General features: G+C 34.9%; 1 protein-coding gene across 16 annotated transcripts; it reads right to left on the minus strand.

Annotated features, from left to right (window-relative positions):
• Positions 1–1,538: 1,538 nt before the first annotated feature.
• LOC129579154 (ABC transporter G family member 20) lies at positions 1,539–53,991 on the minus strand. 16 transcript variants are annotated; one of them, XM_055468855.1, is made up of 16 exons: positions 53,790–53,991; positions 53,636–53,716; positions 53,381–53,547; positions 9,156–9,317; positions 6,588–6,706; positions 6,037–6,434; positions 5,674–5,964; positions 4,665–4,736; positions 4,460–4,519; positions 4,230–4,310; positions 3,953–4,141; positions 3,670–3,865; positions 3,323–3,572; positions 3,194–3,254; positions 2,754–3,085; positions 1,539–2,660 (listed from the first exon to the last, which is right to left on the minus strand). In XM_055468855.1, coding segments are annotated over exons 3-16 (2,388 nt in total). In that variant the 5' UTR covers positions 53,383–53,547; positions 53,636–53,716; positions 53,790–53,991; the 3' UTR covers positions 1,539–2,485. The 16 variants fall into 16 exon arrangements, with proteins under 16 accessions (XP_055324830.1, XP_055324822.1, XP_055324821.1 ...); XM_055468847.1 differs by lacking the exons at positions 53,381–53,547; positions 53,636–53,716; positions 53,790–53,991 and adding exons at positions 43,792–43,951; positions 45,940–46,073; positions 46,278–46,781; XM_055468846.1 differs by lacking the exons at positions 53,381–53,547; positions 53,636–53,716; positions 53,790–53,991 and adding exons at positions 43,792–43,951; positions 45,924–46,073; positions 46,278–46,780.
• Between the last annotated feature and the right edge of the window lie 3,505 nt (positions 53,992–57,496).

Genomic DNA, 57,496 nt, shown 5'->3' on the forward strand with positions numbered 1-57,496 from the left:
ATGAGAATATTACAAAATCAGCGAAAAGTTTTTAAATCGGTCGGATCGAGCAGCGATTGAGAACAGAAATTTTAGAAAAAAATTCTCACAAATTCGTACTAAATTTTCAATTTTTCGATCACTGTTTAAATATCTCACGATGATCATTCTATTGTTTTTTAGAGCAAAATCGATAATAATATTTGGAAGTATCACGCATAACATCTATTCCATTTATGAAAATTCTCAATATTTTAGTCTATTGAAGATACACGGAAATGTGTTCTGTTTTTCAACGAAAACAGAAAAATTTCGTCCAATAGTCGCTACAATATTAAAATCACGAAACATTGAAAACAGTCCTCAAAGATAAATCAATAAATTGTACACCGAATTTTTTAAAATCAATACCAATTTTATTGAATTATTATTTACACGTTATATATGTATTTTAGCCTAGATAACAACAGTTCCACCTTGATATTTAAATTGTTCAAAAGCTTAAGTATGTTGATTTCGTGAAAATCAATTCAAAATCCCAGTTCAATTCAAATGTTCATTGAAAACTCATAAAAATATTTTGCAATTCATGAACATCATAAAAGTCGAATAAAAACATTTGAAATCTAACTAAATCAAAAACTTGTTTCTTTTGAAAAAAAATGATTGGTCATTAGTATCAGTTCCAAACATGTGTTTTAAGATTGCTGAGCATCTCAGCATTTCGTAAGGCATGGATATATCCGAGCCTATCGACGACGCATACTGTATAATACAGTGGCGTGTGTTGCTACGTGCAGCCGCAACGACTCGACCGAAGTGTGTTCAGTTGATGTGGCTGCACGCAGCAACAACATACACATTCCGGTCGAGTCGTTGCGGCTGCGCGTAGCAACGCACGCCACTGTATGCGTCGTCGATATGCCCGGATATATCCGTGCCTTACGAAATGCTGAGATGCTCAGCAATCTTAAAACACATGTTTGATCAGTTCATCAATTTATTTTTTCTTCATTGTCACATTTCCTATCGCACCGAATCAATTCCCAAAATTGAAGATGCTATTTCCCTTTTTAATTTATGAAAATATTTCAACGTTTTTCTTCTAAATGATCAAAATTAGTTTGAATATATTCTTGTTCTGAAATTACTTGAAGCCAAGCATCGATTCGCGAACGAATCAAATCATCAGCACCAATATTGTTGAATGAATTTCAGTGCAATCGGGATATTTTTCACTGACAAATTATCATTGAAACTATTTTGTGCTTGAGTTTGTCACGTGCTATATGATTCCAAATAATTAAATACTATAATAATTGGTGGCAAAACGACCGTAATATAATAAAAAGAAACTTCACTCAATTGCACAATCAAACGAAAATTTTTCTCGCTCATCTTTCAAACTATAGCCAAACGCATACACGGCAAAACAAAAAAAAACTATTCAATGCAAAAAGCATTGTTATGCATTATTTAATAGGTACCCAATTACATTTGACTAATCTTAATAATCCAATTTTTCATTAAACCTAAGTTCTTTTCTTCTTCTTGTAAAATTTTTTTTTTCTTTTGTTTATTCAACAGTTTAATTTTTATTTCTATTTATATGCCGATCAACTATATCTCGCGCACATTGAACTTTAAATTTCGATATCAATGGAAATTTTCAAAGAGCAAAAAAAAACAAAAAAAAAACGAAATAATCGATACTGTTAGATTTGTCAATTTGCCAATTAGTGCAATTGAAATCTGCATAAATAGATTTGAATACAAAATGTAAATATTAAATGGATAAAAATTCAACGCTATTTTATGGTAACCACTATTTTTTTTTTATTGAACATACATTTTGTTTTAATATGATAACATGTGAAGCGATGAATGTTTTTTTGTCATTTTGTTTGAACAATAAATTTGTAGCCATTTGATTGTCATTTATTGCACAAGATTCTACGATTGGCTTATATTTGAACCTTGTATGAATTCATTTTTTTTCCTTTATATGAGTATGCATGAGTTAAACCTCGACCCAGGATTGTGGCTGTAGTTCATATTTTTCAATTTTTTTTTCTCTATATTTACACGTGTTATTATTTGGTAGTTCTCACTTATGAATCAAAAAGGAAAGAATTAAACGAATCTTTTTTTGTATTGATTTACATTCCGTTTGTTCGGTGAATGAATTGTTTGTCAAATTTAAATATTTTATCCTCCTAACAGCAATAACTTAAAATGTACCATTTCCATTGTTTCACCTTTTTCAAATAATTAAAGCCTTTGTTTCATTATCCAAAAGTAGAAGAAACATTTTTTTTTTTCAAAAGAAAGATACGATTACACAATAAAACAATGACGAAAGTTGAAAGTTCTCTTTTTTTTGCTCTCTCTTTTCTGCAGAAAAAAAAATCAATGAAGAAACAATTGGCTGTCAAATCAAAGAAAAAGATGAAGTCTAAATAAAAACTTTAATTGTAAATATTAATGATAAATTTGATGCTTGTTTTTAACCACGTTTCAGCCTCAATACGATCATTGTGACTGCCAAAAATATAGCGATCCACGTTAAAGTTGATATAAAACCTAAATAAACTTCTTGCTCCATAATACCCCAACCGCGGGTCAGCATGCATCGTAATGCGGTTGTTGCTTGAGTTAATGGCAAACAATAGGAAATATATCTGAAAATGGAAAGCAATCATCAAATTAGTTTGAGCATTTTCAATGCGTTTTTCGCAAATTTCGTTTAACTCCTTCTCTCGTTCGCTACTCACTTCAGAATAAATGGCATTCCTTCGATGGGCCAAATAACACCGGATAGAAGAAGTGTTGGGTAAAATGAGCCGAGGGCAAGTTGTATGGCATTTCGTTCCAGTTCACAGATGGCAGATATTACAAAGCCGAAGCACATACCGCACATTCCTTGTAACAGCGTCAGTACGATGACACCGAATATATCGCCATTGCATGTGATTTCGAACACTAGGATCATGAAAATGAGAACCAGTGCCGTTTGACCACACATCACCACGAATTGAGTGACAACGTGCGAGAAGAGAATTTCAAATGGAGTCACACCAGCCACCCATGAACGATCAAGAAGACCCTACAAACACAAAAGACAACAATTTTTTTTTCAATAAAGTTTATTCGAAAATTGCCATCTTTATCGACGGATTTCTCAATGTGAGATATCAAACTCAAACTGTTTTACCTCTGTTCGTTCAATGATCAATGCCGACGATGTCAGTGCGACAGCCAAGAAAAAGACGATTCTATTAAGGAGGAGCGATTGAACATTATTAATTTGTGAAAGAGTACATTCTTGCGTAATGGGTCTTACGTTAGAATTACACCAGGCGCTACGAAATCAGTGAATGATGGTGTACTTGTTCCGTAGATTGGCTCCTTGAATTGAATTGGAATGTCACCCAATTTCGGATTATGCTCACAGTCACGTAGTAATCCTTGGGCAAAATCTTTGTACGTCAACTGAAGATCACGGTTAAGCAAAATTCCAATCTGTTGATTCGACATATCCAACCATACACGAATTTCAGACTGATCTAATGTTTCATCATCTGCATCTCGTCCTGTTAATCGAAAGGGAATGATGATTATTCTATTTCCTCTTCGATGGAGCATATTGATTGAAAAAGGAACAGCAAAAACGAAGATAAATCAACTTACCAAGAGCCATTCGAGCAACCAAGGCATCGGTGAAATTCTCTGTGAAATAAACAGCACCCCAGGCGTGACCTATTCGTACCGCTTCAACTGCCGATTCCGGATCCGGATAGTATTCTTTGATTATAGTTGAATTTAAGTGACTCAGGTAACGACATGACAAATTTGCGAAATCGCATCCCTTTTGGACTGGGCAGTGCTGTGCGCAAAAGTACATATGAAAAATCAAAGCGGTTAGTTTTGAAAAATTCAAAAGATAATATCAGTTGAATCATACTTGACTTACCATTGTATCGTTCATTTCCATGTTTGCTACGGCTAATCTTAATCCAGTTGGATCGCGGCCGATGGCCAAACAGAAGAGAATAACTTGCATGACTGGCAACGCAAAAATGAATAGCATAACACCAACATTTCTCCACATTCGCAAAAAATTCTTTTGTAATAAGGCACGAATTTTTCCTCTGGATGTCAACTGTAACGAAATTGCACCACATTGATTCGTTATCGAGATATTTTATGTGCGGATGTAAAAAGAAAAGAACAAAACTCGAACTACTTACGTTGCAACATTCAGAAAGATCAGTAGTCGACAAATCGTCATAATCAATTCCACCATTCCGGTAAACGTTGGTTCCATTCAGCTGAAATGGGATGGATATTATCATAAATCTCATGCTATCACCAATTTAAATGTTGGAACTCAGTATCTCTATGCAGTTCATGATATTTCCGCTAACAGAGTCTCAATTGTATTACAAAAATAAAATAGCATCTATTTGTATCTCTTTACCTGATTATTATTATTATTGTTACTATGTGCTATAATTTGAATGTTGTTGTTATTTCGCTCCTAACATTCGTTGCGCCGAAAATAAATAAGAGATTATATTTATCATTCGATTGCAATTGTATTGAATACCATTTGCAGGGTAAATTTTTGGGGGAAAAAGGGGAAATTGTTTCTGGGTTTTGGTTTTTTTTTTTTCATTTAGTACCTGACTTGGAGGCGCACAATGCGTATTCTTGTGTTCGGATGCTGACACTTGTGCCAAAGCTAGGTCTGAATCCTGTAATCATCATTTTATTCAATCATTTTGTCATTGAGGGGATCATTTCAAACGTGAATGAGATAAGGTTAGAAATGCGCTTTTGTGCGGTATTTTTTCATAATTGTTTTTTTTGTTTCAGTAAAAAAAAAACAAACAGAAAAAAACAACGTTAAACAAGGAAGATGTAAACGGATGCGCTGTCAATAAACACAACTTTGAGAGAGAAAGAGTGTGTGTGTGTGTGTGTGTGTGGGGCACAACATATCACATATATGATTGTAGCACAATATTAGTAAGAGAGTAATTATTATTAAACACATTATGCATGCGGAAATAGTATGAAAGTCTAGAGCGAATGGAGAAACAATAACAATAATTACAACAATAACAATCACAGTCAGTCACAACAACAACACACAATTATAATACAAATAAAAAAAAAACAATAACAGAAAAATATAAAATATCAAATCACATACTATATATCTATCTATTCATGCCAAAATTGAATGGTAGTTTGGTTTTTGGAGGACAATAGATAATAGTGGAACGGAATTAGGAGAGAGCGTAGAGTACAAACAGTGTTAGATAAAACAAAAACAAAATTATGTCGATTAAGTCCGATCGCTGTAGGGTGTTTGAAAGAGAAATTGATGTGTATTTCTTTTCGGTCGTCTGAATAATGCAATACGAATAACAAAAAAGTATGCAAATAAAAATTGTGTACACTTTCGATGGCATTGAAGTTATACAAAATTATTATTTTTGTGGCAACAATGCTTTGACAATGTACACTGTAATATTTATTATTTGTAACGAAATTGGGCCCTGGAAAAGTCACCATCATCGGGAATTGTTAACCAAAGCATTGTCGCATGATTGAAATGAACATATAGAATGAAGTATTTGATGCGAACTTAACACATAATCGAATATTGGCACCAGTTTGACTTACCCCCATTGCAGATCCATTGTGATCGTTGATAAGTACTTCTTTGCTTTGATGGAAATTCAAACCTACTACACCACTATCTTGACTGATATAAACTGGAGCATCTTTTTTGTTACCAAATGCAAGAGCCGATAGCGATAAATTGCTAATATTCAGCTCGTTTACAGCGTTGGTGGTTCCTTGTTTTCGGGACAGTTGCAAAAACACATCTTCCAAATTTTTGCAACGGTAAGTGGCTAGAAGAGCTGCAGGCGATTCTTCGGCAAGCAACCGCCCTGAACGCATCAAACCAATCTACGATGACAAAATAGATCACCGGTTTAGATTCAGAACTATATACAAACAATACACCAATTGCATACATACCGTGTGTGCCTGTCTAGCTTCTTCAATATAATGTGTTGTGATAATGACCGTTTTTTGGCCAGCTTTGGTTATGTGTACAAGATGATTCCAAATACTTTGTCGTAATAGTGGATCGACACCGACTGTTGGCTCGTCCAGAATTAACAATTCTGGGTCGTGCATAAGAGCAACGGCAAATGAAACACGCCTCTGTTGGCCACCACTTAAATTTTTTACTAGTCGATTTTGCGATGGCAGATCCAAGAATTCAAGCAAAAAACGCAAACGTTCACAGATTTCTTCGGTTTTCATGCCGAAAATCCAGCCAAAATACATCATCGTTTCTTTGATCGTAAATTCACCATACAGTGCAATTTCCTGTGGCATGTATCCAACTCTTTTGCCTGGAACGCCAGAACCTATGCGGCAACAAACACAAAATCGTTTAATGAATAATCTACATTTATGACTGAGATTTAATCAATCCTTATCAATCGCGTAAAACTTCAAAACATCTTGATGAATCGCTTCTGTTTCTGTCAAAGTTCATTTATATTTTTGTTGTGACTAACCTTTGGTGCCTGGCTTTCCGCCCAATACATAAATTTCGCCGGAGTTAAGCTTGCGTCGTCCCACAATACATGATAATAATGTTGTTTTCCCACAACCTGAGGCACCCAGAAGACCATATCTGGATATTGGATAAAAAATAAATATACATTTTATTAATAATCTTGATCTGTCGATCAACACATCATTTAACACATTCGCCTTCGATCACTAATGAATGTACGCATATCGTGAGCATGCATGTGCGCAGCAATTGTTGCGCACTAATGCGTGATAACTTAATTAATTTGAAAACAGCAACAACAACAACAACAACAATAAACAAAAAGAAACGAATGAAGAATCGATCGGAACGCGTTGCCGCATACGTAGTGCGGCTGTAAAATGGCCAATTTATCGTTTCAAATGTTCACCACTTGATATGCATTGAAAAAAATACTTTCAAAAAATGTTTCATATATCTTCGACCGAGCAAAAAACAAATACAATTGACAGTTACCGTAATGTGGTAACGAGAAAGAAAGAAAAAGAAATATATACGTGTATATTGTGTATACATACAAACATATTATATGATTGAAAAACTAAACAGCAACACAGAGTGATGATTTAGTTTTTCTTTGCTTGTTCTGTTCGATGACAAAGAAGCATTGACCCACATATAAGCGAGTTTTATTATATATTTCGTACGCCTTTACCTTGAATGTTTCATGAAATAAGTTATCACAGAGAGCGAGAGCGAGAAAGAAAAAAAATACACACAATTTAATGGAGTCTAGCTGAACTGAGGAGAGGGAGACAGCGCGAAATTTAAGAGGAAACGCAACTAGCACTAACGCACAAAATATTTTTTTTTCTTTTGCGTTATATTACCGCTGTGACATAATAGACACGAGTTAAAAATGACTTAAACTGATGATAAAATTGATCGTTTAATTGTATAGCGTTGTTTGTTTCAAGCGTGAATATCAACAAGAATAAGCCAGTTCAAATCAATAAAGAGTCGATGATTCTTCGAAACAAACGAAGAAGAAGAAGAAGGAGAAAGAACAATTGTTAAATAAAAGTGTCATGCCATTTGAATGATATTAAATACATTCTCCTCACTCATTAATTCTAATAAGATAGATGAGCTTCGAATCATCGAACACGGAGAAAACCAACAAAGGGAGCGTAAGTGCCAATTGTGACGTAAGAGTTGAATGTTACTCTTGGGCCAAACCACTATAATTGCTCACTCATCAACTCGTCAGTTAATTTGAATTTGATGGAGGAGAGGTCAACGAAATTGAACCTCCGCATATTTCAATCGGACGTTTGTTTCCTTTTCTCATTCTTTAAATCATGGCTCCCATTAAGAACGACGTCTTAGTATTGATTGTGTCCGATGACAGAGATATTTGCATCTGCAAACTAAACAATAATTATTTTTGTAGAAAATTTACGTCATTAAATCACTCAGTTGTGAATATGCGTCTTTTACGAAACATGAAATGGGATTTACCCTCCCACCACGCCAAAAAATTCTGTGTCGTCCGTCTTTCGACGGAGAATTCGCTATCTGTAATTTGATGATATTTTTGTTTATTTTCAACAGAGAAAATCAAATGCCAGAATCATTTCCATTAAAGATATATGTATGTTTGTTGGCCACTCGTTGATTTTCGGCTGGTAAACTGAAATTCATGCTATTTTTATATGTACATGTTCCACGTTGAATGATTATGACATTCACATTTCCGCCTAATTTAGGTAGAAAAACGTCAGAAATTGACCAACTATTTTGTGTTGCTATGGAAAATGCCAAACGTAAACTCATACAAACCAAAATCTACTTTAGTGTGTACGCCTTCCGATTGCTGAAGATAACCAAAATGTTTGACCATTATTTTGTACCATTTCGATTTGCTTTTTTCTCTCTTATGGAAACTTTATGTGCGTCATGCGGAAGTTTTACTGCTTCATACACAAAACCTTAACAAAAATCAGTGGCTTCAACATACCGCAGAAAAAAAACATTCACTTTATGCATTTACTAGCTGGAAAATATATTTGATAACTTTTTTTGTGGTTTTGTTCGTGGAATTATTTACCATGATTCAAAATTACCGGAAATTTTCAAATATTACAATCGAAAATTCCACAAATGCATTGATTTAATCATGAATTCTATTCCAAAACTGGACTAATGCATTTTGAATTTGGATTTTGGTTTCTTATTAAAAATCAGCAGTGATTCATCCAACTGAATTTGATACGGCATTCTTGGTCAGTGTCAATTAATTTTTTCGTATTTAATTTGTGGCAATTATGAGTGACGTAAAATTATATTTTGTCTTATAAAATAACTAAGGTCATATGTTTCACTCATCGGGAATTGATTTTAGATGGACCATTAAAGAATGTTACTCAAAAATGGACTGAAAACATGAATTTGAGATTTGATCAGCGAATTATGTGATTTATTTCTTTTTGTTCGAAGTTTAATTCATGGATTTGTTCTGCTCCGGCTAGATTGATATGTAGAATTTTCAAACAGAAATGTGTGTAGTTTCAATATTGTCACTTACATAGTTCCTTTTGCTACAGTCATATTTAAATTAATCAGGACTTGATTTGGTTTTGATTTGCTTCCATATTGTTTGAAGGCGTGTCGCACAGATACAGCATTCTGTTGTCGGCTCCATACTGTCCCACCGTCGTCGATGATTGATATATTTGTATCACTGCCCCTGTAACGAAACAAGAAAATTGTTGGTCAATTATGGAAACGAAAGAATTGTTTTCATTTGTAAAATATGAAGATATTTTAAGAATAATCTATTGCGAAGAAATACACTAACTGAAAGGAAAATAGCAGACGGCATGACGAATGGAAACAAACATAAACACAAACACACACACACACAATAGATACTCGAAAGTACTACTCAAACCTCGGCCAGCGAACATAGTTTATGCGTCACCAACGAAGCTATTTTTGTTACCATTCATGACTCAATGACGTCTTAATGCCAGTTACTGCTCAATTAACGCGATTCCAAAGAGGATAAAATTAAATACATTCACGCGTTTTTTCCCTTCCTTCTTTCGGCCAGCGATTATTACTGATAAAAGGCCCATAGTTTCCGGTAGATTTGGCAAGTAAATGTGCTCGCACGTATGAAATGAAAATATATAGGAAAGAAACAGAAAAATAAAGCACGTCATGAGCACAATAAATAGTCGTCGAGTAGCTTAGCCAATTGTCGTAATGAAAGGTAATTTGTAGTGATGGTCAACTGGCTTTGTTGACGTCAGAACAACCACATAATTATGTAGAAAACATGGGGAGGATCTAACAAAGTGCTGCACTACACAAAAGGTAAGGCATAAACACACAAAATCTAAATTCTTTCTCTTCTGTCATTTCCGACAAGCCAAAATGCTGCTATTCTTACAGTAAATTCTGTTCTAAGATTCATTTTGGTCATTGCGAAAATGTGTACGGCATAAAATAACTGAGATTCGGTTGGGATTTTGATTTGTTTGTGCCTGTCAATGGGTTGAACGAAGTTCAAAATCGTTTCAATCATTATCTCTGGCATATGGTCGTGGAAAGAGGCAACAAGTTCAAGTAGAATATTGGGATTGTATTTTCGATTCAAAAGATTTCAATGAACAAACAAACACATTATTCTAATATGAGCGCTGCCTAGTCTCACTCAATCGAATGTAATTTACGAACAAATGCCAATTTTATGCGCTTATTCGAACCAAGAACAAATATGATTGTGTGTCGGACGATTCGAGTAAAAGGCTTTAAGCTCATACAAAATTAATGAATCAACAAGCGTTTTGCAAAAATTCAATATTTATTTACAGTCAATTATACGAATAACAATGCAACGCTGTTTTAATTTTGTTTCTTCTTTTCTCGTTTTTGTGTCTTCTTCAACAACAACAACCTGAAATTCTTTGCACATGACTGTAAGCGATTTTTTTTTTTGTCGTTCGCGATACAATCGACTTTTTTTTTCATTTTGTGATACAGCCAAGAAGACAAAACGAAAAATTAAAATAACAATCATAAAGAAAATAATAAGCCATTTGTAGGTAGACGACATCAAAATCCTTTTTTTCTCTTCAATTTAAAAGCAAGCACAAAGACTAATAAAAACCAAATCTCATGCATTGATATATGACCATTGCACCTCCTGCTTAAATTGTTATTTTCGAAAACATTCAGAAAGAGTGGCACCAAACTGTGAACTAATTGCATATTTTATACACATACTGATCTTGGCACATTGACTAACCTCCACCTTATGATTAGAGTATGAAATAGCAATTTATTATGACTCAAGAACAGTTTACATTTTAAACACATCAAGAACTGAATGACGAAATACGCACAACCAATCCTGTGTTACAAACAGAAAGTCGACCATTAATTGCTTTTGAGTTGTTCCATTTCTGACAGATCACCAGTTTGAAAACAAAAATAAGAAACAATTTCGAATGCATACAGTTTGGCTACGATTTGAAACTGATAATTCGAGTATTGAACTATATTTTTGGTGTTTATTTTTCTTGTTGCAGGAAGTGATAAGTCATAGATAACGAACAGATTTCATTGTATAGGATACTATTTTCAAAGAATGACAATAAATCAAGCAAAAGAGAACAGACATTTTAATGTGAAAATTTGTAGGGAATTTCAGCCGATAAAATAGTCAAAGCAATTGTCTCATGGAAATAAAAGTTGAAATGTTGCAACAACATCAACAACAAAAAATTAAATGGTGTAGAATGACGTTATTCGTTATGTTTTGTTTTTTTTTCCAGTCCAAACTGGTTGGAAATTCCTGAATAAGCATATTTAATGAATAAATTTTTCATTGTAAGTTCCGCGAAGGCGATGAAAAAAGTGAACAAATTTAATGACGTTTCATGATTCATTTAAAGAAAAATAGGATTTCAAAAGGTACAGAGTCCAAAATATCTAGCAATTTTTATCAATTATCGAAGAAAACAACACGACAAATGCAAAACCGCTCTCCAATCAAATCTGCATCAACTTCAATTAACATCACCTTTCGACGACCTTTCCACATTCTGATATGTGTTTCCTCATTCTGAATACTCTGCAGTACAATCCAAGATAGTTGAATACAAGAAAAATTCCCTAATGATCATCGTGGCGCGTAGACAGTTCGATTCGGCATTATCATTCATGAATTTTGGAGAGAGAAAAAAAATGTTGATGATGATGAAGTATAAGTCACACACATTCTCTTTCTTTCTCTCTCTCTCTCTCTCTCTCTCTCTCTCTCTCTCTCTCTGTGTGTGTGTGTGTGTGTTTATGTCTTTTCCCAATCACTCTTTAGACTTTTTCGTTCAAGTCGTTGTTGCAACAGGCGTTAGTAAACATTGTCTACCTACTAATTTCGGCTTAACATTCGAATGTTGTGTGTACATGAAAGGCGGTGTCGAGGTTTTCGATTTGTTTTTTGTTTTCTGTTCAATCTTGACTATAGACAAAGTAACAATAAACACTATTGCATTGTGTGTACTGCATGCACTTTTCGTGTGTATTTGAGAAATTTCAGTAGCATGCAACGCTCGCTAATTGATTTTATAATTATATTCGAGCTGCCTTTTTTCCACACAGCCCATGCAACCAGTATTCATTTCCTTTTTACAAGTAGTCAGTCGCCACTCGGAGAATGCTTCGTAATATCTAATTTTTTGTTTGTTGTGCTTTTCATTCTGTATTTTATATATACCTCTCTCTCTCTCTCGCTCTTTTCATATATATATTTTTTTAAATCGAGTTCGACATCTAGAGAATTGACTTACACCGCTACAACTAAACGATAATTCATTCATTCAAGTCGTTGATAGTACCAATTAATGCTTGAGGTGAATAATAATAGATTTTTGAAGAGCCTGACTAATAAATGTGTAAATGTGTTGGTAGGCGAGAATAGCACATCAACACATTGCAATCAATTAGCAGGTATGGAATAAACTGTAATTACCTCGTCAATTTGTGAATACTACTATACTTATTTGTTCATTTTCTCTTTGGTCAAAAACAAAAACGTTTTCGGCACTTCGATTGTACTTCTGTGTCGACTCTTTCTCTTCTCTCCCTCCCTCTCTCTCTCCCTCTCTCTCTCTCTCTCCCTCTCTCTCTCTTTCTTCACGAACATAGAACATCAAATTACGTTTGCGCATTTTCGTGCACATACTATTCGAATGAGGAAATTCAATTCGCATTTTCTCTCTATCTCTCTCTTTTAAATCCAGGAAATGTGCCGAATGTTTGGGTCAATAATTCAATAATGAAAACGAATTGTTACACATTCCGTTAATTCAATGCTATTCCACAAATGTGCAAATTTCGGATGGCATTCTTTAATCAAACAAACCAATGATCGGAAACTTTGTTCCATTCCCTTTTAGTGGTTTTTCTTTTTTGTTGCTTGCTTTATACTTGCTCGAGAGCTACTAATGAATTTGCATCAAACTTAGTAATCAGAATCAGTTTAAATGTTATTGACTTGATGTCTGACATCTAAATTTTGTACGCTCATTCATCTATAATGAAAAAAAAAAAAAATAACCCAAGCGACGATTAATTATACTTGTGATGTTAATCGGTTTTGCTGGCAAGCTGAAACTCCGGTTGTTGGATCAATGATCGATACATGTTTGCCTTAGCGGCTTATTCTCAAGATCAAGCACCGGCGATTTTTTTTGTTGTTGTTACAATCTGGAACATCGTTCACAAAATCGATCCAATAACAAGCAATTACACTTTCGTTTTTGATGCTCGACGAAGGGCAATACAAAATGAATCAACAATCAATGAAAATAAAAGTGCGTTTTATTTATAGTCATCTCATATCGACATACATTTATATATTCATTTCCACATGGAATGATTTTTGATCGCAGAGGGATTGAGTTCTTCGTTCGGCTGGTTAGCAAGTGCATAAGATGTCAATCTGAATGACACCATAAAAAAAACGAAACCAAAAAAAAAGTTGAGACGAAACGAAAAACAACAACAAAAAAGTGTCTCGAGCGCAAGCTCTTATATCATTTTCTTTCTGATTCCGCGAAAATTGTGCATTTATTTTGTGCGAATTGTGTAATAGCGCATATGTTTCCATTGCGATGTGTTGCTGCTGCTGTTGTTGTTGTTGTTGTTGTCGGTTTTTTTTCTCTCTCTCCTTCCATACGCTGTGAAAAAATTATACGTGCAAAGTGGAATAAACAAAGCGAAAACGAATACATAAACAAACAAGAAGACAAACTGCACTTGCAATATTTGTGCATCATCGCTTTATGCACAACGCACTGCCTTCCATTTGGACAGTGTTTCTGTGTATGTTTTTGCTGCTCCTGCTGCTGCTGCTGTTGTGCTGGTTGTTGTGTGCATTTTTCCTTTGACTCATTCGTTCAGTTTTGTTTGTATTTTTGCAGCTCTTAATTATGAAGCTTCCAATACACTAGCTCCATGCACTGAAAATTACATAAAAAAAGGCATACACACGGACTACTGTGTATTGCAATTGTGTTCGCATTTCGCTATTCACACAGCCCAAAGTAGTAGCTATTTCAATGTTCAGTTTCAGTTTCTTTCATACCATTCATTTCAGCTTTTGAAAGAAAAAAAAAAACGCAGCGAAATAAAAACTACATTCACCAATTTTTTTTTTGTGGGACGAAAGGCGTCCGTTAGATCTTTTTCGGTCTCGTTTCGTTTTCACCAAACAAATTGCATCACAATCACAATGCACTAGACACTATACAAACAAAACCTCTTTTTTTCGTTTCGTTTGTTTCTTTCTTCATTGCAATTTTGGTGGAAGTTCAAGCACACATTGCTGCAATCTGCATTGTTGAAACACATTCGAAAAGAGACCAGTAAATATTATGCTTTGAATGAATGCAAGAAAAAAAAAAGAAATCCAAAGCATACTGAACTCATGTGTGCCGTATAAATTTCCGGTTGGATTGGTTGTTTCGTTATGATAACTTTTGCTTTTCCATATTTCGTTGATAAATCACAGTGCAATGCACACAAATTGTGTTATCGTTCCAAACAAAAATTGGCTATTAGATACGAAAAATCAATGCTGTTCGAGAAAATCGAGGTGACAGAGCAAAAGAAACCCATGTGTGGTTTTAAAAAGGTTTTAAAAAGGTTTTTTCTACACACGGATGTGAAGAATACGAAATTTTGATGAAATTTAATGTCATTTGACCAAATAACATGAATTATCAATGCTTTCGAAATGGTGTTTTATCTGAATGTGATATTGGTTTATTTTGGTTTTTTTTTTACGCAAGGGGCGAATAACCAATCACGGACATATGGCTTGTCATTTTAGTCATTCGCGACTCTTAAACACATCGCCGTTTTATTGCGCTACCATTGTCGTTGCTTCGTCTTCTTTGTCATACAAAGAAACTGTGAAGGCCGCTCTTGAATATACCAGGCAAAAATTATCAATTGTTTACTGTTGATATATTCAACATATATGTATATATGTTTATATATAAATACATGAGCCACAATGGCGCTGAATTGGCTTTGCATACCATATAAACATCGCTGTGGCAGGGTTATTGTTTGTGTACACGCGTGCTTACGAAAAGAAGCAGAAAAAAAAACATAATGTTATGAGAAAAAAATTTGTATATGCGTTTATGTAGCACAACCTCAGCAAGGTTAAAGTAGCGTATCATAAAATTGTCAGCCGAAAAACGGTTTCTCCCTTTTGAATTATTTGTGTGCTGTTTTTCTTCTTGTTTCCAATGTATTTCTACTGTTCGCCTCCGCAATACTGCACAAGGAAGTTTGTGCTTTGGATCACGTGGTACGCGTGGTTCAAGTGCGACAAATAACAAAATAAAAGTGACGATTTTCGGCCGTCGTATTTGTTCTGTTTGAATGAACGCCCAGATGACGCACAAACCAAACGTGCACCATTCACTAGTTGGATTCTCAACTTGGCTTTGTATGTTGTTGATGAGGGCCCCACCAAACATAAACAAGCTCAAAGAAATGCCTATTGTGTAAGAAAATTGCGTACAACTTCTTTCTGAAAGAGAAACTACGTGTGCTGTGCGCAGTCCGAACTTGTGCTTTAAAAAAAGAGTTGATGTTCAACAGATTGCATTAATCATTTAAGGTTATCGTTCTGTTTCGTTTGAGTGTCCTTCACTTTTCCATCAAGCATTTTTGTTCATATATATTTCGACGAACAACATCGTATACCATCTATACTCAGCAACCATTCAAATTATCTAAAGATTCCATACATAGACCTTTTCTCGTACTCTCTCTCTCTTTCTCTCTCGCAACGCAGCTCACAAGCGCGCTCGCTTTGTGTGTGTTTTTTTAGTTTCTACTTCTCTATCAAAATACAACTGAATATAGTTCCTTGACTTAATCTTGTGACTTTGTTGAAATCGCAGTTCATTTACCGATGCTCGATTCATCACTTTGCTGTGGTGAAAAACGTTTGCATCGTACAATCTCAATATTAAAATAATCGTACGACCTTTGAGAATCATCAGATGTTGTTTCTCTCTATCTCTCTCTCTCTCTCTCTCACTCTTTTATGTGTGTGTTTCATCGTTTGTGGAATTTTCGCTGGGCGATTTGAATTCGAAAATATTGCTTCGCAATACAGTCGATCGTTATTGGCTCATATCATTAGTCAGATGAAGAAGACTTTGAATGAGCCGTAAATTTATTCAGAGTCATCGGCGTTTAAAGACCATAGTCATCATTTTTTGTGATTGAGCAACATTCAAGCAACTGACGAACACTAAAAAAACCGAAATTTCATCATTCTTAAGGTTGTTTTTTTTTGTCGTTGTTGTTAGTGTTGGTGGTATTTCAGAACACCGTTGTAAATCAACGGAAAAACAATGCAAACAACGCTGCAAGAAGACAATTTAATTTATAACGGTTATAATATATAATATCGGAATTGATGTGTATTTATGTGTTACTTCTGTTGGATAAAAACATTTCTAGGTAAAAATTCATTTGTTACTGATTCTCTTGGCCAACAGTGCAACAATCTATTTTCGGATTGCTTCTTTTTTTTAAATAAACTCGACGAGGGAAAGTGATTCAGGTGATTCATTTGGGATTACAACATTTCAATTCCAATGGGTTTTGGTGTGGAATAATTTCAGAATCAGTTTATCAACAAACGAAAATGTTACCATTCAAAAGCACGCTGAAATACAAGACCGTTTTGCACGAGTACATTGAAAGTGAGAATATACTTCCAGAGCCGAATGAGGTTATGAATGCATTATTTGGTCGAGTAACATGCCTCAAGATACCACGATGTGAAAATAAGAGTGTGCCAGCCAACACACAAACACATCGTGGACACGCACTGCCGCTCAATGAAATCCGTTTTATGATATAAATGTGGTTGTGAGCCAGAAAATTTATATAAGAAATGCATTGAGATTTACTTTATTACGGTAAATATACAGCATGCATGTTTTTGCGGTCGTACAAATCAACAAGTCGGTGCGGCCAACTGCAGTGCTGTTGAAAAGTAAAATCGCGAATCGCGTTCTTCATGTTATTTGTGTGCGTGTGCGCGCTTTTTTTATTTCCATCCGAAACTGTTGTACCAAACATTCAATAGTGCACAGCGAATACGAGAGTCTTTTTTCTCTCTCTCACTCTCTCTCTCTCTCTCTCTCTCTCTCTCTCTCTAGCTCCGGATTGGTGAACACTTCAACGGACAACCACATATGCATTGAGCTCTTTCATTGCAATATTGGATTCATTCACGTAATACTCATGAAGACATACCCAATTCAACTGTTTTTGCGTCCTTCAGAGTTCGTTACTATTTGGTACAAGAGCTTGTAGTTTTCATTTGTTGTTGTAATTTGCTACAATTTTTTATGTTTGTTTATATATCTATTTTCTTCAATGTGGTTTTTTTTCGAGCTTCCATTTTGGTTGTGTTTCGTATGGCTTTAATGTTCGGTGTTACTTCGATGTTTCTCTTTTATCAAGCAATCTGCGACCGATTCCGTTCCATTCATTGAATCGTAGGCATTCCCCCCAAACACAAAATAAAAATAAAAGCAGACAAGAGAATGCCTTCTAAATTAGTTAGATTAAATGCCAAGCGCTAAATCATCGAACCGAAATGAATCTTAGAGCAGCGAGAAAAAAGTGAACTTTTCCTTAAACACCGTTGGCGCGGTGTAAAAAAGTGGTTTCTCATTCAATCGCAAGAATATTCTTGAAACCGAAACGCAGCATCGACCATAAGCTGAAAATGTAATTTGGCACATGCGACATAAACAACAAGTCTGCCGGACGATTTGGTTTCGAATTATATATTTGGTAAAAGAGAACGACAAAAGGGGGAAAAAAATCAGCGACTGTTCAACATTTTGTACCTTGCCTTGCTCAATCCGAAATCCAACCAAACCACTTGCGCTGACAAAACATCAACAAATTTGCTGTTGAATTGTTCAAATAAAAAACGGCGCTTTGCAAATAATTTATTAAGTTGTACAAAGGTAAAAATTGTAATGACTGTTTGCAGCCAGGGTTTGCAACAACTTGATTTCGACGAACCAACTGGAACCATTTAACGCGCATACTGACATCTTTGCAATAGTGTTTAGATCGCTACAATAAGCCCCATAATATTTATATATACAAATAGTATATCTCACAACAGATCTCTTTTTTCTGTTCAGTTCAAAGCATACTTTTGAGCAATGCTAAAGCGTAACAGCCGCACGATTTTAATGGAATGAACACAACAACAAAGTAAAGTGCATTCAAAATGTATTTATTATACCTTAAAGTCGTTTTGTTTGTCATATTTTGAGCATCTTCAAATTGTAGACGTTGTAATAAAAGCATGATCATTTCGAATGGCGGGGAAAATATAGCTAGGCTTTCTATTGAGATGTCGGTGATAACAGTAATTTCCGTTTTGCAAACTGTTCAATACATGCGCTTTTAAAATTCAACAAAACATCGAAGTTAATGTCGTCAATGTGTAGCTGAATATGCTTATTACCAAATCTCACACAATCGAACTCAATGTCTCGGTTCGTTCACAATCAAAACCACAAATTTAGTACACATTAAAATTGTTATTATTCAGATTTGTGTTGCTTGAGATTTCATCAGATGTGGTGTCAATCGTCTCTTTTTTTATGATCTCGATACAGTTTTATATGATTCTGGTACGACAGAGTCCAATCAAGTAATCATATCACGAACGTTACTTTTCGTTCGAAACAAACGATCCAAAATGCGCTCAAAAAATCAACGTTATGATTATTTCGGTGCGAAACCGAGAGACAGACACACACAATGCGAAATAACAAATGATGAATCAAGTACATCGTGTGCGCGAAGCGTTCGTCCACTAAAATTTAAGGCACTGGTATGTTTTTTTTTCGGTATGAATGTGTGCATACAAATTAAATGTTATTGTTGTTTTGCCTTTCATCATCTCACTCGTCGATTTCGTAGACGTACACTACTACTACATGACCGCACAAAATTGCAATGACTCGAATTTAATATGCTGAAAGTATCATTTGTTTTCTTTGGACATTATAATGCGCGAGCAATTCACTCGATTCACTGTCAATTGATTAAGAACACTGTACGCAGACAGACAGACAGAGAAAAGAGATTCGGCGCACAAAATGAAAGCTGATAAACCGAACTATATCTCTATCTCCGACTGTGTGTAATATACATACATCCAAATTTGTGTTCGCAAAAGCGTGCGCGCGTGCGCGCGTGCGCTCGTTTTCTTCCATTTAATGGACACAGACGCGCATAACATGAGAGGAATGCACAAACATTTCGGATTCGGCGGTCGAACAGTAAATAAAAGATGTGAACGCATCGATTTTAAACGATAATAATTTCATGACCAGTTAAATGGCAATCAATCATGACTTTTGGGCTGGTTGACAACAGTCTATCGCGTCCATTTTTTTAAGTTTGTTTGTTTCGTCGTGTGATTATGCATTCGGAAAGTCTTGAGATGGCGTCATGTATTTCGAAATTCATGAGGAAGAGTGTACAAATGGTGGAAATAGAACAAGCAATTAGAATTAGAGAACAGCCAATTCAAATCAAGCCACGTTCTAAAAATTCAATTTTAGCATAAAATCACTTCGTTAAGGATAGGTAGAACTCATTTCTTCCGGTATGAAAATTCGATGATTTTGTGATTTAAAATGCGCGATCTGAAATTCGACACGTCTAACCGCTTCTTGATGCGCTTGTTCCATCTTGATGCCATCCACACTGACTCATCGCTGTAGTATCTTTCCATTGGAAATTCAGGTACGCACGTTTCATTTTTGTTGTTCTCTCATGTCTGCGGTTCCATCGTCTCATGTAATTTAAACCGAAACGTACACAATCAAGACCGTAGTCGTCGTAGCCTTCGTTGTCATCATCATTAACAACAAAAAAGTGTAAAACAAAAGCGTATGAAAATTTAACAAAAAAAAAAAGAACGACCGTAAGAAAGACATTAGTCAGTAAGAGAATCCTTGAATTAGTATGGGTCATAAGACGCATACCAAAATGCCCAAAATTTACACAACAAATTGTTTACCGTAAACGACTGTTTAAGCAAATGTTTTGATTTTGTTTGAAATTTTAATTTAACCAAAAAAAAAAGACTATCTCCATCAGACACACACGCGCCAGAACCAAAAATAAGTAAATACAAGAAAGAAAAAACAATGATCAATGGAATCTGTCACGGTCGGACCCGTTGAGCGCATGGTCAGCCATCAAAAAATGCACTGATTAGACACTAAACGCAAGTAGACATTGTACCAAATGACCGAATGATGAGAAACTTATAAACAAGCTTAGTTCAAAACAACAGAAAGAAAAAAAATAAAAAAATTATTGAAATAATTTCCACTCGACTTACTTTATTAACATTTTGTGTTGCTATTTTGTTTTATTGTGTGCCAAAAAGAGAGTCTATAGATTTTTTAAGTAATCCGGTATTTTCTGCAGAAAAAATTGAAATCACCATAGTTTAGTTTGGTTTGAGAGACAATTTGATGAATATTCAGTATAACATTTTTCACTTGAATTAACTTTGATTTAACGTTTTTATCTTTTATAACGATTTTCCTTCCAACTTTTTTTTATTATTATAAATTTATTAAAACGTAAATTGGTGTTATTTAATTTTCGCGATTTTTTTTTAATCTTTCTTCTTTTTCAAATGTTTCGTTCGACTTTCAGCTGAAGCATGCACAGGCTTTCTTCTCAATGCACAGAAAGATGTAGATACTCGCGAGCAGCGCTTAAGTTTTTTTTTTACTGGAAATAATTTGAATAGCGGCGTAAGGCTAGCGTAACAGGTGGCCAATGCATTGAGCATTCAAAAGATACGTTTTTGTTGACCTTCAGGCTCATATATTTCTTTTTTCATCGTAATGATTTTGGCTTTTTTTTCTGTTGTTATTATGATTTCCTTGTTTTCGTTCAATGTAGTTTTGTGGCAAACGCTTTTTTTCTCATTCAAGTAAATCGTAAATGATTTTGTATATAGATAGACACACATTTTTTGCCTTTGTCATAAAATCTTTCTAGAAGTTACTAATTTTTCGTTCAACGAAATATGATAGAAAAATACAAGATATATACTACAACGAAGCAGTAGATCTAGATGCATTAAAATGTTGTTATCATTGAAATTGTTTCCAATGAAAAATTCCATCGCATCAGACGAGATTCGTGATCACTGTCTGTACGTATTTGTGTGAGTGTGTGTGTGTGTGTGTGCGTGAGTGGGTTTATCTGTGTTGTTTTAGCGATTTGCTGATTTTTTTCTCTTCTTTTTATTTTGCGTTGTAACATGCACTCTCGTTTCGTAAATGTATTTTTCGTTGGTAATGCAATAAGCAGCAGTGATATTAATAGTTTGGCGGTAATCAAGAGTAATTAATGTCAATATCGTATTCACCCTCCTCTTTCCTCGAAAGTGACAAAATCCAATAAACACGTAATCGAATTGCACGTATGAGAAACGACACACACACACACACGCAAGCACACACAAATATCATATCGAAAAATTATGATCGAATTGGCCGCTATTATAACAAACAGCATCGAAAGTAAATTCGATACTTTTTTCAAATCCAATATATATTAGTATTTTATTGATTTCTTTTTGTTCCGCTTAAAATGAAAATTGTTCAATTATATACACACATACACACAAATACAGAAACTATGTGATTTTGAAAGAAAATGGAAAAACTACGAACACGCAAACAATGGATCATAAGATGCAGCCATTGGGTTTTTCGTTCATTCGTTCGTTGCGTTTCTTTTTTTTTGTGTTTGTTCATATTTATTGTTGGTGTTGTTGTTGTTTTACATTCCCGTGTGTTGTACCCATGGGCAAAAAGTGTATAAGATTGAATTGGTTGGAATGAAAATTTCGCGACTGATATAATACATCGAAGTGAATATGTGCAATGTGCATGTTTTCATGAAACAAGTACGTTGACTGGGGCAATCGCCAGTAGCCAAATGAAAATGAGAGTGAATCAAAAGTTGTAAGCACAATTTTTTTTTCGTTGATCGTACGTATATTCATTGGTTCGTTCATTGGTTCGTTCCTTAGCGTTCATTCGTTCAATACATTAAACACACCATATGAATGAATTCACATTCGTCCATTTTTCACTTCCATGTGAGACACGTATATCGATGGGTTTTGTGAATTGGCGATTTATGCGTAGATGCAATTCAACGTTTAAGGCTGCTTTTTTTTCTTTCTTTTCGTACAGAATTCAATGTGTTTCATAATTCTTTGAATCCAGCTGTAAATGTAATGCGAAATTGATCAACTGGACAAATTATACGTGAACAACAGCAATCGCATGGCTGACTATTTTCTTTTCTCATTTACTTGAAAGACGGGTTTATGGCGTGTAAAAAATCGCAGCAGAAGCAAAATATTCAAGCACATACTGAAAGACAAATCTAGGCTAGTACATAGTCTAAAGCGTGATTGTGTGTGTGTCTGTGTCAGTGTGCGAAATTTAGTTTAGTATATTTTTTCAAATTGCGCTTTTGTGGAAATCACGCCGTTTGATTGTCATCGATTTTGTTTCGCGCCGAATGTCAATCGTCTTGATAGCAATTTTGAAGAACATCATGCGTAAGGTGGCCACTTGTTGTAAAGCCATTTGCAATGGTTGAACAAATATTCAATTCCCACTTTATCGGTCCACACAATATTTGCGGCGACAAATACAGCAATAGGCACAATTATACGCTAATATGCTTAAACCAACATTTACGTTTTTAAAGGTATCGGGAAAAAAACCAACTTTTCGATTCTTCACCTGTCATTATTAATTTCTCACTATTGATGTCGATTCTCTCGAAACGTTGAAACGCGACAAACAACAAGTCGCACAGATGGTGCGATATTTGGATGTTCCTCCAGCACAGCGACGGTGGCGACGACGAAGATGACGACGACGACGACGACGATCGCTTCATTCAATATTTATCCGTAAATTGTATGCTTTATTTTCACCTTTGTCGGAAATTCTCAGTGCGGTGCCATGCTGCTTCATTTTTCACTTCCAAAATGGCGACTATTTCGCAAACTAAATCGTCCATATACATATTACGCATAATTCGAAATACATCCATGTAACGAATTGCGTTAGCATTCATTTAAGTGATGCGATGTGTGATGATACATCACACGTATAGGATTCCGCATTGGGAAAGAGAGAAAGACAAACAGCGGTCTCATCGAATTGACCCAAATTTGATTCAATTAATTGAGTTATGTCATTTTAGCTTCCTGAGACAATTGAATTGATTTCAGCCGCCTGGGAATACCTTAGAAAAACCCAAAAACAATAATACACATGCACCATTGTTCGTTGAATGAAAAGAGAAGATCTCCACTCAGCTTTAAGCCATACAACACTGAACTGCACTTCGTTGCGCGGCTCATATCAATTGGCTTGATATGCGGAAAACATGAACACATGAGCACGCTAACGACCAATTACTATCAACAACAGCAAAAAAAAAACCTATCGTCTTCACGCACCGAAAATTGTTCAGATTTTGAACCGCATAAACGGAGCGCACAAGTTATGCGAGAACTTAGACTGTCAAAATGTACGGATTGAATAGTTGTTCACGATTTAATGTGCACTTTTAGCCGATGAAACGGTATGTATGTCTCTTTTGCGTGAACTTAAATCACGTGTATGAGCTACTGCTCTAGGCACACAATCTACTCCAAGAATGGATCGACTTTTCCAATGGTGAAGCGTACAAGAAAGTATGTTTTATCAACCTTTACTCTGACATAGTTCACGTGTAACTGACAATAGATAACAAAAGAATTAGGTTCAGCAAAGCTATGGTATAGGATATGTTCTACATAACTATGTTGAAGAATTTTTCCTATTATCTCTCCTCAGCTACGAGTATTCTTTGCATGCAGATTAGGCTGAGAAAAAAAACATAAGTTTTCCTACGTCTCACCATTGGTGAGTCACCAATAGATTTGTCGTTGAGCCGCATTTATCCATCATATGATATCCATATGGGTGTTTCATATCAAATTTTCAACTGTAAACACAAATGATAGTTTTGAACTATCGAATAATTGGATTCCTTATAAAATGGTCATAATATGAATTTTAAATGACTTCATACGCTATTCTATACGCTTAAAAAATCGATTTTCCATATCATAATGCTATAAATTGGGGCATAAAGGCTTCTCACGATATGTGTATGATTGATTTGAAAAAAGTGACATCGAACTATTTGTTATTAAATTATTTGGATGTTGATTTTCTATGTTTGGTTCCACAACGTATGGCCTAGTCTTAAAGACATTCGATATGATTAGAGTCAACATTATTTTTCATATGCATGTAATTGTGCAGAGAGGTGGTTCATTAGGTTGGAATGCTTGAGAAGAGCAAAAGCAATTACATCGTGCACCAGGGCATATTTGTACATTATCAGAAAGTGTTCGAGCAAATTAAAAAGAAAAAGATTGAATCCAGTGTTGTAATCGGTTTTGTGAGCAATTAAGCAAACAGTCCGAGTGTTGAGTGGACGATAGTTGTCTTTTGTTGCTTGCAAGCCTTGCAAAAAGTGTAATGTGCTAAGGTATGCATCAGCTGTGACACATGCAGTTGACTTTTTTTTTTTACATTTGACTTGATTGAATCATGTTTTGTTGCATATACAAAATGTTAGTTTAACATATTCTCCACTTGTTTGCCAATAGGTATGGGCTGTGTTTGGTTTTTTCTGTGCTGTTTTTTTCTTCTGGAATTCTCTTGAAAATACACAAAATGCAAAATAACACGGCAATGATGGTCAACATAGATGATATTGCCATTGGTGAAGGAAAAACTTGCTCAACCAAAATGCTTAACACGAAATCTTTTGTCGAATTTTAAAAATAAACATATTGCACATAAAGTGAATCTGAACACATCACTTACAACACATCTTTTTCTCTGTCACATTCTCTCTTTATGACCAAAATACACGTTTTATTTGCCCGTCTCTATCTCTCTCTCTCTGTCTTTTTCTCTTTGCTTAATCTTTCTCCTTCACTCTCATTTTGAATGTATGGGTATTTTAAGGTATATACAGTAAATAAAAATTCCGAAGGTCATACGAAAATTCGTCGGTGAAGAGAGCAAAAGAAAAAGAAGAAGAAGAAAAAGAAGGAGATGACAAAAAAAATCACATTTAAATTATGTGATTGTATTTAAATATGTAAAATGAAAACATACGACAAAATACGTATATCGAAATGGCTTTGAAAGAGATGATGAATTTTTGTTGTTGTTGCTCTTCTCGTCTTTTCGTTCAGATTCGAAAGAGATTCGCTCGCTTGAGTATGTGTGTTGAATAGATACACATGCTACTGGAATGGAATGATGTATTGTCGATGCCTATTCAAAAAGCGCATGAATATACGAACAAGTTGACGACAAAACGTAATTATTAAAAATGAAGTGATTGGTCGTGTTTCTATCTCTCTCTCTCTCTCTCTCTCTCTCTCTCTCTCTCTCTCTCTCTCTCTCTCTCTCTCTTTCGATTTATTTCTTTGGCACATTTGATGCTTATTACTTTCTCATCGATTTCAAAATAGTGCGCGCGTGGTACATTTTTGTACTATCTCACATTAATGAATTAGTTTTGCGGCATTTTATGTTATAAATCGTAAGCGTTTTTTCTCTTCTTTCTTCTTCCCATTGATAAAATTGGTGCCTTCGTAGTTCAACTAGTCAGGTACTTAAACATAGATTCCATCGGAATCGTTGCTGTCTCTTTCTTTCTGCCATATATTTCATATGTTGTGTCTTTTCTTCACGTCGTTCCTATATTTATCACTTCTCATTGCTGCTGTGCATATTTTAGATAGTTTTAAGGCTATGAAATGGTATGGGCAACTAGCCCGATACTCTTTTTTTCGGTGTGATATAATATGTCTGAAAGTCAGTATGCGCGCACATTAATATATATATATATATATATACATACGTGCGCATATACATAACTTGTTTATTAATTACGCATATAACATGTATGTATATACGTAGCAATACACACAATCACACACACAAACGCGCACCAAATTTGGTTTTGTAATCACACAAATCGTAAGATGATATTTCGCTAAAGTATTTCGAAAAGGAAAACAGATTAACAATGTCGATACAATGAATTGTATACAATTCTATTGTTGTTGTTGCTGTTGCTGTTGGTGGTGTGCTTGTGGCGATATGCATGGCTATTGCGTCCATCGTGTGTATTCATTTCTTCTTCTTCTTCTCTTTCTCACCCTTTTAAATTAGGTCAAACGCTTTTAAATGCATTATATTAAAATATCGCCTCTGTTTCTATTTCGTTTTTAATTTGTCTGTTTTGTGGATGTTTGTCTCGATCAACGAAATTGATGTTTATCATTCGCTTTGAACGACTGAAATTGCTGCCGTTGCCGTCAACATTTCGTACAAATTACAAGGAAATTCATAAAACATTTACAGATCGCACTTGAATGTTATGCGTAGCTTTAATACAACCGATTTTTTTTTATTCAAACACATTATTTTCTTCTGTGCTATCAATTTTAAAAACAAAATGAATGGCGTTCATTTTTTTTTTTCTTGGATATCCGTAAACAAAAGCGAATTTGTTTCTCAAAATTTTGCACGTTTTTTAAGGCGTACGATTTTTATTGTTATTTTATTTTTGCTGCTATGTACTTCCGCAACTTAGACGAGATTAATGTGTCAGCACTACACACATCGTGGAACTGATTTCATTTCAGATATCCTTGGTCAAATATCCAATCTTATACCATTCATTTCGTATAACCGCTCTCGAAAAACACATTCGAAATTAGAATAAAAAAAAAAATTGGAAATTCGAAAATCGGTTAAGATTTCATTGATTGTAAATTTTCTGCCCGGGCATTTCAATTTGATTGTTACGTTGATTTTTTTTTCTTCAATTAAGTAATAATAATAAAATATACAAAAAACGTTGGGTATGATTCAATATTCACGTTAAATTAGATTTCGTATATAATTTCATTTAAATGCATTTTTTTTTTTGTTCAAATATTATTTTCATTTTAACTTAATAATTACACATTCATTTTTTTTTATTTGATCGCTTTAAATGAAAATATTCTCAACAAAATGATCGGTACTAACCAAAACACGGAATCGAAAGAAAGTCTGCAAAAAAAAATTACACCGAATTTCACACAATTGAAACCGAATTCTCTCGAGAGGAAAAATGTACACAAAAACTTTTGTATTTTTCTTACTTTTTCTTTTTTGTTTTTCTTTTTCTTTCGAGAAAAAAAAACGAAATAAATCGATTTTTAACACACGATCGTTGCAGTTGCCACCGAACTTAATTTATTTTTTATGGCTAACGTCGATATATATATGACTGACATATATATTTCAATATATATATGTATATATTTGTTGTTGTTTATTCGATTAAGTTGCACGCGCTATGGACATCTTAGATGATCGAGTGTCCAAAGTTGACTAATAACAGCGACGATATCTTCACTAACAAATCATACAATCGCGGAGAAAGACACACACGCTCGCAAAACCTGAGCAAGTGAACAATCAGAAACGGTGATGCCGAAAAACAGCACTACAATGAAATTAATGAAATAATCCAAATGCAACACGTTGAATATGTGCGTGAAAACGTTGAGAAAAAACTAACTGATTTAAAAAAAAAAAACAACGAACAAAATTTTTTTTCTTCAGGTTTGATATTGTGTTTTCTTGCAAATTTCAATTACATCGTTCGGTACGAATGTTCGATGTGAATGTTTCGGAGTGGTCAATACAAATATGTGCAGTAGTTTTTTTTTTTCTTCGTTGGTTGGTCTCTCACTGCGATCGTTTGTCTCCCTAGAAACCGATTGATAATTTATTTTCGGAAATGAAATATCGTTCTTCGGCGTATGTTGCTCCAGTCTAAGCAGCGTCACGCTAGTGCAGTTACTATCCATAAACACAACTGGATAGTTTATGAAAAAATTAACGTAAAATATGTTTCTGATTGATTTTAATCCGCTTGTAAAGCGTTGAACGCATGCGCGTTCGAACGCGCTATCGCCGCACATGGCATCGAGCCGCTAAGAGAGCTTAACATGATGTTGCTGTTTGCTGTTTTGCTGTTATTTTTCGTACCGAATAGCCACAGACATCAGTGTGCCAACACTGGAAATTCACAACCAAGCTACGGCTACGGACCTATGCATTCACCATTCTGCAACACAACACATTTAAAAAGCGATTCGTTATAGACGCATACTTTGAACGTATATCGAAGCAATATGATGCATATAAAATAACCAATGCGATCCGTTTACAAGCGACAAGTATTTCGAAAGAGAAAAACGCTTCACTCTTTTTGCTGTCTGTGCTTAGCGCTTTGGCTCATGCCTTGTAAATAATAATGTGTTAACGTTTGCTGCGTAGTTGTTGTACATGACCAATGGCGAGAGCAAAAGCGTTTCGACGAAGCACACACACATACAGAGGGAGATATATACACACACAAACACGACATAAGAACGAAACATGAAATGACCGGCTGGGGTACAACTTGCTATTGAATGCTCGGTAACCTTAATGGTTCAGCATAGACAATAACAAAAACAAAAACAAAATGAAATAAATTCACCTGATGCGATCAATATTTTCAGTAAGATATGAAACGATGAACCCTTTCATTTGCCAAAGGCACTTCGTTATGAATAGAAAACGTTCAGAATGAATGGTAACGAAAAGTGAATTTGTGAGAGGCCACTTCACTTTGCATCATAAACAAGGATGAAGAACGGTTCCTCTCTTTCTTTTTCGTTTCGTTTCGTATCACTTTTTTGGCTGCAACTGTTGCGGTCGATCTTTTTTTCTGTGCTTTGTATCGCTATTTTCTCATGACTTGTGCTTCATTGTAAATAAGCGGCATGAATACCAATGCACAAATGATTAAAGGTGAATCTTATATAATATCAATAATTTTCAGAGCGAATGTACAATCGAACATCGATGGAATTACATGGACTGCAAAAAATATAATACAAATAAAAAAAGAAGAAGTGGAAGCAACACAGCGCCACCCGGGTACGGTATGTCAACAGACACACCGTCTGAAGACAGAAGAAATGCGAGCAATTGTCATTGGAAAAACTGCCTTCGTCGTACGAAATAACGACGACGACGACGGTGGCGGCCAGAGCGAACGAGCGCACCCGCTCGCAATGTACACTTCGACCATATAACATCGAATATTGAATTGTACAATGCGGCAATACGACCGGGCGAATTATTATTATTGATCACATTACATGTGCACAATCGATCGAAAATGGAGTTGATTATGAAGAGAGCTTTAATTCGTCGATCGAATGAATTATGAAATCGTTGCATATATGTAAATTCGAGTGGTTGTGTGATTTCGTCAATATATAACGTGACAAAAGCCCAAAGAAGAAAAGACAGCAACAGCAACAAGAGCAACACAACAAAAACGACACCAGTTCAACTTTCCATTCAATCAAGTCGATTATTTTAAATAGATTCAAAACTGGATCGCGTTGAATCGCATTTCAATGTACATATAATCACCATTTTGTTGTGTATCTCATCGAGAAAAAAAAGCATTCAACACTCTACATTCTGAATTCTTGGTACGTTTTGCCTTTTAGACGCAATTAATTCAACATGTGCCTTCATTCAACATGCCAACACATTCATTTAATTAAATGTTGTCTATTGCCTGGTAATTATCCTGTTTCTCGGGCGTGTGTGTGTGTATGTATGTTGCAAGGAGAAAGAACGTCACGCAGCATTTGAAGTATTTGTTTCGAAACGGGAATAAAGCACATGAAAAACGAAATCGTTTCCCTTTTCTAACTAGTATCGCGTACCATTATATCGTGCACAACAACAAAAACCGGCAATGATCGTGCAACAAAGTGAATTCAATATTTTAAAATCCAATTGAAATCTAGCCCATATCAAATGGCTGATTCAGAAATGGAAAAAAAAGTCCAAAACATCTCCAGATCATAATTGTTAGAAAGCAAACGAATATGGCTTTGATTGACCATCAGCTCTATGTGTTGCCGAGAATTCTCTCGTCTTTGTTAATCGCTCTTGAAATACAACCGCTTGTATGACGAAATATTGCCATACTAGGAGTGATTCGTTAACATTTCACTTTCATTGGCATATTTAAAATCGCAACGGTCTTTGCTCGCCACTTCTTCTATGGATTTGACATAATTTGAATGGTTCAAAAAAAAAAAAAAAACGTTGTGCTAATTTTAATTCAAATTGGCAATTTTCACTCTCATACCACCAGTTACGCCAGATGATATTTTTATTGTGGCTCGGCGCTGGTGTCAACGCTGATAGGAATTGCGATGCATTCGAGATGAATGATGCAATTGAAGAAAGAAAAATCTGTACACCGTTGCACACGTTCAAATTGCATATCATGTGTGCTACTTTCACGCGTGCAGAACGATACATTTGACAAAGTCGTCGATGGTTCGAAAATTAACAGACGGCCGATAAAAAGCGGGCAATTGCAACCGCAAAATGAATTTGCTGAGAATAATTTGCGATGCAATTGAGTTAGATTCAAAAGCAATGCGAAAATTGTCATGGAATCGCTTATTTAATGTTTGGTATTAATTAAAATGCTAGGCTCTTTTTTCTCATTCACTCTCCTCTATATTAATATCGGCTATGTTTCGGTCGCATATCCCAGAGAAACACTGTCTCAAATTAAAGCGCGTTGTGCACACACCGGTTAGTTTGTTGACGTGTTGGTGTTTTCTGTGTGTTGGGAAAAAAAGAAATTACATAATTACGATTTTGATCACAGCACAGATGATAGCGGTACATGGGATTTGGTGGTTCGGCTTGAATTTTGCTGTGATTTTTGTTACGTTTGAAGATATTAAATCAATACCAACTGTTATCTAATCCTAATGAATGTGTCACGCGCGACTCACAACAACACTGGCGACGCATAAACACACACACACACACACACACACATGCACATACAGAGGCTCCAAATGGATGGGGCCTCAGTCTGTCACTGTCTCTCTGGTGAAGCATGTAAATCGATATAATTAGTGCGATTGGAATGTGCTTTTGGAAGAGCTTTGTCGTATCTCTTTATTCGATTTTCTTTCCTTTTTCTCCATATGGTACGAATGTGCTGTTGCTACTACTACTGCCGCTGCTTTTTTTTCTTTTCTCCAACTCTAATGACAATTATATGGCGTGATTCTGTGAAATCAAACATAGCAACACATTTTCTGTGAGAAAAATCGCCGATAATTCAATGCAATCGACTGATGTCGATTTCCACAATTCAAATATATGACGCTACAAAGAAAAAAACCCATCAACGAAATGAAAAGACAACACTGTTATGGCTAAAGATTATATATGAGCTAATTTATTTTACTCGAAACAATATTCTAATAAGATTGGTCTGAAGCAACAATTCTATTTCGTAATCATACTTCTATTTCACAACCGGCAAATGTGATGTGTTCGACGACGCAACACCAATGGCCGGATACATTTCACAGAAGAAGCGATGAAGAGGACGGAGAAAAGCTAATAAATCTCACGTTCCGATATATGTATTACGGTTTTAGCGATGAAGGTGTGTGTGAGTGTTGTTTTTTTCTTTCATATTTGACATGGTTATTATTAGAATCTACGAGTTTAAAGCATGTCCGGAGGTTGTTGAATCGACACAAAAGAAAAAAGATGATATTACAATTTGGTGCAAAATTCCGCATTTAAAGATGTGACGTGTTGAAACTATGGGTTTTTTCAACAGGTGTGCTTGGTATACGCCTTCTGTTGAACCACTCTATGAGCGGCGGTTAGCGGCTACAAAACCAGTTGAAAACTTTAACCATCGCCTTTTTCCAGCAGAGAAAATTCTTTTACATAAATACCGATAAGCTAACTGAAATCGGTCTAATTTGCATATTTTTTTGTTTAATTCGACGGTTCATGTTAATAGAGATAGAACAACAATGCTATTGCGTTGTTTACATCATAAAACCATTGATGGGCTATCATTATGATTATTGCTGTTATTACAAAAGCAACGTCTTTTTGTACGAAAAAAAAGAGGAAAAAAAGCTTGAGCAATCCGTCGAATGTCTTAAGCTGTTGTGATATCTGGATGGTATGGTGTAGTTGTATGCGTGCGTGAATGTGTTTAGATGCCGAATGTATCTCATGGTAAAATGTTCATGATTGAGATACTGTAACTCAATCATGCACGTGTTATGTGTAAGCATCTTTAAATTTCCTCGAAATTGTGCGATGCGCAACACAAAATTTCGAGATACCCATTTCGTATGGCTGTTTATTTTGTGCGTTAACGCTCCTTTGCGTTTACAAAGTGATTGTTTTTCTTCAATTTTCTTCTCTTTCTTCGGTGATCGAATGCGCTCGAATTCGCTTTACGCTCGGGACTAGCGAATTGAAGACAACAATCCAAATAGATATGTACTTAGAACAAATAAATAAATTAACACCAACCCATTTCTATTTTCACTATTTCCTCGCAATTTTTGCGATCATCGGCCAGTGCATGAATGTTCAATTGAACTTTGAAAATGTGAAGGAAAGAAATGTGTCGTTTATTCTTCAATTTGTTACCAAGCAGTTTTTGCATTCGTTATGAATGAGAATAATGAATGCGGCGGTCGCAAGTTGAGACACATTCACGATCTACCGAATGGTCATTTTGTGAAAGCCTGCATTGAATCCACGATTAATGTGAACATCGAACGCACAGTAGGCAAACGCATTGAAGAGAGTTGTGTGGAAACATTGTGCGGTCGCGCGATCGGTCGCGATGCGCGAATGTTTGGCGTGAGCCAATTAGCTCATTTGGAATTAGCAAATGGTGATGGGGTTTTGTGGGCCAAGTGCACAAACACATAACAATAACGTTTGGCCGTTTACTATAAAAATTCGTCGAGTTCAGATATATATTTTTCGAGTTTGATTATGTATCGGTTATGTCACCGTCGCCAAAACTGAACCAACAGCACCATGTGAACGAATGAATGGAACCGTTCAACTGAGGTGGAGAAACAGTGGAAAAAGAAGAGAAATGAGTTAGAGCCGCTGGTGCGATTGGTGATTTGCATTCGATGGAGGAACAGCACAGCACAGCATAGCACAGCAAAATTCAATACAGTTTCATTTATGACGATTTTTCTCTTTCTATGCTTTGTTTTCATGACGTCTTTCCTTGTTTGAATTTATGAAATAGAGAAATCGTTCCGAATCAATCGACAAAACCATTACAAATAAAAATTCAAGTCCAACATTTCAGCAATACTTCTTTTTATTTCACCTCATATTCGGCGGTTGCGTTGAACGCATTGCGCTCCAAAGTACAAAACATTTACCAAACCATCCCAGTCATCATACACGACATATTTCGACAGGTACAGAGGAGATAGATAAAAGAGGTGGTACGCGCGCGGCAGGTCATTGGGGTTACGCGTGTTGAACAAGCGGGTTTTCCGACTTTTTGACGAAATCCATTCGACGATTGCCAATTTAATTTGTTCTATTGTATGCATATTCATACACGCACACCAATACAGCTGACACACTAAATTTCGAGAACACTCGTCAACTCATCGATATATCCGTAATTTCCAATACTTTTCTTTCCCGAACACATCACATGTGATTGACTCAGTCTCATTTTTATAAAGAAAAACATTACAAATTGCGCTTGACACTTCTGCCGGATTCTCATCGTAATTAATTCGTTTGCGCATGCCATTTGAGACCGGTGGACTTTCAGATAGGCTTAGAATAAATATGAACAGATCACTATTGACTGATTAGTTAATAAGACTCACAACAATGTTTATACAAACTAACAAGAGTCAAGGGATTCAATGTTTCAAGCAAACAAGAACTGTTCAGTTTTTATTAATTAAGCCATGAGCCGAGTTGAACAAATGAAATATGATGAAATTTGCTTTTAACATGGACGTGTGATATGACCTTGACGAAAAGATAATCAGTTGTCGTGTATTTAGTTTAAAATTCGCTTGAAATGGTGTCAATTTCATATGTTATAGGTGAGATACTTCAAATTTTTGCGTTATGCATGTACTTTTCATTTTCTTGGTATTTTTTCGCTCTTTTTCTCTCTCTCTCTCTCTCTCTCTCTACCTCTCTGTGCTTCTCTTTCTCGCTCTCTGCCTCTCTCTCTGTGTGTGTGTCTCTGTCTTTTGTTTTCGTCTAGTTTTCACTGCGCATGATTTTAATACACTTGAACCTATCATTGACCAAATTATTCAAGACGAGAAACTTTAAACAACTAATAACACAAGCAATAAACGCTGTTGAATACATCAAGTCAATGTTTACTTGTGTTACACGCTCAAACAATTTCTGGTTATTAGCAAAGATTAAATAGTACGACGATTCCACGTCAAAGCCCAAGCCTAATATTCATGTGCATCGAATTCAAGTTTTTTTCCCACTTCTCTCCAGCGAATGAATCGTTAAAGAGTTGTTCGTTAATAGTTTGTGAACAATCAATCGCAATAGAATTTTCTATTGCGTTCAATTGTATGTTTATCGTTGTGAATTTATTTTTTCCGGCGTCGAGTTCAACTTTCAAACATTTTTCGACGTGGAATTGTCGAATCGATCAGGCGAAAAGGAATACGAACAGATGGTGAAAAATATACTAAAAAAATGTTTTTGAAAAAAAAACTGTAAGAAGTTACTTAATTGCACTGTTCGAGAAAACTGCGTACTAGCATAATGATAGAAAGAAAAAAAAAAAAGCAAAAAAGTGCATTGATCTCATGGTCAAAATGTTATAATTAATATTGAGCTGGTTCGTAATTGGTTACAATATTCTTGAAAAGGAGTGCAATCACGGTATAGTCATTGTTTGCTCATTTATTTTTATCATTTTTTTTCTTTCTTGACGTGTTGCTGTTCTCTTCAAATGAATTCGGTCGGTCGGACGATGCTTCTTTTCTCCGTTGCTCGCCCGAGGCCCATTAATCAACTACTACTCCAATTATACTTGTAAGTTTAATTTTATTTAATTACTCATAAATTATCGAATGAAAATATTTGTTTTGAGTGGCAAAATGTGTAATTTATGCAAACCGACAATGTTCGGCCATAGCAACCACAAAAAAGATGCCATAAACTATTTTTTTTTAATAGTTACCAATTGCCATAGATTTTAAGACATTATAAATGTTACATAGTTCATATTTTGGGAGAATTTCGCGCGTGATAAAACCATTTCTTTATTTTGTTGTTGTTTTCTTTTTCACAGCCTGCGGATCCATCCAAAACATATTGAATTGGTCCGAAAATTACGCAATTGCAGAATAGGTGAATGCGAACCGCATGTGATCTGATTAATCGCTGAAATGACCGAGTTTTGCGATTCGCGTTGAAACGCGATAAATTTGAATTGACGTTTGGGGAAATACCCGCAACGAATTTCGGGAATTCCATGCTAGTATAATTAATTATATGCATATTTTTTTTTCCTTTTCAATGCTCTGTGAAAACATAATCATTTCACTCTGTCTACCGCTCTCCTCCCCCCCTTTCTCTTTCTCTCTCTCTCTCTTCTTCTCACCTTTCGAACGCTTTCTTTGCACCGGCAAATCATGAGATCTAATTGTTAAAATAGTAATGAATTAGTTGTTAAAATATTTAAATAACTAATTGAATAATTGACGAATAGTGTGATTGTAAGAATAGTACACTATTCGGTTTTTTTTCTCTCCTTTCTGTTGCGAAAGTAACAGGCGATGTGATTTACAATGTGTTTGCATGCAATCTGAAATGATGAAAGAGTTTTAATTCAGATTTCTCAAATTGTCTTTACATTGTCGATGCAAGGTCAGCGTTGCACTCGTTATCGAAACGCATATTTCAAAGAGAAACAACATTAATCATTTCGTTTTTTTTTTATTCTCTCTCTATCTCTCGTTTGATACTATCATTCATTGCTTAAATTATTCATTGCGGAATTTTTGCGTCGCTGGCCTTACACAGAGTCTAATTTAATTTGTTCATCTAACGAGGAACAAAGCGATCTTATTGCAAAGACAAATTACGATTCTTTGGAGAATTTCAAATTGAAAAATTGGTTTGTTTTATAAGAAAAAATGGATTTGAACATTTGCAGCGACATTCTTCCAGGGGAAAAGAAAAGTGTGTGTAATTAAATCGATCGGCAGGAAAATTTAATACAATCTTTTTAATAGTGGTGTAATAGATGTGACTGGAGCTGTACTTAACATCAAATGTTATGACAAAAACTCATACGAAAAGTAGCATTCTAACTGCTCTCGAAATTGTGTTTTGTTCACTGTAAACAAGTTCCAGGCCACATAGAATTTTGTAAGTGGAACACCTTTTGAACAAGACAAAAATACACACAGAAACCAAATTGATTTGCGTCAACCTTCCATCAATCAATTCCGTTGACCTACGTGTTCAGTGCATTAAGGATAAATTAATAATATCAAAATTATGTAGGATCTAGTTTCGCACGTTCGCATATTCAAGTCGATTGATCGGAACGTTTTTTTTTTATTCAAGGAAACATATGTCCTACATCCAATCTCGAAATACGAGAAGCACCGTTTCTTTTTGTTTCACGTGGAAATTGCAATGTGTTTCGCAACGGAATGGGCAAAGCTGTAAAAACAAAACACGAATAAAGCTTTAAATCGCCTTTCAAAAATCGCCGACGATTGTTCGGGCAAAAAGCTTCGAAAAACAGCGAAAATCATCGCTAACTACAATTTATTATTCATATATACAATCTGGATAAATTATGGAAGATTATCATCAAATTTCCAACTTTGAAATTTTTCCATTTATTCATTTTGCAAATTAACATTGTATTTCAATGAAGCGTGCAAAATGTTTTTTGCCCGTGCTTTGAACAACGATACTCAGCGACCTCTGTGAAGTATTGCGGCCAGTGGACAGCAGAGCTTTACTAATCACGATCGAACTTACTGTTAAGTATGAACGAACGAAGCGGTAAATACTGCTTTTCGATCAGTTTTGTATCAAATCAGTGATATTACATATCCTGGCTATTGACTTTGAATGAACTTTTATCAAATTCAATGTAACATTCAACATGATTGCAATTGGCTGTACAAAATTATGTTAAACTGGAGCATTATCATCTGGGATAGGATACTTTGAGTTTCGTTTTATGTTTGAAATACGCAATTTTCTTCAACCAAATACTCTCTTTAGTCACAACGGCAATCATGAAGCGCAAAGAAGCAAAATGTGAAGTTGCGAACCGAGACATATTTCATTCGGTGACACATGTATGAATGAGAAAATGACTCATCCGAGTGAGAACCGCTGAGTTATGGCTTTTCTAATGTTATTTGCATTGTGATATCTTATTTTCAAATGAAAGCGGCCATAAATTTGAATGGCACGTGAAAATAAAATGCGTAAAATGAAATGAATATATGCGTCGTATAGATATTTTTCCGGCGTCCAATTGTGTATTCGACGGTGGTCGAGTGAGTACGTGAATGCAATTCAAACATTTATTTATTTGTACGTTATTCTATTGCGAAGCATACGTTATAACAACTATTACGCTATTCATGTGAGTTGAAAATGTACGATTGAAAAGCTGATCTCAAATTCAACAATAACATTGATTTGGTTGGCGATTTTTCTGCAGAAACAAAAAAAAAATACTCAATTTTAATTGCACTCTCAGTAATTTTCGTGTTCATCATGCAATTTGTTTGCAGACGTTTAATGGCTGTCATCACAAATGGGAATGCGAATGTGAAAAACAAAAACAAAAATAAAAATCATTGCAATTCACATGCAAATTCGATTAAAATCACACAGAGCGCGATCTTATGGCCTCGTGGTCGATCCATTCAAATTGATAAAAACAAATATGCCCGTGTGTGTGTGTGTGTGTGTGTGTGTGTGTGAATGAATAGCGCACATGGCAAAATCAATTAAAATGCATTCCCGATTTGGTGCAATTCCACACTAATCTCTATTCAAATTTATCACATTCAGATAAATAAAGAGACAGACTTTTTTTGTGGCTGTTGTTGTTGTTCAAGAAATGCAATATGCTCTTGCAAATCCTCTATCGCAATGACAATTAAAATCTATCTAATCAGAACCTTCAGATTAAGATGTGTGTGTGTGTGTGTGTGTGTGTGTGTGTGTGTGTGTGATGTGCACTTGGAATTCAACGGAAGAGTTTTTCCGCAGATTAAATAATGACATTTTAGTAACATCCATCTAATAACATTCGACACTGTAAATGTGTAATTTGCGCTTGTCCTTTATTTATTTTCGTCAGAAGATTGCACAAAATCGACGCAACGGAAATTCTTTTCAATTTAAAGTTCTCCCCTTGATTACGCTAAATGAATGGATTTTATTGACATGTTAAAAGTGTCTGTTGCCAAGGTTCGACAAAGAGTTGAAAAATAAAACCAATTAAAAATTACATTCTTTTTCGTTGATGAATTGGTTGTTGGTTGTTGGCAAGTCGATATCAAAGGAAATGGCCACCGTCTTCGCACAACTGATTTCCAACAGTAATTAGTAAATGTTCGATTAGCTATTGCATCTATAATTGTTCAATAAATATTCAATCTGATCCATTCATGTTAGCATGAACGGAAAAAAGCTAAACCCATAAATTACCATTCACCGCATGAAAAATCTACAAAACAATCGAAATCCATTTCCAGTGAGGAAAACGAATATGAGCAATAACAATGGAAACAACAACAACTGTAAAAGCCACATTCAGTTTTTATATCGTTTAAATAGAAGTGAAGAAAAAATTAGACGCATTTTTATTGCTGAAGGAGTGATTGGGCCCATTTGTTTACTATCAAGGTATTTCTGCAATAGAATATGAGGAAATCATCTAAAGCTTACTTGCAAAAGGAAATGAGCCGGCTTTTCGATCGATGCCGATACATAGAGAATGTTCAAATAGAAAAAAAAGGTTACATTTAAATACAATATTTATTTATAACAATAAAACACACAACAAAAGTAATCTTCTCTGAATGCAAACCACTCATTCGAACGGCTAAACTCTTTTCTTAGAATCAGAAAGAAAATGATGTTATAAGTATTTTTGATTTGTAAAATCAAAACATTTAATTGCAATTAATAGAGCATATATTCTCACTTGATCAGCACTAAGCGCATATGAACCAATTGAAACGATTACAAATCGAATTGATAATGTGATTAGTGTTTGTGCATATAATTCATTACTTGCTGTCACTAATATTTAACGATATCGGACTTGAGCTCAATGGCTTTTAATTTTAGCTTATAAATGAAGTCATTATTTGCGAAATTAATGTCTGCATTTAAAATGAACATCGTGCCTATGCTCACATTTTGTGTTCTTTCCAAAGCGGTGTTCAACACAGTTTTCGATGGAATCTAAGCAGCCGTTTTTTTATGGGCGTCTGAAGGATTTTTCAAGAGAATCAATGGACATCGCCATATCATCTTATTTATATATTATTTTTCAGACGAAAATAATGTAGAAGATTAATGAACTGGCTATTTTTATCTATCTATTGTGATCTGATTGAAGCTGATGAAGAAGAAAAAAAAACTTTCACTCATTTTTACTTGTTATTCGAAGTGCTTAAGATCACCTTGGTAGTTGTATTGTTTGATTTGATTCTTGTATTTAATACCGTTTTCTTTTTCTTCAGATTTCATCCAAGTTGGTTGAACCAACCAGTTTTTCATGGAATCATTTTCATAAAGAAATGCTCAAAATAGATTTTTTTTTATTGCCAATGCGGAAATGTCAAGCACACATACACCAAACCATATTTATGATTCGGTGAATACGATTTCTAGGAGCGAAGAAAAAAAGCTGCCAATGGACCTTCGTTTGCCATTTACTTTGAGAATTCTGTTTCCATAGCCACTTGAGTTTATCGATTGTGTTGATTTTATTCGAGTTGTCGATATTTTCAGCAGCAAAAATAAGGCAGGCACTTGACTTTTTTCTCTCAGTCGTGGTGAAGTGGATACGTCGCTTATAAATGGCACAGCAATTATTCGATGGTAGAATCTCTCTCCCACTTTAAATATATACATGAAGTAAACATTTAAGTCAGCCAGCATGTTTCACTCGATGGCAATAGACTCTTTACATTATGATCTTTGGCGACGAGGCAAATAATCAACGGTTTAATATTTACATATTGAACGTATGATTATCGTTCAGGAATAAGAAAATAATTTAAAAGGCAATTCTTTTAATGAAATTTTTTTTAAACCCTTAATAAAACCTATATGGAATAGGAAATCCTCAATGTTCAATCGACCAATGACGTGGTGGAATAGTGTTGATGTCTTTTGAAACATGAATATTCTTGTCGAAGTATCGAGGAAAACGAAAACCACTTAAAAAGAAAAAATAATATTTATTTTCATCAGGAGCGAATGATTCAAACTTGGATGCCATAGTCCAGCAAAACAAATCGTATTAAGATGATCATAATATGATATGAAAGTATTGAGCAAAGAATGCGAACTATGCAGTTTAAGAAAATTGTGGAGCAAAGGGCACACCAATTAGTCAATTTTATGACGCAATTTTTATCCATTTTCAGAGACGCTTGACTCAGGTGATGGAGTTTTTTCTGACAGAAATATATAATAATCTCTCTCAAATCGGTTCAAATCGCGTGCAATCATCTTTACTACTGGAAAAAGCCATAAAACTCAGACACTTCCAAGTACTCACCAATTAATTGGGTATTTCATGTTTCTGAATCACAATTCCTGAACTTAAATCTTGCATTATGATTCACATTCTTTTAGAATTGTGAACGAGTGCAATCGCAAAAGAGTTGCATGTTAATATATTTGGCGATATAAGTGAATCTTAATCAAGAGTCGTACAAGTAATGTAAGATCAATGAGTAATAAATACGCAATAAGCAGAGAGTTACGAAATTACAATGAAAACCAGTTTTATGTATTCCATTTAAATCGCCTATTGCAATAATTGCATGCAGCCAACAAATTAACGTGCATAAACTCTGTCGACTGTGTGTGAGAGACGAGCGCACACTGCTGGAATAAACATCCACCACAATTTGAAATCGAATTGAGTGGTGTTTATTTTTGCACTGTCACTCTGGCGAATGAAAAAGTTTTGCGCGCGAGTGTACACACACGCACACAAACACCGCCGACATCGATAACGTGAAACATAATCTGTGATGATGGAGTGACTCGTTTGGCCCGATCACAACAAGATACTCTGATTACGAATATGCTATTTTTGTTGATCACTTTTTATTCATGTTTTTCACATGTAATTTAATAGTTTCTTGAGTGCGCGCCTACCTCGTAACGTAATCTTCCATCAAATTTGTTGTGATTTCTTTCTAATTCGCTTTATCGATGAATTCGACTGTGCAATGTGCACACGCGATGCAGCGCCTAGAAGATATCTATTCAATTTTCAGGCTGTTATTTGCTTGCACAAACTACCAGCCACTGTTTGCAACTATACGAAAAATGGGTGTCATTTGAGAGATTGTGTGCACGTAATATTCATACAGAATAATAACGGCAAAAGCTATATTTTAAAAACGAATCTGATTGGACCAACGTCAAAGCATGGACAAAACAAATAAAACATGCACACTGCACAGCAACCAAATCAGGAACAAAAACATTTGAACAACTGCTGTAGGATGAAAGCGAAAAAAAAGATCAGAGTGGAAAAAAATGTGGTCAGAAGAATGATGAACGGCCGGATAACTATTTCTTTCGTCTGAAATTAAAATCGACTAGAAATTGAGACCTTCAACTGAAACTTTGAGCACTCACTTTTAGCATCAATACTGTGAGGTAATAATTGACTGACTTGAATGGTTTATTCATGGTGACAACATTTGGTTTGTTTGTCGCCAATGATTTAAAATCTATTTGGATATTAGCTGTATTTCGTACGACTCTTTGAGAATTTTATTTGCCAAATATTTCATGATGATCGCAAATATCGTCGTGCATCGAAGGATGACAATATACAACCATGTATATGAGATTTCATTGACCAAAAAATTATCACTCTTTTGCACTTGCTAAAAGCGTTTTTATTGTTGTCGTCGTCGGACGGTTGAATGGAACAAGAAGAAGAAAAAGAAGAAAAAAAAAACGCCAAAGAGAGGGTCAGACAAGTCAGTCCGTGCAAGCCGTTTACAAGGTGGTTTCCATAGTTGTGCCATTCACTTCAGATATTTACCATAGCGTGCATTCCTTAGCAAAGTGAAAACGAAAAAAATAATTTCAATCGTAAGAATCTTCACTGGGATTGTTATCGTAAAGCTAATTTGATTAGAATCACGCATGTCTATACAATAGCCGTGTTATTATCAGTCGTTTTGCATGGAGCAAATTTTTTTGTTTACAAGAATTTGAAAATCATTTCGAAACAGGCAATTCACTGATCTCTCCGGTTGTATTGATGTGAACCGGATTCTTGCGATAATTGTCATTGAATGACGCGGAGTCGGATTGTTTGGCAATTTTAGGTAGTCAATGTACGCGGATTGCATTGAAAGAGCATGAATTCTCAGTGACTGCAGGCAGGATTACATCGAAGAAACGGTGCATACGTAATATAGACAGCGTAGAGTGCAAAACAAAAAAGTATTTACAATGTCGTCAGAGTAGTCGGCCTGAAGAAGTTATGAATGTGCGTGCAGGCAAAGCAGTGGCAACGAATGAAAAAAAAAAAACAAGAAAAACTACTAATCAAGTTCTGCGTGGCGAATCCGTATAACTGAATTGAGCTCCAATGAACTGAAATGCAGCGCATTGTCCAATGCGCGTGTCAATAACACTTAAAAGGCACCAACATAAAACACAGACCAAAAAAAAGAGTCCACTGACGTACACGCTGGATATAATTGATAGGAATAAAGTGAATTGATCCGTTGAACTAACGTCAATGGAATGCAATTCATGCCGAAGATGTGAGGATTTTGGATGAGTGTTGAACAATCATCGTCTTAGTAAATGCAATAAAATCTCCACTTTTTCCAAGCCTCATTATTACATGATGCACAAATGAATGATTTGTTTTTTGAGAATTGGAAACATCGTCACAAATAATAATGGATTAATTACAGTTTGTTTGTTTGTTTGTTTGGTCGGATGCATATGAATGAATGGAAGATGAGAATGCTATCGTTTTGTGGTTTTCTGATTTCGTTTCAATGTGCATTTGGAATACGTCACGCACCAGAAAAGTCACGCTCAAAACAACGCTGATTGGGGATTTCCGATAAAATATGGGTAATAAAGTGATTTAGACGCAGGTTAAATTAGCAAATGATTTTTCTGAACTGAGGAGCATAGAAGCGCATGCAAAAATTAAAGCGAGAATAAAAAAAATTATGTCATTGATGTGGTGCAGTTACTTACGTTCCGTCATCGGTCCAGCTGAACATTTTTTTCAGACGCTTTTTATCCGGCTTCGGTTGTCGGGCCGCTTCATTAATTTCACTTATTGAACTCATTGTTTTTATTGTAAATTGTCTGTGTCGATGTTTTGTATTTGAGAAAACGTATCAATAGATTTCAACTAGAAATAAAACCGCAAATAAAAATATTTTATGATTTATTTGATATCATTCGACGTATTAAACTTTGCTGTGGAATTTGCTATTCAAATCGTTGTTATTTCACCCAATAGATGACATGATCACACAGTGCGACAGTAGAAGCTCTTCAACATCCGTATGGCAATCGGGTTTTTTTAATGCGCACAATTTTTTATTTTGAATAGATTTTCTGCATGATTATCACATAGGCACTAAGTAGGAAGTTGAAATCAATAACAAATAAATGACGTATCGCATGGCGTCTGCAAATTTGCAAATCTTTTTTTTTTCAATGGTTACAATTATTTCAGAAAATCATCACCCGAAAAACTTTCTGACTCGACAAAACGGGTGAAAATGAATCAGATCTCTTTTTCTTTCTTTCAGTCTTTCGTTTAACTCTTCGTTTCTTTTCTTTTTTCAATCACAAACCAATACCAATTTCGATTTGAATATACGCGTTTGTTTTCATTCCGATCACTTGTTACCGTTTTTACCATTTCACTCTCGTTCACAACGACGATGACAACGACAGCGATAGCAACAGTTGCTTTTCGATTTCCAAATGCAGTGAAGAGAAAGAAGCATGAACAAGCAGAAGAAGAAGAAGAAGAAGAAAATATGAAAGAAATGGTAAGTGATATTGGCAACGGAGGTTTGGTGTAATTGGCCGCGGCGTGTGACTTCATTCCTCTCCTTGTGTTTGAATGTTACGCAAAGAAGAAACACTACGCCAGACTCATATATTCGTAACTGTGGTACGATCGTTTTCTTTGTTTACGGCTTGGTCGTGCGCGCGTGTACACTGTACAGTTTCACCGCTATGCGAAAGCATTCAATTTCGATTTCGATACAATGAAAAAAAAAATGCAATTGTAAAAAAAGAAACAAACAACAACCATGTGTAAGCGACTCGCATCATTCCCAAGTTAGATTCCATGCTAGTTTATTTGTACTGTTTGAATTGTCGACTTTTTGTGGTGGCATTTCGAATTTGTAGCACAACCATACATACAACAAATCCAATGACAATTTCGATGGGTTCGATGGATTTTCACATTTCTTCTTCTTCTTCTTCATTTTCGTTTTCGTTTTTCATTTCAATTTAACAACCAACAAGAATTTAATGTTTATCAGAGGAAACGAACCATTGAATTAATGACAATAAAGAAGACAAAGTACACCAAAATGCTTGAGGAAACGAACGAACGAACGAATGAACAAACAGCAGAAGAAAAAAAATGTTTTGGAAGATGTCACTGCCATTTGCAGTCCAAACTGAACAGTTTTGCTAAGAAAACTTGATTTTATTATGGAAAAACACTACCAAGCCGCAGTCGCATGTACCGATTCGCGAGTTAAATTGATTTTGCGCAATAAAATAACGATCGTACTGGTGACATCGCAGAAAATAAAATTCGTTTTTTGAAAGGGAAATAAAATCAAACTTTGCATATGATGTTTTTGTATCGGCGGCACATTGGAATGTATCAGCCGAAGAAATCAATACAATCCAAATTGAATATTGAATAAAAAATGCCAGGCAAGCGATGAATGAATGATCGATGAATTAAACGAATCATTCGTGAACGCACAACGAAAATAGCAACCAAATGCTAACGAAAATGTTCAACAACAGCAGTAGCAGCAAAAAAGTCGATTGAAACTACCACAAAACCCCACAGCAAAACTCAACATTTAAACAAACACTCAAAACCAAATGAATTTGAAAAGAAAACGAAAATTCAACGTTTGATTCACGTCTTTTTTAAATTGCAAAAAAAATTTCCAAACGTCTTTTAAATAATAATTTGTTTACTTCAAAATCACACGCGAAAAAAATCGTAAAATTGTTTTATTTTTTATTTGTCAATTTCAGTGTTGTTGTGTTCACGTTTTCGTGGTTTTAAAGAGAAGCAAAAAAATTCAAATAGCAACTTAATTCCGACTAACTTTTATTTTTACACACACTGTCTGTTCGGATGTTGTTGTCGATATACGGCTTAAACAAATCAACGAGACGAACGACACCACTGTGGTCGATGCTTTTCAAACTGGATTGAATATTGTTCTTCTATTCGGTTTTCATGCGATGTTGATCCGCTAAAACGGAAAAATATGTAGGTATATAGAAGCAGCGAAAAAAAATCATCGACGGTAGCAGCAGCAGCAACAAAACAACACAGAGATACACAAAGCAGCGCGACGGCCAATGTGACGACAGCAAAAGTAAGTGAATTGTTGTTTGTAAAAGAAGAAAAAAAATGGATAAAAAACCAAAAATAAAAATACCCCAAAAGAACTTACAATGTATGCGAAATGCACAGAGCGCGCTTTATAACGACACAATATATGAAAGAGACACGAAATCAATGCTTCATCGTTAACATTCGCGCACACACTGCGCGCTCTCCAGGTGTATTTACAATATCGACGGTCATGTGTGTATGTAAACATGTACATGTTTATGTGTTGGCCTTTTAGATTCGTCTTTCTACTCTTCTCGTTTGTTGTTTCTTCGCTTCTCTTCTCTTTTTTTTTATATGTATATCTACTATATATTTTATATTTCTTCGTTTCTCTGATTACTTTAATTATTTTCTCAGTGCAGCTCGGTCTTTTTCTCCTTCCTGGTTCATACGAACCAAAAAGTGGAAAAATTAAACACTCTCAAATGTTTGTTATTACGCTCAAAAAACGATTTCGAAAAGAGAAGAAAAAAGAGCAAATAAAATGTTGTGGTATTTGGTTAAAGCTTAGACATTGGTGAGGCACGCGTGTAAGTGAGAACACAAAGAGACTGAATTCCACGAGCCAACTAGTTTTGTACGTTGAAATGCAGTCAAATACCAGCGATCATTTCGTATATTTGTGGTTTTTGACAATAATCTTATACATTTTTTTCTTCTTCGTATCCAAATACTTACCAACTTCACTGTCCGTTTGAGGCGTGTGCGTTAGTTATCTTACCACGCACACGCTGGCATTCGTAGAACAGTTTGGAGACTTTGCATTCTTTAAAGAATTCAGCAACAACAACATACACTCACACCTCGTTATCAATGCAATGACCTGCTTATAACCGATGAAGACATGCGACAAATTTCCATATCGTCCACACAATTTGACTTTTCAACAATTCTCTCCATCTTTCTCTCTCTTCGTCTTCCGTCTCATACACAAAGACAGACATTTCGATCAATTTACATTTTTTGCAACTTTAGAAATAACAACAACACACCTGATCAAGTGAATGTAAAATATAGCTTAAAACTCTTAATTCATATGTGGTGACTCTTCTTTGGAGCACACTCGTTGGAAAGTCAACCAAATCAAAAATAACTTATAAGAGGAACCGAATGAATTCGCGAATTTGTGTCAATCAGCTTTATCATAATCTATAAAATGACGCAGCAGGCGATCGAAAGTGATATCAAATTCTTGCGTTGAACTTTTACTATTGTTCTATTTGAAGGGTGCACTTTGACAAGTGCGCTATTCAAGTGGATGCTTAAGTTTGTCATTTGTAACCTTACAGATTTGTTATCATCAATTGACATGTTGGAACTACAATATTTTCACTGTTGGCAATTCAGGTTGTAGTGATATCGAGATTATCAAAATTTTAGTAGGAAAGTTGGTAGAAATGCGAATTTATTTATTTATTTCAAGAAAAATAATGAAACGACCATATATTCGAATTGTATGCCATTGTCAAGTGCCGCGCACAATTCCATTAGAGTGACAATTAATTGCAAAACCAATTCAAGGAGATAGATGCCGATTGCATGAATTTATTGTGTGGTTAGTTTCTCCTCTCTTTTTTCTGTATAGGCTGTGTGTGTGTGTTTGTGTGTGGTATGTGGAAAGTTTATCACACGAAACAGCTAATTTGTATGTTGTAATCAAGCATTTGTGCTAGCATAACCAGTGTGTAAATATTTCACACCGATAGTCCGATTCCGTTGAAGAAGTAAGGCAAAACCAGCAAAGAAATAAATAAATAGAAAACAATTGATGGGTGTCTTACACATGGTCATTCAATGCACATGAATCATTGTGAATGGGAAAAGACAGCATCACAACGGAAGGAGAAAGTGCCTTCTTTTAGTTTCATATTGCACTGTTTTTATTGGAATCAAGATCTTCGGAAATATTTTGAGCATTTAAATCAAATTTATCAATTTTTTATGAGAATAGTTTGTCGTCCCAAAAGTCAAACAGTAGATGTTACATTATATAACCGAATAAACTCATCGCTCAGCGAAATGCACGCGCACACATTCAAACGTTTAATGAACTATGAAGCAATAATCGCTCTGAAATTCATTTTACTCAATTTACAATTAATACGAGCTCGAGTTTTTTTTGTTCAAACTATCGGATCAACTATTGGCTGATTTTTTCGATTTTTTTTCTATTTTAAAACGTTTTCCTTTTCTTACTTTTATTTTATTTTTGTTTTTTTTTTATCTGCATTTCTTCTCTTATTCTAAAACAAAATATAACAAAGAGAACACTTTGTTTTCATTAAAATTCAACTTACATGCTTCGTCAATGGTATCCAGTCCTTAAAAAACTGAACGAAATTCAACAACGTATTATTTTAGTTGCTTCTGAATAAGAACTAAAAACTATTGAAACATCATCATTTATACGCCTATGAATAAAATTATAAATGGAAATCGATCAGCGTGATAGAATCCTAATTCATTGGCATGTGCCTAATTTTAATACATAATGGGAAAATGAGCAGACACCCAATTTTCTGTGAATATTTATTATATTTTATACTCGTCCTGTGCACAGCGCAATGAGTTTTGCTTTGGTTCTTATTTTGTGTATAGAATTTTGGGTCGAATGCATTTCTTCACAAATGGAATTTTTACATGATATTTTTTCAGCGTTTAATAGCGTTTCAGTAGAATATTTAAGCGCACTGCATTGATCTATGCATCATTAGATTTGCAGCTCGTCAGTATTTTATAAAAAAAATATTCTCATTAAAATCGAATATACGTCATCTGTTACTAATTCATTCGAATCGAACGAAAAAATCTCACGAATTATTTATATTGAACACATATAGTTCAATTCTCTCTGTGGAATTGGCCTTATTCATCTTATCAACTCAATCGATTCATTGATTTTAGATCAGCAGTGAATGGAAAAACATGATTTTAATGCATTTTCAACGGCCCGACGCGGAGCTAAATACGCGTTGCGTGTGTAAATTATTTTATGTGATTTTTTTGTTGATGGAGTAATGATGGACATCGCCGAAGTATTTTGTAAATGCGCTTGCGCATCTAACGTATGTCAGTCTCTGTTCTCAGTTTGGTACACAGCCTTGCTCAAGCGCGATGCTAGAGCAATGTTTATGTTTTATGTATTGGCATATTTCGACCGATAATTTGTCCCCTCAAAAATTCAATTCCGATGTAGAACTATTTGGGATGAAAATGTATCTGGCCAAAATTGACAGCCAAAGAACAAAATAACAACTTCTGAACTCTTTGCCGATAAATGAAACGAAAAAAAACTGAGAGCAAAAAAGAAACAAATGAAGTTGCGAGCAAAAGTGACACAAGTAGCCATTGAGCGGAAAACACGTTCTTCTCATTTTTCTCGCTACTGGAAAAAGACAGCGACTAGGTGTCTCGGCTTATTTGTAGTTATTTCCATTTTCTACCATATTGCCGAAGACACCTAGTCGCTATCTTTTTCCAGTAGCGAGAAAAATGAGAAAAACGTGTTTTCCGCTCAATGCCCACTTGTGTCACTTTTGCTCGCAACTTCATTTGTTTCTTTTTTGCTCTAAGTTTTTTTTTTCATTTCATTTATCGGCAAAGAGTTCAGAAGTTCTTTTTTCATTCTATGGGGTTAAATTGTATTTTTGAAATTATCGTCTTCAGACGATGCATACAATTTTCAAACATCTTCACATCCTACCATAGATCATGTAGACAAAGGTGTCCTTTATTTCATCTTAGGAAAAAAATTGTACTTTGCCAACAGTTGCAATTAACAACTAAAGAGTTTTCAATATCCCTTGATTGCTTACATGAGAAAAAAGTATCTCAGATTACTTCGTTCCACTAATCATCAAACGCTTGGTAGCTGAACAAAAAGTTTTCTTCATTATTTATTGTACACACAAAATTCAACTTACCACAAATCTCTACCCAAATTCTCTCTCACATTTAAAACCGTGGTTTTCATTTTACGTTGGAATAGCGATAAATGAGATTTAAAAAACGAATTCGGAAAGATTCAATTTGCAAATTCAATGTTTTTCAATTTATTCACCGGACGTGAGCGTTAGAAAAAATGGTTTAGCTGCAAGAAGATAGAAACTCAAACCGTGGAAATTGTTGCCGATATTTCCCAAAACACGTTCACAATTCGGCTACAAAAATGTTTCCTCAAATTGAACGATCTGAAAAATGTGTACAATGGTTGCGATTCACTCTAACACTGTATCACGTTTCTATTCCATTCGTTCAGCCTAGAGTCCATCAATTTAAATTGGATCCTGATCAATGGTTGAATTGATTTACAAACATTTGTCATCAAATTGCGTGTGGGTGCAATCAAGTCTACTTTACTAACGATTCCATTGGGAAAATAACTAAATAGTCATGTATTCATCAGTGCATATTGAGACTCCAAAGAAGCCCCAAGAATTCCAGCAATGGAATAATCATTATATTCTTCCATGAAATGACATTTTGATGATTTCAAGTCCACATCTGATTTTCTGATATCAAATAATAACAACGGCATGTCAAACCACAGCACTTATTGAAATAGAGAGAAAGAGGAGAAAAAAATATCGCATGAATCGAAACAATAACCAATTATGAACAACGTTCTGACAACGCAAGGTCATCATTTAATCGATAACAATTTGGTGATTATGAAAATTACGCCTATACACCAAACGATTCCGGTGACATGTTCTCAACTAATTTAATCATTGAATTTACATTAGTTCATTCAATTCTCTTCTGTAACACAATTTTAAGTTGAAAGACAACAAAATCATGATTTTCTGTTGTCAATCTTCGCGTTATTTTTCTTGGCTATAAAAAGTTGATTTCAATAAGTTGAATGTTCAATATACAATTGATTCGTCGTAATTTTGTAGCATATTTGCATTTCTTCATGCATTCTTTCTATTTTGAAGGGACGATGAAGAAGAATACGTGTTGATTAACTTCGAAAAGCTGGGATATTATCACGGTGATCTCGGGCTTGACGTGGAGCGATTGGTCTGAAAAACTTTAAGCAGCTTCATTTTTACGAAGCAGACATCGGACATATTCTGCCGTTCGTTCAATATGCACCTAATTTGAAGTGCATCAAAGTGACCAATCTGAGCGCTGCAAATATCATCGATCCAGCAGCGATGAACAGTAAACTTACATTTAACGTGGAAGAGACCATTTATTTGGCCACGAGTAAGATAATGGCAACCGATTTGTCTTTAATCAAACTCAAACGAGGCGAATCGTATGATCCTGAGCATTATTTCATTGAAAGATATCATTAGAATAAAATATCAGCCCTTTTAGCTACTGAATACATTTAATGCAAATATTTTTCGTAATGAAAACAAATGAAAATATTTTTACTTAAAATTTGTTATCAATAAATATTGAAAAAAAAAAATTGAATCGATATGGGTTTATTTGTTGCCATAAAAAAAAAAAGAAACAATAATAACACAATTCCACATCAGTCGAAATATCGGTGTTCATAATTATCTGTGAAAAAGTATCAAACAATTCAGTCTGAGCACGCTACGACAGACACAGTTTACTTGAAATACTACTACTCTTGGCAAAGTCAAAGCACTCAATGAAATTGATAAAACCGATGAACTTCCAAATAATAGGAAGTGATTTCGATCTAATCAAATAGTAATTTTAGCAAATTTGTTGTAAATCATTACATGCATTTAGTTGGTTTAAGGTAGGTTCAAAGGTTTTTTTCTCTCGCTAATTTGTTGATAATATTGTATCCAGTCAATATCACATGGCATCTGACAGATGCACATTTCCGATTTGTTTGAACTTGAATTGCTTGAGTGGACGAATGACAGTACATCGTTTAAATGAGCCGGGTGCAATTTGATGATAGCAATTGGTTATTGACTACAGTTAATAGCAAAGAATCTCATGTGCTAAACCGTTTGAACTGAAACTGATTTGTGAACGTAAACCAATTACGTTAATTTCGATATATACGACTAATGAAGATGAGAATAAATAAACCGAACATTTTTATTTACAAGTTATTTATTTGCATTTGTTAATATCTTTCAAAATGATTTTGGAAAGCATGTGCAAAAGAAAAATTCAATTTCATTTAAAAGAAGAAAAAAAAAACAATTCAATAATAGCTATTGTCCTTTTTTTATCATTTTGAACAAAATAAATCTACGGAAATAAGAGTATGCATGAACAAGCGGTATATTTTCATATTTTACTTTTGTCGGATCCGGCGAATGTGGAAACACATCAAAAACGGAAATACTAATGCTTTGATATACAGTGTATAGATTATTTGTCTATTCTTTGTTTTTTGTTTCGTTTGTTGAGGACGATCACTTGAATGTTTTTTTTTTGGAATAGATTCTATATGTGGTTTTGGGAAATGACTTGAATGAATATGAAAAAAAAGAGTTACATATGCGATATTTGTCTAAAATTGGTCAGAGCCCCTACTCAACATTATTTTTCTTTTATTTGCCTATTTCCGCTCTAATCCAGTCTAATGTTTTTCTTCTGTGCGTTTTTAGTTACTTACATTTACAGAATCATTTTATAAAAGTGAACTGAATGATGATGTATCATAATGCATGAAATCGTACACAAGTGAAAACTGTGCAAGCTGTACATATGCTGAATAACTTGTTTACAATTTTTAGATCAGTTATTTCTAAATGAATACATTTAGGAAATAGTTGCTTATTGCCTATGATGTTTTCTTTCAATTTACTAGTTTGATTTATTTTCCGCATTGTTTCGTTTTCTCTCTCTTTATCGATAGAAATCCTTTTTATCTCTATCACACAAATTATTCTTGGCGATATGATGTAAAGAGAAAAGGAAAACAATATGAATATGCCCAAATACAAACCACGAGGCATCGAAAAAAAATCTCTTTGAAAAAAGACCATGTGTATTGATTTCATAAAGATTGATGCCACTGAAGCTCTCACAAATTGATTTCTATTATACCAATTCTTTGGTAAATTGGTCACGAGATTTATTTTACTACAACAATGTCAAATAATAAAATGTAGCTGTACAACAGAGACAGAAAGAAGAAACACTGACAAATGAAAGAATTTAAAATAAAGGTAATTCATATGGTATCTTCAGTTTCTATGATTGACATACATTTTTCACCGATGAACCGACATTCAGCTGATTGGTTTCATCTAGAATATCGTCTAACGTCAACATGTGGTCTTCGCCTTCTAAATGCCGATTTCGCATATGTTTCACAATTTTTGCCAGCACACCAAAACGGTACTGTGAACAGTTCCAGCCATGGTTTTGTGTAGCTAAAGTGTACAGAACAAACAGAAAAAAAAACAATTAGTTTCTTGTTCTTGGTGTTGGGCCATAGTCAATTTTAAATTCTCGGCATACTTTGATGCATCCAATTTGGGTCGAACTTTTGGTTTGGGCACATCTTTTACGGTCGCTTCGGGTCGGGTCTTTTTCTCCACGCTAAAAAATGAAATTAATCCGAATTAGAGAAGAGAAATACACCAGCCTTGAATTCAATTTGTTCGTAACTTACGTTGGAGTGGCCATAGCCCGTTTTTTGAACGCTTCCCGTTCTCTTTAAAGTGCTGCATCCATTTTTGCGGCTTCTTTGTCCTACCAAATAACTAATAAATACAATTTCTTCTTGATGCTCTTGTGTTTTGATCAAATTGAACCATGGAAGACTTGTGAAATACCACTTTTGTTTTCTTGCGAATGTCTCATATGGCGATACGTCAACAAATAAATGCCTTTCATGTCGATGTATTAGAGTGCAACTGTCAAACATAGTAAGGGTGCGTTCAATGAACATCGAAATTATTTTCGCTCAAATCCAAAATTGTTTATCGGTCGGAATATTCATAATTTGGTTCTTGGATGATTATTTCGTTGCCAAAAATGAGGAAAAGGAAAATTTGATGCAAAGAAAATATATTGGCTTCAAACATATTTCCTGGGCAACGTGATTATACTTTTATCATAAATAAAATGTTCTGGTCAAATCAAATTTATTACGTTAATCGGTGATTGTAAAACTGTCAACTATGTGCATATGCCGGTTGTATGTTCTCTAAAGAGAAAATGAGAAAAGAAAATAAGCAGACAGATTGAGGGAGAGATAGAGAGAGAGGTTTTATTCAAATCAGTATTCGCTACGTTGTTTATACACATACCGGCAGCCGGCTGTATCATTCTAGATGAATATTCAAATCTTGGCAAATTTGCCGAAATGTCTTCGGGTAGGGCGATTTCAATTGTAGATTTTATGTAGTTTAATGTAGTGTTTTTACTTTTTTTATGTAGGAACAATTTTTTTGAGTAATCGGCTATCGAAAAACCGCTCCAAAATGGGGATACTCAAATCTTGGTCAAAAAACGAATTTTCCATGAATCAAATGTTTTTTCGAATGGAGAATGGTTTCAAAAAATTGTAGATAAATTGTAGAATTCAAATCAATTGTAGGGGATTTGTAATCCTCTAAAGAACGTGTGAAGGCTTTATATCATTTGTGCTTTTTGCAATAATATGGAGCCGCCATGATTATTTATCAATTAATAGTACTGAAGTACAGTGTATTTGAAACCGTACCTTCTCTACTACTGCTTGAAAGCACAATCGTATAAAAATCTGCAAGAATTGACGCCTAGCGGAATATCACGCTCCTGAATCTTGTGAGATATTTGAGATATTTGGAATAAACATTAGTTGTATGACATATTTTCGATTATTTCGAATAAATAAATCAGATTTTTGTGGATTTTGGAGATATTTGAGATTTTTTGCATTAAATCCGAATAAATACATTTAAATATCATTCATAATCACAAAAATCCACAATACTCCGCCGTATTCACAAATATTCACCATATTTCATACGACAGATTTTTAGAGATAAATTGGATTTTTTTGAAATATTTGAAATGATTTAAGCGTGATATTCCCCTAGATTTACGCCTCGTTCTTTAAAACAATTGAAAAAGTTCGCTTTGTAAATAAAGCATTTCAATCGGCTGTAGATTTTGTGCTAGCTACTCAACATGAGAATAGGCGACTTGGTTTTCGTCGTGTGATATTGGGAAACGATGGTGAATGTGGCCGTTTGATTGAAGAAACAAAGAAAGACGAATATAAACTCATCAAAGCGTTGAAAATTGTATTTAATGAACCTGAAAACCGTTTGACATTAGATGGTATCAGATAAGTCAAAGATATTTTTGAAAATATTATAGTGTTAGATGTGGATTTTTTGCCAAGTCTGATCGAAGAAGTGCACACAATTTTGTTTAGACAATGTAAAGACCAAAAATTCCTTTTTATAAATAACATATCTTTTGTGGAAGAAAACAACCATAGCTGGATGAACATGGTGATGCCGAATTTAACATCACTCGACATAATGAGCGTTAATCGAAAAGGCGATCACAATAAAAGTGTTTCAAACAACAGTAAATGCGCTGCCTTTACTAAAAGATGCATTACGGTCAGCAGCTCTTGAGACATTAATCATTCTAGAAGAAGACACTGAAGAATGTGAAATCTCAACGGTTTTAGGGGATTTACGTCAACTTCTCGAAGCAAAAGTTTATAAAAAACTGAATGTGACTACAAAATCCGGAACTTATCAAAGCACACTCATCGAATTGGGGCGTTTGAATATGGAGAAGTTAACCATGGATGCAATCATTGATACAAACGATTTGGAGCCCATAACGAGCCTAAAATATGTGCATTTTGGTGGATCACATATCGAGAAACTAGTGTAAGAATGTACAATCATACCGTTAGAACGCACGATCATACACACTTCCGTTTTAGTTTGCGCTTTTCGGTGTACACATGATTGACTCTACGCACAATTTTGTCAACGCGTCAATGATTTGGGCATAACCCATATCGACACGTTACTATAAATATGTATTCGCACCTAGCACAGACACTTAGACTAATTTCCAACATAAATAAAACACTGTTTAAACATAAACTTACGTGTATTAATTTCTGACTCCTACACTAGAATGTTTAGTTCGAAAAGCAAATAACATACAACGTATTTACCTGGAACATGCAAAACCCACAGAGATGGAACAGTTTTTGAAAATAAACCACTTGATTCAACTGACGGTATGTCATTTGGGCGAGAATAAGAATAACGAACATTTCCCTGCTGAGGTCATTGATATCAAAGCTTTGAACGAGCTGAGAAGAAGTAATACAACAACCCAAAATAAAATCACGCTATATTTGGCATATTGAGAATCGCAACATATTGAGAATCCCTATTCCAAATCAAGAAAAATGTGATTTTCTACCGATTTAGACACTTACATTACCTACTATTACACATATGGTCGATCAATTATGGAAAAAACTCGAAAAGTGATGACCAACAAAAGGCAAAAAAAGTTAGTAACAAGGGAGTTGACTTGTTCAGTAGGGTGGAGCGATTTTGATTTTGCAGAGGATTTCAAAACTTCGGGTGTGGAATCGATTCAGCACCTAAAAAGAAGTAAATTTTGTTCTGGGACATATGCCGAGAAGTTTATTCCCACTTTGCGCTACAATTTTAAAAAAATTGCATTTTTTGCTCATTTTCATGGAGAACTTGTTGAAATATCGCAAGAAATAGCCACTTTAAGTTCACTTTGGCCAGCATATTTGGATTTATCGTGAAAAATTACCTAACAAAAAGTTGGTTTAGAAATACTTTTCCACGATTTTGAGGTCGTCACAAGTCAAAAATGTTCAAAATAGCCGTTTTTTAATGACTTTTTCGCAAAAATGCCTCTCCAGACTCCCAATATTATGCAAATACATACCTGAAAACGACTTTATTTTGTCTAATTTTTGACGAGGAATAAAAATCCGGTCATCAAACATACATAAATGTTTGGTTTTGTGGCTTGAATGGCTCAAATATACTGAAAAATGGCCAAAAAGTCGCCATTTTACGCTACATATAGCTGAACTAGTCCAGTTTTATTCGAATTTGAAACGTCTGAAGAGCTATTTCTACTTGATTTTTGACGTAGAATTGATTTCCGCCTTCATTTGTATAGATTTATGTGATTTTTGTGTCGTAAACTGAGTCTATTTTAAGCAAAATGAGGAAAATACGCCCATGAGCTTCGGTTTAACACTGATATTATCTCACTGAGCAAACAATTTCTACCTTTGCTGCCTTTCAAGTTCTAGTGTGATCCCTCACAAACATTTTGAGTGCCCATATGACCAGATCAAGT

The sequence above is a fragment of the Sitodiplosis mosellana genome, unplaced genomic scaffold, assembly GCF_009176505.1.
Source record: "Sitodiplosis mosellana isolate CC-2019 unplaced genomic scaffold, AAFC_SMos_1.0 Smas_scaffold_6226, whole genome shotgun sequence".
Taxonomy (NCBI): Eukaryota; Metazoa; Arthropoda; class Insecta; order Diptera; family Cecidomyiidae; genus Sitodiplosis; species Sitodiplosis mosellana.

Excerpts from the sequence above, each read along its gene's own strand:
- LOC129579154 (XM_055468849.1), bottom strand. The coding sequence starts at position 43,886 with ATGAGTTCAATAAGTGAAATTAATGAAGCGGCCCGACAACCGAAGCCG. Across the intron at positions 4,520-4,664 it reads ATTGTGCGCCTCCAAGTCAG|GAGCGAAATAACAACAACAT; the intron begins GTACTAAATGAA and ends AACGAATGTTAG. Across the intron at positions 3,086-3,193 it reads TGATCATTGAACGAACAGAG|GGTCTTCTTGATCGTTCATG; the intron begins GTAAAACAGTTT and ends TTGTGTTTGTAG.